General features: G+C 38.7%; 5 protein-coding genes, 1 non-coding gene and 1 pseudogene across 10 annotated transcripts; 5 read left to right on the forward strand and 2 right to left on the reverse strand.

Annotated features, from left to right (window-relative positions):
• Positions 1-17,441: 17,441 nt before the first annotated feature.
• Positions 17,442-17,942, forward strand: LOC107646701 (putative disease resistance protein At1g52660). Its single transcript, XM_016350868.1, has one exon. It carries the CDS (start codon positions 17,442-17,444, stop codon positions 17,940-17,942), a length of 501 nt encoding a protein of 166 aa, XP_016206354.1.
• A 4,105-nt stretch (positions 17,943-22,047) lies between these two features.
• Positions 22,048-25,504, reverse strand: TWD1 (FKBP-type peptidyl-prolyl cis-trans isomerase family protein). 3 transcript variants are annotated; one of them, XM_016351906.3, is made up of 8 exons: positions 25,320-25,504; positions 25,138-25,185; positions 24,889-25,020; positions 24,404-24,493; positions 23,795-23,979; positions 23,603-23,725; positions 23,316-23,468; positions 22,048-22,660 (listed from the first exon to the last, which is right to left on the reverse strand). In XM_016351906.3, exons 2-8 carry the CDS (start codon positions 25,172-25,174, stop codon positions 22,316-22,318), a joined length of 1,065 nt encoding a protein of 354 aa, XP_016207392.1. In that variant the 5' UTR covers positions 25,175-25,185; positions 25,320-25,504; the 3' UTR covers positions 22,048-22,315. The 3 variants fall into 3 exon arrangements, with proteins under 3 accessions (XP_016207392.1, XP_016207391.1, XP_020959951.1); XM_016351905.3 differs by lacking the exon at positions 25,138-25,185 and having other exon boundaries at positions 24,889-25,105; positions 25,266-25,458; XM_021104292.2 differs by lacking the exons at positions 25,138-25,185; positions 25,320-25,504 and having other exon boundaries at positions 24,889-25,122.
• Positions 25,505-34,021: 8,517 nt separating this feature from the next.
• Positions 34,022-34,114, forward strand: LOC148554941 (small nucleolar RNA Z223). The gene has a single exon (XR_015886322.1). It is a non-coding gene; the product is annotated as a small nucleolar RNA Z223 (small nucleolar RNA).
• Positions 34,115-34,167: 53 nt separating this feature from the next.
• On the forward strand, positions 34,168-34,266 carry LOC148554942 (small nucleolar RNA Z278; annotated as a pseudogene).
• Positions 34,267-43,007: 8,741 nt separating this feature from the next.
• On the forward strand, positions 43,008-46,573 carry LOC148554943 (uncharacterized). The gene is made up of 5 exons (XM_088490558.1): positions 43,008-43,619; positions 43,785-45,407; positions 45,521-45,668; positions 45,774-46,292; positions 46,542-46,573. The coding sequence occupies exons 1-5, from the start codon at positions 43,008-43,010 to the stop codon at positions 46,571-46,573; spliced, it is 2,934 nt and encodes a 977-aa protein (XP_088346684.1).
• Positions 46,574-54,211: 7,638 nt separating this feature from the next.
• LOC107647860 (growth-regulating factor 1) lies at positions 54,212-56,102 on the forward strand. 3 transcript variants are annotated; one of them, XM_016351908.3, is made up of 5 exons: positions 54,212-54,349; positions 54,442-54,608; positions 54,674-55,091; positions 55,156-55,604; positions 55,758-56,102. In XM_016351908.3, exons 2-5 carry the CDS (start codon positions 54,515-54,517, stop codon positions 55,763-55,765), a joined length of 969 nt encoding a protein of 322 aa, XP_016207394.1. In that variant the 5' UTR covers positions 54,212-54,349; positions 54,442-54,514; the 3' UTR covers positions 55,766-56,102. The 3 variants fall into 3 exon arrangements, with proteins under 3 accessions (XP_016207394.1, XP_020959953.1, XP_020959954.1); XM_021104294.2 differs by having other exon boundaries at positions 54,212-54,608; XM_021104295.2 differs by having other exon boundaries at positions 54,212-54,608; positions 55,337-55,604.
• Positions 56,103-58,485: 2,383 nt separating this feature from the next.
• LOC148554944 (uncharacterized) lies at positions 58,486-62,636 on the reverse strand. Its single transcript, XM_088489981.1, has 2 exons — positions 61,866-62,636; positions 58,486-58,746 (listed from the first exon to the last, which is right to left on the reverse strand). The coding sequence occupies exons 1-2, from the start codon at positions 62,634-62,636 to the stop codon at positions 58,486-58,488; spliced, it is 1,032 nt and encodes a 343-aa protein (XP_088346107.1).
• Between the last annotated feature and the right edge of the window lie 8,831 nt (positions 62,637-71,467).

Consider the following 71,467-nt stretch of genomic DNA (forward strand, 5'->3'; position numbering starts at 1 on the left):
GATAACAGGAAGAAGAATAGAAGAATAAAAGGTTCTGAGAATTTGTCATTAGGTATATGGGAAGAGAATTTACCACAACATGCCTAAAGAGCATATCCTTGCAACCTCCTGCTAATAACCTTCTCTCTGGCACTATGCCTCGGTCCCCTCTCATCCTGATCAATTGTTACGTGTCCCGTATTTATAACTAACTCACTGTTGTAATTTGTGACGCTCCCTTTATGCACCTCCCCCTTTTTATTAATAACTATAACATTACCCTCCTCTTCAACAACAACCTTGTCCTCAAGGTTGAAAGTGGGATAAACACATCAGAATTTGTTATCTTCTTCCCAAGTAACCTTAGCACCCGCACTTTGCCCCCACTGAACCTAAACTTCTTGTACTTCTTTCCCATCCTTTAAAATTGTTCTAGTAGCCAGCAATTTGTGAGGTTCAATGATAGGTCCAAATTCAGTAGAGCGAAGTGGCATTGGCAAGTAATGATCATGCTGCTCACCACGAAACCACTTTAAGGAGGAGATGTGAAAAACATTATGAATTCTAGCTTCTACAGGTAGTACCAAACGATATACCACGAGACTGAGCTTGTGACTAATCCGAAAGGGCCAAAGTAACGCATACTAAGTTTCTGGTTCTTCTGTAAAGCTGCTGAATGTTGTCTATAAGGTTGGAGTTTGACCAGGACAAAGTTCTTCACTTCCAACTCCAAGTGCCTTCGACGCTTATAGTGCTTCATAAACTGCTGTGAGTGAGTGAGATTAAGCTTGAGCTGATCAAGGAATTGATCTCTAGCTTGTAGCATATCTTGCAAAGATTGCTCATCATTAGGGCAGAATTCATACCGCACCAAGTTGGGAGGTCTCGGCCATATAATGCCTTAAAAGGCGACATTTTAGTACAGCTATGCACGCTGGTGTTGTACCAGAAAGGGGCGCATAGAAGCATCTCAAACCATCTTCGTGGGCTGTCAAAATAGAAACAACGCAAGTACATCTCTAAGGTCTTATTCACAACTTCACTTTGCCCATCCGTTAGAGGATGATAGGAAGAACTCATCGCCAGACTTGTGCCTTGCATCTTGAAAAGTGTAAGAACCGGGGTTTTTCATGTAAAACCGTTTTGATAAAATAATAATTTTAAGTGCCTGAGATGGATTCAAAATTTAGAAGTTTTAATTTGAAAATATAAAGGTGAAATTTGGTTTCAGTGAATTTTTCTGAGTCAGAAAATGTATTTTCTGCGAAAGACCGAGAATCGGCAGCCGAATCAGTCGAACCGGTTTAAGCCTATCGGTACTGTGTTTTGAGGAAAATAATATTCTGAAAAAATTGATTTATTGTTTTGAAAGGATGAAAATAATTTAGAATTGAAAACCGGGCACTAATCTTAAAGGTTTTGGCTCAAAGCGGACCAAACGGGCTAAAACGCTAACAGGTTGGACCGGACCCAAACCTGACCCAAGATCCAACATATATAAGCTCATTAAATGAGCTTTGAGCTCATTTTTCAGAAAAGAAAGAGAGAAGGGCGGTGAAAAGAGAGAAGGGAGAAGGAAGGGGGTGACACTATTCACCTCCACCTTCCGGGAGCCATAACTTTTGATCCGGAGCTCCGATTGATAAGCCGTTTACGGCCACGTGAAGCTCTTATCGAGCTCTACGTTTCTATCTAAGCAAACCTGGTAAGGACTTGAAGCTCAAGCCCCAGTTTCGTGCCCTAGATTTATGCATTTTTGAGGTTATGGTTTTGAGTAGATTTTGTGGTTTTGCTTGTTTAGGTGATCTCTAGTAGCGAGTAATTGATGGATTTTACCCCTAATCTCGTTGGATAAGGTAAGCAACCTCTTTATCCTTGTGATTTGGTATAGTATGAGCTTTAGTTGTTGATGTATGGTTATGTTGTATGTATGAAGCTTGTTTTTGGAGTTGGTGGTGGCTTTTGATTTGGCTTTGATGGTTTGGAGCTTGGTGGAAGCTTGATTGGAATCAAGTTTGGTGTTTGAGCATATTGGGAATCGGCCAAGGTATGGTTTCAGTTTTCTTTATATAATATGTAATGTTTCTGGAAACTTAGGCTAGTTGACCTAAGATAGGATTGGATATGGCTGATGTATGAATAATTATATGTGATTTGATGTTAATTGTAGATGGTTGTTGATGTGGTTGATGAGTAATGATGAATATTATGTTGTTGGTAATTGGAGATGAGTGTTTAAGGAGTTGATAAATTGAGATATTAAAGGTTGATATTTGTTATGGTAGTTGAGAGTTGTTGGTATTGTTGATGATTATTGATGATATTGATGTATGATGTGGGAATTGGATAATGATGATTTTTGAGGATTGTTAATGATTGATGGGGTTTATTGATGTTGATAGAGTATGGTGGGATGATAGTTTGTGATGTAAATTGTTGAGATTTGAGTTTACAAGTAGAATTTGGTATATGGAATTGATGATGTTATGTACTGCTAAATTATGGATTGGTAGTAATATATGGTGTAATGGTTGAGTAATTTTAGGTGTGGAATATATAGATTAAGATGAGATGATATTGGTTATGATGATTGATATTGATAGATTTATGATTGATGAAAGTGTTGGTGAAAGGTTGATTTTAGTGTTATATATAATTCATATTGAGATTGAGAATGAGGAAGTGTGATGGAATAGATGGTACGAATGGTGTAATATGATGTAAAGGTTAGATGTTGATGAAAAATGGAGTTTGGAATAGTTTTATTTGGTTTTGGTTGATTTGAGTTGTGAAAATGGGAAAAGTTGGCATTTGTGAACTTTTGGTTAAAAATGGATTTTTGGGAAAGTTTGTCTAATCATAACTTTTGCCTCGATTTTCAAAATTTGTTGAATTTGGTTTAAAAATAAAGATTATTGAAAACCCTTCGATTTGATATAAGGTTTGTTAAATTTGGATTTTTATAGAGGAAGTTATGATCATTCAAAGATTGATGTCGAAATCTGGAATTCTGCAGAGTTGCAGAATTTTATGATTTCTAGTATATGCGTACGCACAGCCTTATGCGCACGCACACACCAAGAAAGTTTTACAACTTGTGCGTACGCACAGCCCTGTGCGCACGCACACGTTAGGAAGGTCAGTCAGCTGGGGGCGCTAGCATAGGTTGTGCGAGTGAACGGACATTGTGAATTTTGGTACATGTGCATACGCACACCCCTATGCGTATGCACACGTTTTGGAACTTCCTGGGCGTGCGCGTGTGCACACCCCTGTGCATACGCACATGCCCTGTTTCTCAAATTTAAACTTTGTTTTCAATTATTTCACCTTCCCGACAAGCTTGTAAGCTTCTGTGACACCATTTTAAGACTTTTGGGCTTATTTTTGGGTATCGGAATAAGGGAAAGGTCCTAGGAGGTTTAATTGGGTTTTACTTTGAAAAGTTAGAGGACGAAGGCCTAGGTTTCTGGTGTACTGAGAATGAGTTTGATGAGGTGCGAAGGAAGAATGGTATATGAATTGAGAAAGTGACGAACTAGTGAGTTCGGAATAGAAAGTTGTGAATTGATGATGGTTGTGACGAGTATAAGTGGAAGTGTGCTATAAGCAGTGGTCTCTGAGATTAAATATATGATTACGATGTGCATTATTCTCCGTCGTAGGGGCTGTGGCAGTCTCCCGCCTATGTTCAGATATGAGAGTTGAAGCTGGGCTTCTCACTCATATTTCTTGCAACCAGAGGAAGGTGGTAAGGCACTCTCCCTCGGAATGTTTCCTTCTGAAAGGAGAAGGTGGTAGGTCACTTATCCCTCGGAATTATTTCTCCTGAAAATGTGACTTCTCTCTGATTGCAAGGTGGTAGGGCACTCTCCCTCGGAATGTTTCCCTCTGAAAGGAGAAGGTGGTAGGGCACTCATCCCTCGGAATTTTCCTCCTTATGCGCAATAGAGAGACTAACCCGGGAGTTGTCGACCGGATTTTCTGTCAGGTTTGGCGATAACCGACATGTGATATCACAGCCAATAGGGCAGACATTCATCATGTGCATCTTCTACATGCTTGCTTGCTTTGTTTACTTGAGTTTGCCTAATTGTATAACATGCCTACTTACTTCTTGAATTACTTGCTGTAAATGAATACTATATGTGTTTTACTTACTTGCATTTATCTTGTGTTTGTCTGGTGCTGAGGAGGTTAGGTAGGTGGTGGTGATGGAATCGCACGGAGGTTAGGTTGGCGAAGGCTGTGGGATACAACGGTGTGATTAGTATTAGTTAGAATCCTTTAAGTTTAGAAAATCCTGTTTATTGTTTAAGGTTTACGTTAATTATATTTTGTTCTAAGCTGAATATCCGTATGTGATGTGAAGTTCTAGGATTGCCTTCGACGTCCCGGAGCCTTACATCTTACATCATTGGGCACTGTTACCATACTGAAAATCTCCAGTTTTAATTCCATACTTTGTTGTTGTTTTTCAGACGCAGGTCGTAATCTACTTCGGTTAGATTGCGGATATGGTGACAGAGCGTAGTATGGTTCGTTCCTTGTTTATTTCTGATTTACTTTTGTCATAGTATTCTCTCACCTTTTGTATATTTATCTTTATGGCCTTAGAGGCTTATTTGAGAGATAGGTTGAATAAGCTGTTTTAAATTCTAAAACTATGTATCTTTCTATTTGTAACTAGTTGGCTTACACTCCGCAAGTTGCGGCTAGTTCTCTATGATTATTATATTCTTATATTTATATATGTTTTATTCTCTTATACCTATGCCTTGTATCTTATGCGTTAGCTTTGTGTGAACGTTTCATGCTTTTGTAATTCTGTCTTTGAGCTTAATCCTTCATCAGGCTTCTACAATATATTATTCCCTTATATATATATAAATATGTATAAGCCTTAGGAATATCATAACCTCTGATTAATCTTTGCTTTACGGATAGAGGTAAGACTTAGGGTAATTAGGGTGATACATTTAGTGGTATCAGATCGGTTCGTCCTCGTGAGCCTGAAGGATGGACCGATTGTGCTTCGTTGCACACTCTGGGTCATTTTTCTTTCATGCTATTTAGGTTATCTGCTTGATATGCATAGCATGCTTGTTTGTGAGTGCCTTTAGGGGTAATTAAAGCACTGAGCTTGAGATATTGAGACTGATCACCTCGATATCAATTGTTTGGTGTGGAAGGAAAACCTGAATGGCAACTCATGAACGAGGCCGATTACGTTAACGAAGAGGTAGTGAGGATGGATAACCAAGCCTATGTGTTACGAGCTCAACATGCTCTGGAAAACTAGTTCGTGGAGTTTGCAGTATAGCAGTTGATGGGTGCGGTTCGGCACTGGTGGCAACAGAAGTGCCGATTATTTCTTTTGCGGTTTTTAGTTAAGATTTTTAATTTCTACACGGTATGACTTAGATTCTTGTTAAAAAGGTTTTAAAGCTTAAAACGATTTTGAAAATTAGTTTGAAACTTTTGGTTTAAATATTTTGCTTTTGAAACTAAATCGAAACTCTTGGTTTAGATAATATGATTTACAGAAAAGGTGAGTTTTAAGATTTTCTTGATTTGTGATTTTGGTTTAATATTTTATCTTATCAAAAAGGGATTCAACTTGAAATTATGATTCAAGGATTTTAAATGAATTTAATAAAAATGTGGTTCAAAGTAATTGATTTAAGAATAAATGATTTTTGAGTCCTTTGAAAAAGGTTTGATCTTGATCTTGTTTTGAAGGTTTTAGAAACATGTTACAAAAATCGATTTTTGTCTTAAGAAAAAATTTCGGGTGCTTGGTGATGATAATCAGAGTGACGCAACGGAAGGCGAGAGGGGACATTAACACGGTAGAACGCTTTGAGGAGAATATATAGCGTAATTCAAATTTTTGAGGGCAAAAATTTTATTAGGAGGGGAGAATGTAAGAACCAGGATTTTTCACATAAAACTATTTTGATAAAATAATAATTTTAAGTGCCCGAGATGGATTCAAAATTTATAAGTTTTAATTTTAAAATATAAAGGTGAAATTTGGTTTCAGTAAATTTTTCTGAGTCAGAAAATGTATTTTCTACGAAAGACCGAGAACCGGCAGCCGAACCGGTCGAACCGATTTAAGCCTGTCCGGTACTGTGTTTTGAGGAAAGTAATATTTTGAAAAATTGATTTATTATTTTGAAAGGATGAAAATAATTTAGAATTGAAAACCGGGCACTAATCTTAAAGGTTTTGGCCCAAAGTAGGCCAAACGGGCTAAAAACGCTAACGGATTGGACCAGACCCAAACTGGGCCCAAGGTCCAACATATATAAGCTCATTAAATGAGTTTTGAGCTCATCTTTCAGAAAAGAAAGAGAGAGGGGCGGTGAGAAGAGAGAAGGGAGAAGGAAGGGGGTGACCCTATTCACCTCCACCTTCCGGGAGCCATAACTTTTGATCCGGAGTTACGATTGACGAGCCATTTGCAGCCATGCGAAGCTCTCGTTGAGCTCTACATTTCTATCCAAGCAAATCTGGTAAGAACTCGAAGCTCAAGCCCCAGTTTTGTGCCCTAAATTTCTGCATTTTTGAGGTTATGGTTTTGAGTAGATTTTGTAGTTTTGCTTGTTTAGGTAATCTCTAGTAGCAAGTAATTGATGAATTTTACCCCCAATCTCATTGGATAAGGTAAGGAACCTCTTTATTCTTGTGGTTTGGTATAGTATGAACTTTATTTGTTGATGTATGGTTATGTTGTATGTATGAAGCTTGTTTTTGGAGTTGGTGGTGGCTTTTGATTTGGCTTTGATGGTTTGGAGCTTGGTGGAAGCTTGATTGGAATCAAGTTTGGTGTTTGAGCATATTGGGAATTGGCCAAGGTATGGTTTCGATTTCCTTTATGTAATATGTAATGTTTCTGGAAACTTAGGCTAGTTGACCCTAAGATAGGATTGGATATGGTTGATGTATGAATAATTATATGTGATTTGATGTTAATTGTGGATGGTTGTTGATGTGGTTGATGAGTAATGATGAATATTATGTTGTTGGTAATTGGAGATGAGTGTTTAAGGAGTTGATAAATTGAGATATTAAAGGTTGATATTTGTTATGGTAGTTGAGAGTTGTTGGTATTGTTGATGATTATTGATGATGTTGATGTATGATGTGGGAATTGGATAGTGATGATTTTTGAGGATTGTTAATGATTGATGGGGTTTATTGATGTTGATAGAGTATGGTGGGATGATAGTTTGTGATGTAAATTGTTAAGATTTGAGTTTGCAAGTAGAATTTGGTATATGGAATTGATGATGTTATGTATTGCTAAATTATAGATTGGTAGTAATATATGGTGTAACGGTTGAGTAATTTTAGGTGTGGAATATATAGATTAAGATGAGATGATATTGGTTATGATGATTGATATTAATAGATTTATGATTGATGAGAGTGTTGGTGAAATGTTGATTTTAGTGTTATATATAATTGATGTTGAGATAGAGAATGAGGAAGTGTGATGGAATAGATGGTACGAATGGTGTAATATGATGTAAAGGATATATGTTGATGAAAAATGGAGTTTGGAATGGTTTTATTTGGTTTTGGTTGGTTTGAGTTGTAAAAATGGGAAAAGTTGGCATTTGTGAACTTTTGGTTAAAAATAGATTTTTGGTGAACTTTGTCTAATCATAACTTTTGCCTCGATTTTTAAAATTTGTTGAATTTGGTTTAGAAATAAAGATTATTGAAAACCCTTTGATTTGATATAAGATTTGTAAAATTTGGATTTTTGTAGAGGAAGTTATGATCATTCAAAAAATTGTGTCAAAATCTGGAATTCTGCAGAGTTGCAGAATTTTATGATTTCTGGTATGTGCGTACACACAGACTTGTGCGCATGCACACACCAAGAAAGTTTTATAACTTGTGCGTACGCATAGCCCTGTGCGCACGCACACGTTGGGAAGGTCAGTCTGTTGGGGGCGCTAGCACAGGTTGTGCGAGTGAACGGACATTGAGAATTTTGGTACCTGTGCGTACGCACACCCCTATGCGTACGCACACGCCCCTGTTTCTCAAACTTAAACTTTGTTTTCAATTATTTCACATTCCCAACAAACTTATAAGCTTCTGTGACACCATTTTAAGACTTTTGGGCTTATTTTTGGGTATCGGAATAAGGGAATGGTCCTAGGAGGTTTAATTGGGTTTTACTTTGAAAAGTTAGAAGACGGAGGCCTAGGTTTCTGGTGTACTGAGGATGGGTTTGATGGGGTGCGAAGGAAGAATGGTATATGAATTGAGAAAGTGACGAACTAGTGAGTTCGGATTAGAAAGTTGTGAATTGATGATGGTTGTGACGAGTATGAGTGGAAGTGTGCTATGAGCAGTGGTCTCTGAGATTAAATATGTGATTACGATGTGCATTATTCTCCGTCGTAGGGGCTGTGGCATTCCCGCCTATGTTCGGATATGAGAGTTGAATCTGGGCTTCTCACTCATATTTCTCTCAATCAGAGGAAGGTGGTAGGACACTCTCCCTCGGAATGTTTCCCTCTGAAAGGAGAAGGTGGTAGGGCACTTATCCCTTGAAATTCCTCCTAAAAATGCGACTTCTCTCTTATTGCAAGGTGGTAGGGCACTAACCCGCGGAATTATGCGACATCCAGAGGAAGGTGGTAGGGCACTCTCCCTCGGAATGTTTCTCTCTGAAACGAGAAGGTGGTAGGGCACTCATCCCTCGGAATTTTCCTCCTTATGCGCAATAGAGAGGCTAATCCAGGAGTTGTCGACCGGATTTTCTGTTGGGTTTGGCGGTAACCGACATGTGATATCACAGCCAATAGGGTAGACATTCATCATGTGCATCTTCTACATGCTTGCTTGCTTTGTTTACTTGAGTTTGCCTAATTATATAACATGCCTACTTGCATCTTGAATTACTTGCTATAAATGAATACTCTATGTGTTTTACTTGCTTGCATTTATCTTGTATTTGTCTGGTGCTGAGGAGATTAGGTAGGTGGTGGTGATGGGATCGCACGGAGGTTAGGTTGGCGAAGGCTGTGAGATACAGCGGTGTGATTAGTATTAGTTAGAATCCTTTAAGTTTAGAAAACCCTGTTTATTTTTTAAGGTTTACGTTAATTATATTTTGTTCTAAGCTTGAATATCCGTATGTGATATGAAGTTCTAGGATTGCCTTCGGCATCCCGGAACCTTACATCTTACATCATTGGGCACTGTTACCATACTAAGAACCCCCGGTTCTCATTCCATACTTTGTTATTGTTTTTCAGACGCAGGTCATAATCTACTTCGGTGAGATTACGGATATGGTGACAGAGCGGAGTATGATTCGTTCCTTGTTTATTTCTGATTTACTTTCGTCATAGTATTCTCTCACCTTTTGTATATTTATCTTTATGGCCTTTGAGGCTTATTTGAGAGATAGGTTGTATAAGCTGTTTTAAATTCTAAAACTCTGTATCTTTCTATTTGTAACTAGTCGGCTTAAACTCCGCAAGCTGCGGCTAGTTCTCTATGATTATTATATTCTTATATTTATATATGTTTTATTCTCTTATACATTTGCCTTGTATCTTATGTGTTAGCTTCATGTGAACATTTTACGCTTTTGTAATTTTGTCTTTGAGCTTAATCCTTCATCGGGCTTCTACAATATTTTATTCCCTTATATATATAAATATGTATAAGCCTTAGGACTGTCGTAACCTCTGATTAACCTTTGCTTTACGGCTAGAGGTATGCTTAGGGTGTTATATTTAGTGGCATCAGAGCGGTTCGCCATCGTGAGCCTGAGGGATAGACCGATTATGCTTTGTTGCACACTCTGGGTCATTTTTCTTTCATGCTATTTAGGTTATCTGCTTGATATGCATAGCATACTTGTTTGTGAGTGCCTTTGGGGGTAATTAAAGCATTGAGCTTGAGATATTAAGATTAATCACCTTGATATCAATTTTTTGGTGTGGAAGGAAAACCCGAATGGCAACTCCTGAACGAGGCCAATTACGTTAACGGAGAGGTAGTGAGGATGGATAACCTAGCCTATGCGTTATAAGCTCAACATGTTCTGGGAAACCAGTTCGTGGAGTTTGCAGTATAGCAGTTGATGGGTGCGGTTCGGCACTGGTGGCAACAGAAGTGCCGATTGTTTTTTTTGCAGTTTTTAGTTAAGATTTTCAATTTCTTCACGGTATGGCTTAGATTCTTGTTAAAAAGGTTTTAAAGCTTAAAACGATTTTGAAAATTAGTTTGAAACTTTTGGTTTAAATGTTTTGCTTTTGAAACTTAATCAAAACTCTTGGTTTAGATAATATGGTTTACAGAAAAGGTGAGTTTTAAGATTTTCTTGATTTGTGATTTTGGTTTAATATTTTATCTTATTAAAAAGGAATTCAACTTGAAATTATGATTTAAGGATTTTAAATGAATTTAAGAAAATTGTGGTTCAAAGTAATTGATTTAAGAATAAATGATTTTTGAGTCCGTTGAAAAAGGTTTGATCTTGATCTTGTTTTGAAGGTTTTAGAAACATGTTACAAAAATCGGTTTTTGTCTTAAGGAAAAAATTTCGGGTGCTTGGTGACGATAATCAGAGTGACGCAGCGAAAGGCGAGAGGGGACATTGACACGGTAGAACGCTTTGAGGAGAATATATAGTGTAATTCGAATTTTTGAGGGTGAAATTTTTATTAGGAGGGGAGAATGTAAGAACTGAAATTTTTCACGTAAAATCATTTTGATAAAATTATAATTTTAAGTGCCCGAGATGGATTCAAAATTTAGAATTTTTTAATTTGAAAATATAAAGGTGAAATTTGGTTTCAGTGAATTTTTCTGAGTTAGAAAATTTATTTTCTGCGAAAGACCGAGAACCGACAGCCGAACCGGTCGAACCGGTTTAAGCTTGTCCGGTACTATGTTTTGAGAAAAATAATATTCTGAAAAAATTGATTTATTATTTTGAAAGGATGAAAATAATTTAGAATTGAAAATCGGGCACTAATCTTAAAGGTTTTGGCCCAAAGTGGACCAAACGGGCTTAAAACGCTAACGGATTAGACTGGACCCAAACCGGGTCCAAGGTCCAACATATATAAGCTCATTAAATGAGCTTTGAGCTCATTTTTCAGAAAAGAAAGAGAGAGGGACAGTGAGAAGAGAGAAGGGAGAAGGAAGGGGGTGACACTATTCACCTCCAACTTCTGGGAGCTATAACTTTTGATCCGGAGTTTCGATTGACGAGCCGTTTGCAGCCACGTGAAGCTCTCGTCGAGCTCTACATTTCTATTGAAGCAAACTTGGTAAGAACTTGAAGCTCAAGCCCCAGTTTCGTGTCCTAGATTTCTCCATTTTTGAGGTTATGGTTTTGAGTAGATTTTGTGGTTTTGCTTGTTTAGGTGATCTCTAGTAGCGGATAATTGATGGATTTTACCCCTAATCTCATTGGATAAGGTAAGCAATCTCTTTATCCTTGTGGTTTGGTATAGTATGAGCTTTAGTTATTGATGTATGGTTATGTTGTATGTATGAAGCTTATTTTTGGAGTTGATGGTGGCTTTTGATTTGGCTTTGATGGTTTAGAGCTTGGTGGAAGCTTGATTGGAATCAAGTTTGGTGTTTGAGCATATTGAGAATCGGCCAAGGTATGGTTTCAGTTTTCTTTATGTAATATGTAATGTTTCTGGAAACTTAGGCTAGTTAACCTTAAGATAGGATTGGATATGGTTGATGTATGAATAATTATATGTTATTTAATGTTAATTGTGGATGGTTGTTGATGTGGTTGATGAGTAATGATGAATATTATGTTGTTGGTAATTGGAGATGAGTGTTTAAGGAGTTGATAAATTGAGATATTAAAGGTTGATATTTGTTATGGTAGTTGAGAGTTGTTGGTATTGTTGATGATTATTGATGATGTTGATATATGATGTGGGAATTGGATAGTGATGATTTTTGAGGATTGTTAATGATAGATGGGGTTTATTGATGTTGATAGAGTATGGTGGGATGATAGTTTATGATGTAAATTGTTGAGATTTGAGTTTACAAGTAGAATTTGGTATATGAAATTGATGATGTTATGTATTGCTAAATTATAGATTGGTAGTAATATATGGTGTAATGGTTGAGTAATTTTAGGTGTGGAATATATAGATTAAGATGAGATGATATTTGTTATGATGATTGATATTGATAGATTTATGATTGATGAAAGTGTTGGTGAAAGGTTGATTTTAGTGTTATATATAATTCATGTTGAGATTGAGAATGAGGAAGTGTGATGGAATAGATGGTACGAATGGTGTGATATGATGTAAAGGTTAGATGTTGATGAAAAATGGAGTTTGGAATGGTTTTATTTGGTTTTGGTTGGTTTGAATTGTGAAAATGGAAAAAGTTGGCATTTGTGAACTTTTGGTTAAAAATGGATTTTTGGTGAATTTTGTTTGATCATAACTTTTGCCTCAATTTCCAAAATTTGTTGAATTTAGTTTAGAAATAAAGATTATTGAAAACCATTCGATTTGATATAAGGTTTGTTAGGGCTGCACATGGATCGGATAATTATCCACATTCCATACTTTGTTGTTATTTTTCAGACGCAGTTCATAATCTACTTCGGTGAGATTGCGGATATGGTGACAGAGCGGAGTATGGTTCGTTCCTTGTTTATTTCTGATTTACTTTCATCATAGTATTCTCTCACCTTTTGTATATTTATCTTTATGGCCTTAGAGGCTTATTTGAGAGATATGTTGTATAAGCTGTTTTAAATTCTAAAACTCTGTATCTTTCTATTTGTAACTAGTCGGCTTAAACTCCGTAAGCAACGGCTAGTTCTCTATGATTATTATATTCTTATATTTATATATGTTTTATTCTCTTATACATATGCCTTGTATCTTATGCGTTAGCTTCGTGTGAACGTTTCACGCTTTTGTACTTCTGTCTTTGAGCTTAATCCTTCATCAGGCTTCTACAATATATTATTCCCTTATATATGTATAAGCCTTAGGACTGTCGTAACCTCTGATTAACCTTTGCTTTATGGCTAGAGGTAAGGCTAAGGGTAATTAGGGTGTTACAAAAAGTTGCTGCCAAAATCAACTGACAATGACCTTATCCCTATCTGAAACAATAGAATAGGAAAACCCATGCAGTTTAACCACATTTTTTATGAAAGCCTCAGCAACCCTTTTGCGACTAAAATCCTGCTTGAGTGGAATAAAATGAGCAAATTTGGTTAAACGGTCTACAACCACCATAATCATCGAAAAACCAGCAGAGGGAGGTAAAACAACAATAAAATCCATACAAATGTTCTTCCAAACTCTCATAGGTATGGGAAGAGGCTGCAACAACCCCGCGGGAAGCTTCGTCTCAGCCTTCGCCTACTGACAAGTGACAAGTAGTACACAATAACACATAGCTACGTATTTGACGTTGCATGTGAGGCCAATAAGAGGTCGCACAAATTTGGCCAGACTGCCCTCCCACAGCTCTATCATGATATTCATTTAGAATTGAATTGATTAAGCTGCTGGTTTGGGGAATTAACACCCGGTCTCGTCACAAGAGAATTCCATTTCTCAAAGCATAGTTTGCATCATTCGAGGAACCCTCTTTGCATTGCTGCACAATGGCATTGAGGCTAGCATCCTGAGCAATTTAAATTTTTAGATGGTGCAGCCAATCGGACTTTTGTGATGACCAAGCAACAAAACATGATCTAGAAAGGGCATCAGCAAGAAATTTATCCACTCCGGGCTTGTAGTGGATCCTGAAATCATATCCTAGCAGCTTGTGCAGCCACTTATGTTGCTCAGGAGTGTACAGATTCTGTTCGAATAGTGCCTTAAGACTCTACTGATCTGTGCGAATGATGAATTTCTTCCCCAATAGATAATGGAGAAATTTTGCAATGGCCTCGGTGATGCCATAGAATTTCCGCGTGTAAGATGACTGATTATGCATTGTGGATAATAATTTCTTAGAAAAGAAAGCAATGGGGTGTTTGTTCTGTGTCAACACCGCACCCATGCCGGACCCGGAAGCATCAGTTTCAACTTCAAAGAGTAGCTCAAAATTTGCCAAAGCCAATACTGGTTTGGAAGAGATAGCTCTCTTGAGATTTTCAAAAGCCAAATCAGCTTGAGCACTCCAATTAAAAGCATCCTTTTTTAGAAGATCAATCAACAGAGCTGCAAGAGTAGCATACCCTTTAATGAAGTGGCGGTAATACCCAGTAAGCCCTAAGAACCCTCGTAGTTGCTTAAGGTTTTGTGGCTGCTCCAGCTGAGGACTGCCTGGACTTTATCAGCCTCCATGTGAACCCCACCCCCGAAAATTGTATGACCCAAATAATCAACTTCATGAGTACCAAACAAATATTTAGAGAACTTTGCGCACAATTGCTCCTGCTGTAAAACTTGAAGAACAGTTTCCAAGTGTCGAAAGTGTAGCTCCCAAGATGCGTTATAGACTAAAATGTCATCAAAAAATACTAACACAAATTTTCTGAGATATGGGTGAAACACGTCATTCATGAGGCTTTAGAACGTGGCTGGTGCATTTGTTAAAATCGAATGGCATCATAAGCCACTCATAAAGACCTTGATGAGTCCAAAAAGTAGTTCTGAAATAGTCATTAGGCTTAACCAAGATTTGGTGATAGCCAGAGCGAAGATCCAACTTAGAAAAGACATGAGCATCAAACAGCTCATCTAACAATTCATCCACAGTTGGAATCGGAAAACTGTCTTTGATCGTAATATTGTTTAAAGCACAGTAATCAGTGCAAAATCTCCACGCCCCGTCTTTCTTTCGCACTAGCAAGATTCGAGATGCAAAATGGCTCTTGCTAGGTTGAATAATTCCCTCATCAATCATTTCCTGTACCATCAATTCAATTTAGATTTTCTGACTATGAGGATACCGATATGGTCTCGCCTTCACCGGTTCTGCGTCCTTAACCAAGGGAATGCAGTGGTCATGAGCCCGCTGTGGTGGTAAGCCCGAAGGTTTAGCAAAGACAGCAGCATACTTAGTCAATAATTGCATTAACTTAGGGTCCATAGAAACTGGTAGCTGTAAGGGTGATTGATTTTTCTCTACGATTTCCTTCAATTCCAAAGTAAACATTTTAGCTATAGCATCAGTGTTGAACAATCATTTAATGTGATGGAACTTAGCACAACCTGCAGTCTGGTGTTTAATTCCCTACACAGTGGTGAGTTGACCAATGTGCATAAATCGCAAAAAAGTTGCATCATAATCTATTATATGGGCTCCAAGAACTTAAGCAATGTAGTGCCAATGACCAAGTCGCCTTCCACCACATGCAAAACAAAAACATTAGGGATCGTAACGATGCAACCTACTTGATCAACCTCTAAAGCCCCAATCCGACGTTCCACTGACAGAACATCAAAATCACCAACCATCACTTTGAACTCTAGTGTAGGCTCCACCAGTAAGTTTAAAAACTTAGCAATGCGGGGCTAAATAAAACTATCAAAACTACCCCCATCAAGTAAGGCCTGAACCTCTAAGCCATTGATAAAGGCTTTAATTCGAATCATGGTTGGGCCTTCAATACCATGCATGGCGTTATAGGATAAATGATGCTCAATGATATGATGATCCAACACCTGCAAGTTCGTGGTCTCACCCATAGATGCATCCGTTGGCCCCCCCGGACACTGTCTCATCCCCCAATTCAAGCTGTAATGACATGAAGTGCCGATTGGTACAACGATGACTTGCTGAGAATTTCTCATCATACCAGTAGCATAACCCTTTCTCCCTTTTACTTTGGACTTCAGTCGGAGTAAGTTTTCGAGTGGAATTTCTGGTAGTGTTTGGTAGGGGCTATTGTGGTGGTGTAGGAAGGAGTGGAGGAAAGGATTGGCGTGTGTTAGGTTTTAGAGTAGCGGCGACAGCTTGGTTAGCAAACTAAGGGCTATGGGTAGCCAGCCCTGTAGTGTGACATGGTTCGAGGGTAAATTTATCTTCATACAGTCTTGCCAAAGTCACAGCACGCATCAAACTTGGAGGACGCTGAGCTTTCACTTCTCTTTGAATATCCTGCCTTAATCCACTTATAAAGCAGTCCCTAAGGGCACTAGGTGGTTCAATCTGAGTACGATTAGCTAAAGCAACAAATTCGGAATAATACTCACTCACCGTTCCATGTTGTTGAAGCTTGAAGAGCAATTACCTGGGAGACTCGAACAATGAGGGTCCGAACTTGAGCTCAATCTCCCTCGAGTTGAGTCCATGAACGGAGTTGTGCCGCTCACTGTGATAATTGAAATTATGGAATGGCCGATCCCGACATTTGAATCGCTGCTAAACCCACCTGTTCTTCATTGGAACTCGGAAGAAATCGAAACATTGATCCATGAAAAAATCCAACCCAAGGCATCACTCCCATCAAATTTCGACAGATCGACATTCACCCTTCGGGGTTGCAATCCCGCGCGAAACGGCAGGTCCCTGGTTGAGCTCGCACCATGTGAGAACTCACAAGGAGAGTTGGAGCGGTGCGAATTGTGGAGCAGTTGCGTAAAAGAAGATTAAAGCGCATCAAATTTGAGATTCATAGTCTCGGAGGCTCTAGTCCTCTCTGCTCTATGTTCTTCCGCTACCAATTCAATCATTTGGTAAAGTTTTTTAATATCCGCCTCCATGCCTGTCATTCTCATGTTGTCCGCGACAGACATTGTCAATGAAAGCACCAATGGAAGGATGTTGCAATAGAAATTTACTTATAAAGGAAAATTTTATTCTATTATGTATGAAGAAATAGCAACAAGTTCAATGAAATAGTAAATTGACAAGTACTAAATGATGTGATAATAACAATTGAAGTCATAAAGGAATTAAGGAATAAGTTCAGCTTCAGCTACAACGAGCATCTATCAAGAAACCTGGAAAGGGAGGAAGAGGTTTAATAAGCAGGAAGGGGATAGCAAGAAGAAGAATAGAAGAATAAAAGAATAAAAGGTTAAGAGAATTTGTCATCAGATACGGGGAAAGAGAATTTACCACAACATACCTAAAAAGCATATCGTTGCAACTTCCTGCTAATAACCTTCTATCTGGCACTACGCCTGGTTCACTCTCATATTGATCAATTGCCACGTGTCCTGTATTTGTAACTAACTCAGTGTTGCAATTTGTGACTCCCTTCATGCACCTCCCCTTTTTTATTAATAACCATAACAGAAAACTTATTGAGAAAAAAATGGAGGAGGTGAGAGAACTTCTAGAGAAAGGTCGATTTGCAGATGATTCATTGGCTGAAACTTCACCTCGAAAAGGGCAAACTCTTCCAACAAAAAAGAAAAGCTTGAACAAGATTTTGAACTGCATATTGGATGATAGAGTGAGAATTATTGGTGTTCATGGGATGGGCGGAGTGGGGAAAAAAAATTATCATGCCTGAAATTAACAATGGACTATTGAGGGAAAATAGACTATTTGACAGTGTTATTTGGGTTAGTTCCTCAAAGGACATGAAAACTGAGGAGTTACAAAAGGTTATTGCAGGGAAGTTTGATATAGAACTTTCAGGATTTCAGGATGAGACTTCAAGCGCTGCCACACTGTTTGAAGCTTTCCAAAGAAGGAAGAAGTTTGCCTTGATTCAGGATGATCTATGGGAGCCATCCTCTCTTGAAAGAGTTGGAATACCAATTCCAACTGTGGAGAACGGTTGCAAATTGATAATAACTACTCGAAGGGTAAGCGTTTGCCGAGGCATGGAAACAACAGATAGAGATATCAAAGTAAAGGGTGAAGCATTGGCCTCTCCGGACATCAAACTGATTGCAAAAGATGTGGCAAAAGAATGCATGGGATTGCCTCTTGGTATTGTTACCGTGGGGCGTGCCTTGAGAAATGCAACTGATATATTTCAGAATGGCAGATTTCATTGATGGGGTTAAAAGCTTCAGCTCTCAACATAGAACAAATGGAAGAATCTGTTTTTTCTCGTTTGAAATTCAGCTTCACAAAATTGAAGGATGACACAAGTAGGTCTTGTTTTCTATATTGTGCTCTCTATACTGAAGGTAATCATGTTGATGCAAATGAATTGATTGAGTATTGGGTGTGGGAAGGTTCATTAGGTGCTTTGGATAGCATTTCAACAAGCAAACAGAAGGGAAAAATCATATTGAATAAACTAAAATATGCATGCTTGTTGGGATAATATCTTTCTTGGCGATCCTCCATCATGTCCAGCTGTTACTTCCCTGTTATTGCAATACAACTCTTTCTCTCAAAATATACCTTATGACTTCTTTGATTTCATGCAAAGTCTAAAAGTTCTTGATTTCTCTTATGATGACATGTCAACATGTCATGTTTTTCTATGCTTTTTCATACAAGAAATTTATGATTAGTGCTTAAATATTGCATTCTTTGGTGCTTAAATGGTATATTTCTTTGATCTTTTGATTTAATAAACTTTGTAGGAAATAAGAAGAAAAAGAAGCAAAAAGAGCACAAAATAAGCTAAAAAGAAGAAAAGAGCTTTGGGGTACACTTTGAAGTTGGATCACACTTTGGAGGCTTAGGCCACGCTTTTAAAAGCATGGCCCATGACCAAATCAAGGAAGAGAAGTGTGGCCCAAAGGAAGAAAAGCGTGGCTCAAAACAAGGAGCAAGAACACAAAGCTCTTACCAAGAGCTTAAAAGCTCTTGCCAAGAGCTTTATCAAGAACACATGAAGAAGGAACCAAGAGCCAAGCTCTTGGCAAAGAGCTTTGAAGCTCTTGCCAAAGAGCTTTTTCGGGCTTGCCTCAAGGAAAATGAGCTTGGAGGCAAAAATTTTCGCTAAGTTAAACTTGGGCGCTCACAGCATGACCATGCCTCCTTCAAAGGGCTATAACTTGAGCTACAAAAGTCCGATTGATGTGCTTCCAGTTGCGTTGGAAAGCTGACATTCAGAGCTTTCCAACGATGTATGGCAATCCATATTTGGCATAGAATTGAGGCACGAGTGAAAGGCATCTTTAAGGGCTAAAAACAAGCAAAAATGAATCAAAGTGCTTCCACCAGGATTCGAAGAGGGATACCAAGGGAAGACACTAGGCGCTACTCTTGTGCCAAGGAAAATGGCCAGCAAATGCTTCACCCAAGACTTGAACCATGGACCTCAAGGACAAGTAAAGCTCTTGAGCAAGAGCTTTTAAGCTCTTGCAAAGAGCTTTGTTCTCTTGTCACAAGGAAGGAACGTGCGCACACTTTGGCAAGGAAGGGAACCAAAGCTCTTGGCCAAAGCTCTTGCCAAGAGCCGAGCTTTCCCCTGGGAGGTGGACCATGGGCCAAAATTCAACCAAAATTCCAATTAAATTCAATTCTTCACCAAATTGAATTGAGGCCAACCAAACCCATCTCTCTTCAAATCCAAAGCAAGCAAAGCCCACATCATCACTCAAAGGCACAAGAACAAGCTAGAATTAGGATTTTCATTTAATTTGTTTTTCATTTCAATTTCATTTTATTTTGTGAAAAGCCTATATAAAGGCATCACTCTCATTTTCAAAAGGGGAGCTTGATTTGAAAGGAGGCTAGCTCCAATAGGGAGTTTGGCACTTTTTAGTTTTCATTTTGCTTTCTCTCTTATTTTTCTTTTCTGTCTTGAAATTTTGGATTGAGATTGGAAGGAATTCTGTTTTCATTCTCCATCTGCAGCTTCTTCTTCTACTCTTTCTGCAATTTACTTTTCTTTATTTCTTTTGCAATTGTTCTTGTTGGATCAAGGAAGGATTTGAGATCTAGACTTGTTATCTAGTCTCTTTCACTCCTGAGATCTTGAACCACCTTTAAATTGCTGCAAATTAAGCATTGCTTTTCTGTTTTTAAAATTTTCCAAGCATTTTTACTTTCTGTTGCATTGCTTCCAATTTACATTTCCTGCAATTGCTCTAAATTCTTATTCATTGAAATTTTGCTTCTCTGTTTACATTGCTTCCAGCACCCCAGCCCCTTTACTTTTTATGCAATTTACATTTCTTGTCATTTAAGATTCTTGCAATTTACTTTTCTTGTTCTTTAAGTTTCTGCACATTTACTTTCTGCACTTTAAATTTCCTGTTATTTACATTCTGTTGGCTACAAATTCACACAATTCACTCAATGTTAGCTTGACTAAACTAATCACCCACTAAAGTTGCTTGATCCATCAATCCCTGTGGGATCGACCTCACTCTAAGTGAGTTTTACTACTTGATGCGACCCGGTACACTTGCCGGTGAGTTTTGGGTGTTTTGGAAAATTCAGTTTTCCACAAAAACACCAGCATCTTACACTGGGATCAAATAATCTAAAAACTTTTACTCTTTATTCAAGTTATCACTAAAGAAAAACCCAACAACTTTTCATTGTTGATGAACTCCTTTTTTTATTTATCGCAAAAAAAGAAGTATAAAATTTTTGAGTAGTCTACTCCCCTCGAATGAAGAATCTCCTTCATTTTTAATTGAAATTAAATGAATATCTCTAAATTAATAAGAGATTTACTTGTCTATCTTATATATAATTTCATGTGATCTTTTAGGGTGCTGCCGGGTTCGGTTTCTAACTTAGAGAATCTATGTGCCTTTTTATTGAGCAATTGCTGGAATTTGAAATTGATCCCTTCTGTGGCAAAACTCACTTAGTTGATGGTTCTCGACATTTCGGGTTGCCGAAACGTAAAACAACTTCCACATCGGATAAAACAGCTATGCAACCTGAGAAGGCTATATATTTCCAATACCATGATTAACATCTTGCCATCTGATTTTCTCTCAGCACTAACCCTTCTAGAGGAGTTATTAGCATCTAATGCTCTCGGCTTTCAAAAATCATTGATACTGAGCGTTTCTGAAATCAGCATCGGTGAAATCATATCCTCCTCGAGATTATCATCTCTTGAAGTAGATTTCTGGCACTGTGTTCTCTATAATCTGCATGCTTGCTTTGGTCACTGCTCAGCTAGAGAAGTTCAAGTTCAATGTTAGACTAGGAGAAATCCAAGAAGTTTCGGAGAAACCAAGTGTGGCATTTCTTGGCATATCCATTGCCAAAGGAAATTTCAATCCCAGCAAATACTACCGAGTTGAGATTTATTGACTGCTATGATATCAGAGTTAACTACTTGCCTTTTGCATGTAGACAAGCTCAAGAAATGCACAGTAGTTTTCTGTTACAGTGTAGAAAGAATTGTTGACACTGAGCAAATCGATTTATCTATGCTGGAGACTTTGGTGCTGAGATATTTGATCAAGTTGCAGATCATATGTAGGGAAGTGACTTCATCTGCATTTATGAGATTAAAGATCATAAATGTAGAATTTTGTCCAAATTTAAAGAGCCTATTCTTAGAGAAACTTTTGCTTCAACTGTCAAATCTTGAAGAAATTAGAGACGGCCACTGCAATAAGATGGAGGATTTGATGAGATTGGAAGGAGAAGTAACAGTAATGACATTCATTCTCCAAAATTCACTTGCCTAGATTAAGGAAATTTAGGTTGGAGTTCATGCCAAATTTAAAAGGGATATATGATGGATTCATGAGTTATGGCTCTCCATGCTCTTTTCAAGTAGTTTCTTGTGATGCACGGAAGAAATTACCCTTTGATCTTGATGAATTAGTAGGCATTGACCAACAACTATTGTCACTGCATGCTTTGGAAAAGTGATTAGTCTAATCACCTTTAAATTAAGGTAGTAAAATTCATGCGTAATAAAAATTATAAATTTAAAAGTGATTAGTCCTTTTTTATTATTTTACAAATCTTCTCACTTACAAGATCTTTTTTGAAATATATTAATATATTATAATAGCAAGAGACTACAACTTTAAACTTAGTATATGCTGGTGAATAAAAAAAAGGTTTTCTTAAACATGACCATGAATCCATAACCATCATCATATTATAGAGTATTGAATGAATAACATGTTGGCACAATCTATGATGACAGCTATATTCCACTCTAGGATTAACGACACAAGCCTATAAATTCAAAGGGACACACGCAACACAAGTATCTGATTTCAGTCACACTAGCGAATTTCATTTTCCCTTACTATTCCCAATATTAAATAAACCAACAAAACAAAAAAGTAACATTAACACATGTTGGTAGTGTTGTAAAACATGACTCCTCTATAGAGAAGAGTGAAAGCACCACAATTTTTTTACACATGATACTATCACCAACAGAGAACAACCACCAGAGGAAAAAAAAGACTAGTCCCTCGAAGGCATAAGGCATGGCCCTTAGAAATGGTTAAGTCATCAAAACATCTCAATTCAATTAGTCAGATTTGGGGCTTTTACGCTTGAAGAGATTAACAAGGCCATAAAATAGTGAAAGCAACCACTGCCAAATGAGAATCAGCAAGTTACCACTTCGCTTATTACTAGATCTTGGATCTGGCCTTGGTCCAAAGATTCCTTTGTATAGTTCTTTCTGCTTTTGATAAACAACTTTGTCGTGTTCAGCAAGCAACCTTAATTCTCTTGCAATCGCTTTGTCTTCAGGGGCATACTTGCGTGCCTTTTGAAAATCTTCCTTGGCAGGATCTATTTGCCCAAGTGCTGCCCTAGACTTGCCTCTCCTAAATAGAGCCTTGACATTGTTTTCATCCTCAGTCAGTACCTTCAAGTTCCATCATCCAGTCAAACATCAAGGGAGCAATGAATCTCATGTACCTATTATTGTAAAATTTTAAACTAATTTCTGTTTTAATTAAAAAGAAACAAGGTTTTTCATAACTTAATTTGCTTTTTGGAGAAAATAAAACATCATTTGGCAGAACATATGAACCAGAAGTAAAACAACTCTCTACGTGGAGAGGAAGAGAGAATTATTGAAAACTATGTAGGTTTACTTAAAATAACAAAATATGACAAAACAAGCTAGTGGCGATGATATCCACAAGTTCTGTATATGAATGACTGAACTGTGTGATTATGCAATAATGGAAACTGAGTTTGAAGTTTCCCTCCGCTAAGATTAAACAAACCCTTACGATATGATACTGTAACTCTCGTGTCAGAGAGAACACAACTGGTTCCATTTTTCGCTATGATATTATAGACAGCAATATTTACAGAATCATTCTACTTCCGTAGTTATATTCCATTAACAACCAAAAACTAAGTTAAAGGAACTTGCAGAAGTCGTAACTATCAATTTTTATATCCAGAGTTATAATAGTGATTATCAGAATATCACAATACAAAATAAGATTAAACATATCTCACAAAGAAAAATCAAGCTCTGCTGAATTGATTGGATAAAATCTACTTACAATTGTACATTGTCCTATAGCTTCTTCATAACGGTTCAGCTTAATCAGACAAGCTGCCATGTTAAGATGGCATGGGTTCTTTACAGCCAAAGCCATATCCCTATATTTCCCAAACAGCTGAAACATGAAGTCATCTCCCATATATGCTATGGCCTAAGAAGAACCAAGATAGTAAAACTTTGTGAAACCCAAAACCGAAATGAAGAGAAAAATAAAGTTTTAATGAGCTAAAAGCAATAAATACTAGTTAGCAATGTAGAAGAGCATTAGCAACATGAGTGTGTAACCATTTCATACTGTTGCATAGCCTCCTCTAGTTTTTCTTGCTGAAACAAAACATTTCCATCCATCTTTCTACGATCTGCTGCACCAATCCTTTCCTCCACAGTCATATCGCTGCGAGCTTTTCCCTATGGAATCAGATTCTATAAGTATCTTACCAAATCCACGACCATATAAAGTAAGTAATAGCAACTTACTTCTTTCGTTTCATCAAAGCCAATAAGCTCAACTTCATAAACTAAATCTGCCCTGGGAGGAACATTGGGGAAAGAAAAACTTCCTTCCTCGCCATATCCTAATTCCCAACCCACACGTAGCAATGCACGCTCACCATCTTTCATGTTTGCCACACCAATGGCCAAGCCAGTCATTTCTTTCTTTTCTGTTGCAGAACAAATACATCGGAATCCGATAACAAGTCCAATAGAACGATGGCCACAACATTTTTACTTTCTTGACTTTGTTTTGCATTCATGTTTACTAAGATATTGGACAACTTGTGCTTGGATATCAAAGTTCTAGAAAGATAATGATGCATAAACAAGGAATTAATGATACGGGAGTGGGAGGCTTAAATATGAGACAAAATTTGTCATTTTTATAATTTATTCAATCATTTGATAAAATTCATGAATAGGTGTCTAAGCCTAATACAACTATAGAAAAGAACATCACCAGACAATACTTGGACACAACGTTCAATCAGAAAATTCAAAGATGTTTTAGAATAATTATGACAGGAATCCATAGATTGTACCAACCAAAAGACAAAATAAATCGAATAGTTCAAACATCCATCTATGTACCTTTTCCTAATACCATCTCAATTGGTCGCTGTTCTTGCCACGTGTCTTCAAACTTGTGCAGGGTGCTTTCAGACCAACCCCTGTAATGAACTACAACAAACAATATTTTGTTTAAAATCGTCATTTTGACCTTACAAGAATAGCAAAAGGATATGCAAGAAAAATGCTCATAAGGCTCAAAGCATTCCCGTGTTCTATTAACTTCGATCACGTGAAGAGCAGATATTGCATAATCTCAACACATGCTCTATTTCAAGATCCTATCTTAGCCCGTGGCCACGCTAATTTTTTATGATAGATTGAACTTGAATTTGAAATCAAAGGCAGTAAGTAGCACAAGTATAAGTTCAGATAATTTTACACAACCACAATTACATAACAACATTCTTCAACTGTAAGCGCACTCTTATTATAAGGTAACGTGTATAGAACACAGGAATTCAATCCTAATTGCAATGTAACCATGATTAGGACATTATACTTACTAAAGCAAGTTGAATATTTGGAAGGTTTCTGGCCATGGCCTTCCTTAATTACTTGCTTAGTGACCTTCTCGTGAAGGACTTTAACTTCAGAATCAACTTTCGGCGGGACGCTATATTCTGCTGGAACTTCCCCTTTAACAAATGCAGAGCTTTCAGCAATCACTCCATTTTCATCTTCTTGATTTGCAAATGCATCCATTAAATTATTTTTTTTTCCCTAAAACAAAAACAGAGCAAAACCAGAATTACCGAGTGATTGAGGTTGAGCTGCTTGAACTTCTTCCATGCTGCGAAATCCTTTGTTGCATAAAAAAATTGGAGAAATGAAAAGGAAACAGATCAGACTGTGTGAAAATTTAATTGATTTTCTTGAGAACCAAACAACAGAAGAGAGAAAAATTCAGGAACTAGAAAGGATTTGATCCACTTACGTTGATTGGATCGGGTTTCGTTGATGATTTAGTGGGAGTAGCACGAGTCGAAGAAGACTCCAAATAGTAGATACTTACGAAATTACCAAGAAGGGTACACTGCCAGAGATGAAGGAGATTCTAAACTTCAATTTTTTTTAGGGTTTTGCTATCCTATGACCTTTGGCATAGGTTAAGCATAGACCGATTACCCATACATCACTCTACCTCTCTAAGCATAGGTCGATTACCCTCTAGTTTAAAAAAAATTTTTGGCAATAAAATTAATCAATTAGTAAAATTCACTCATGTTCTAAAAGACTCTCAAACTCAAGCTATTAAATACCCTTTTATAAGTCCTTACTCTTTTTACTAAAGACAAAAAAAATTAACTTTCACCTCCATCCGCCATCTCATTAACATTCACCTCCATCCGCCATCTCATTAACAGAAACCCTTCTCCTCCTCCCAAAGAAGTCATCCAATCCTCTCATCTACAATAGTGTGGTTTAAAGGTCACTACTGCTAAACAATACATAACCTTAGAAATCCCACAAGAACTCATTCAAAATTACCAAAATTAAGGCTACACTCATTTGCATCTAGAAGCAGTTAGGCTTATTCTTACCTTTCATGGAAGAAGATCTCTTCCGGTGACGGCCAAAGTTGCTCTTTTAGATACCACTTTCAAAGAATACCAACATGTCTTGATAGGAGCATTAGTAACTACACTCTCCAATGGAAGTGTCATTCTCACTATAGCCCCTAATTTCACTATGAGACCTTCAGATCCAACAATATGTCAAAGGCTAAAGATCCAAATACAGCTAGTTTGAGTAATTCAAGATTCTAATGCTGAACAGGCCACCTTACATCACCAAGTTCTCTACAAAGTTCAAGACCATGCTCTTGATCTCAATCTCCCAAACACTACTGGAGAAGCATTATTCATGTTCACAGATAATGCTAGAGGGCCAGTAATTGTAAACATTCCAAGAATGATCACTACTGATGAACTTTCTTCTATCATTCAACTGGAATGGATTACTGATTATGAGAAAGCTTTCCCGAAAGAACAGGTTGATGTTCATACTACAACACCTCCAACTATTACTCATAATAATAATGGAACGGTGACTACTGTGTTCCAAAGACCTGAAATATCAAGCAAACTTCACTACGAGGATCATCTTTTAAGAGGATTAATATGATTTCTCCTGTTCAGGTGCAAACAACTCACGATCAGCATGATCCACCTGTGCACTTTTATGAGAATGAAAAATCTGTTTATGTTTCTCATATAAATGGCCACTTTATTTGGAATGTTGATCCCTCTATGTGTGATTCTGACTGTAACTGTGCTGACCAATGGAGTGACACTGATGATGAAGATTATGCTAGAAGACAGAGGAACAAGAAAAAGAAGAAGAAGATACTACAAGCCCCTTGCTCCTTTAAAAGACCTGAGCCTCCTGATGATGCTGAAGCAGCTCCAATGCTCAGAAACAAACCAATGCTCAAGAAGACGAGACTGTCCCGAAAAAACTCCATGGATTATCTTTATCAACCAGTCAGTACAATCCCATGTATTGCTACTCTCAGATATTATGAGAAAGAATTCCCACCTTTAGTGACCCAAACTGATGAAAAAAAATTATTAGGAGACCTTATGTGATACCTCAAGGAATCACTCTACATGGACATCAAGCAACAACTCCTCAAGAGGAAGTGCTTAATTGGCATACAGATAATGCAGTCAGCCAAAATAAAGTACTACTCTGGATAAATCACACTCTTGATGCTCTTGTAGAAAAAATTGAAGGTCTCTCAGCACAATTAGGTTATGTGGCAGAACAAGTGGCTGAACTCAGAGATCGGCTCTCTGCACAAGCTTTTCAACTTGATCAAGAACTCAAGGCCTATATTGATAATCTGTACTTTGGCCCAGAATTCCACAAGAAGAATAGAGAACTGGATCAAGTCAAGGCCCAACTTCGACAAATTGAGATGGACAAAAATAAAACAGTTGTATCTCAAGCATTGGCTATAGACCCATTATCCATGTATCTCAAACCATATCCCTCATATTCACCTGTTTTCTTTCTTTTGACATATTCACCACCAGAAACCCCAAATTATGACTCCATCTTCAAATCCACCTATCATTTGGCCAGACAAACAAACACCAAAAAATCCATCTCTCCCCAAGGGCGGCGTTATTCGTCTCAATCCCAGCCACAACCACCACAGTCTCAGCCTTCTTTCCAACCCAGGCCTCATCCTCCTTGGAAACCAGAAAATTTTTTCAGAGAAGAAACCTCTTTTAATGTCCCTACAAAAGATAAGGGCATCAAAGAAGGGTCTCCTGCTCCAGGACGATCAATTAATACTCTTACTCTGGATAAATCACACAGTGAGAAAATCACTGACGAATCTGATCCTGATGATGCAACTACTGAATCCAGTGAAGAAACTGCTGAATGGTCCGAAGAAGACTATGAGGCAGACCTATCAGCAATAGCCATGGTCAACCCTGTAGAAGAAGAAGAAGAGGAAGTAATCTCTGAAAGGGATGAACCAGCAACTTCAGCTAATCCTGCTCCTGCAGGGTCCTTTAAAGTAAAAACACCCAACAAATGGTTCACCTTTAATGATATCCCACCGGCAAGATACAGGAAAAGGTTAAATGAATTCAGTGCTTGGATTGAAACTACCATGGCCAATCCAAATCTTTCAAGCACACAAGTCCTTGCAGATTTTATAAATCGAATGACTGGCAATCTCCGAGAATGGACGAGCAACCTTTCTGAGTATGAAAGACTCCAGCTCATTAATGGTACCCCTTCTCAGTTTTTTGGAATAATACATCAAGAATTCTTGGGAGACATTACAATTATCCAGAAAAGAAATTCTCAAGAATACTTTGAAATGAAGTATTGTTCACTCAACAGAAAGGACTTGGAGGGACATTACAAGAAAATGGCTACTAAATATTATCCTCTTGGAGGAAACAATAACCCGCCACTCAAACAAGTCTTCATGGCATCTTTGCAGATGAACTCCAGCCAGAATTACAGCAGATGATGATGGCTCTTCACAAAGAAGTAGCTACCACTACCATTGGAGAAATATATCAATTGGCTCTAGCTGCACCTTACAAATTATGCAAACAACAACAAATGTTCAAATAGCTCAACAAAAATTCAGGCAAACTCAAAGGAGCATGCAATAAATCCTATTTGAAGATCAGATGCAAGGAGCCAAGCACGTGTGATTGTAAGCCAAAGAAAAAGACACATTGGCAACCACCAACCAAGGCATTTCGCCAGAAGGCATTTAGGAGGGGAAGAAAGAAGCAAAAATACCGTTATTTCAAAAGAAGAACACCTCATACTAAGTCAAACAAATTCTTCATTTGTGGAAAGTAAGGCCACTTTGCTAAATCATGTCCTCATAAGACAAAGAAGGAGATAAAAATACTTTAGTCTTTAATGGATGCAGCTTCCATCGAAGATGAAGAAGATTTTGAATCAGTACTTGAAGAACAAGAAAGCAAAGATGGAGAAACTGAATATGTTTTCCAAGACTTTGATTCAGAAGGAGACCTCCCACCAAAAAGGTCAATCTTTTCTATATCCTCCATTGCCTCTATCACAACAAGAATTCCTAAAGGATCAAGCTTCCCAGAAGAAGAAGAACTTGGATACCTTGGATCCTTAGGACTGAAACAGATTGATGGTACTCTTCGTCCTCATTTCGATTTAAAAGTCAAGACATCCGTCTATGACAAACCAACAAAGGCTATTGCACTAATGGATACTGGGTCTTGTGCCACTGTCCTAAGACCACGTCTTACCAAAAGAAATGTGGGTACCTTTTTCTGAAAGGTTCACAGCAGCTAACAGTGAGATCTTCACCATCAATCTTATTTCCAAAAAAACCCATTGGTTTGGAATATTTTCAGGCCAAACTACTTGGCTCAGGGTACTGGAAAGCTATCTCCCAAACAAAGATATTCTGTTCGGCTTTGATGCATTCTTCCGAACCCATGGATTGCATATCAAACCCACTGGACTAAGTTACAAAGGGCAGTTTTTACCTTTTTCAGGGATACAAAGTATCCTTGAAATCCAAGAAGCTCCAGAAGAATATAAGGAGATCCAACAGCTACTCCTTAGTGCCTGTTGTGACAGTCATGATCAATTCAACCACCCTGCACCTTTATGGAAGAATCCAGAATTTTATGTTCGACTCCCCTTCAAAAAGAATGAGGACATCAACCCGACAAAGGCTACGCATTCAGAGATGAACCCTGAAGATCTTAAACTGGCAAGAGCTGAATGTGCAGCCCTTCTTGTTCAAGGGATCATTGAACCAACCCATTCTAACTGGGCGTGCCAAGCATTCTATGTTGAAAAAAGGGCCGAGCAAAATAGAGGAAAGAAAAGGCTTGTTATTGATTATAAGCCACTTAATGTCTTCTTACAAGATGACAAGTTTTCTCTACCAAGAATCTCAGTTATTACACAGAGATTAAGTAGAGCGAAAATATTCAGCAAGTTTGATCTAAAGGCTAGTTTTTGGCAAATTGGGCTCCATCCTGAAGATAGGTACAAAACAGCATTCTGTATACCTAAAGCCCAATACCAGTGGACGGTGATGCCATTCGGACTCAAACTAGCACCATCCATCTTCCAAAAGGCAATGACCAAAATCTTTGAGCCCATATTACACTCCACACTCATCTACATTGATGATATCTTACTGTTCTCAAAAGACAATGAAGCCCACAAGGCACTCCTGGCCCAATTCACTCAAATTATCAAAGATCAAGGAATCATGCTATCATAAAAAAAGAGCTCTATTGCCAAGAAAAGAATTGAATTCCTTGGGATGGTCTTCGAAGTTGGATTCTTTCAACCAGGAGATCATATTGCTAAAGAATTAATCAATTTCTCTGATGAAAATATGACAGTCAAACAAGTCCAACAATTCTTGGGAATCGTCAACTACATCAGAGACTTTATCCCAGATGTGACCAGACACACCAGTCAGCTGTCAAAACTCCTAAAAAAGAATCCCCCCACCATGGAGACTTGAGCAAACCACAACTGTCAAAATCCTGAAGAAGATAGCACAAGACCCCCCTCCTTTAAAGATTCTCAGCACAGGAAAAAGAATACTGCAGACAGATGCTAGTGATGAATTCTGGGGAGCAGTGCTACTTGAAGAAATTGATGGGACAAGACATTACTATGTGCATGCTAGTGGACAATACAAAGAATCTGAAAAATATTACCATGCCACTTACAAAGATATTCTTGCTGTTAAAAGAGGAATAGAAAAATTCAATTTTTACCTCAGTTCTTATCATTTCACTGTGAAAATGGATAACACCTCTTTCCCATCAATCCTAAAAAAATTTATTTTAAAATATTAAAATCTTTAAGATAATTTTATTTTGTTTTAAAAATTTAATATTTTAAAATATTATTTGTATTAATTAATTATTTTTTATAAAAAATTAAAGATTAAATGATTAATTTTTAAAAATAGTATATATTATTTTATATTTTTTTATAAAAATAATATATAATTTTTACTAATAACCAAGTCTTAAATGTTGACTAAAATTAATTTTTTAAATTAAAAATATTAATTATTAAACATAAATAAAAATAAAAACAAATATAAAAAGTAATAACCCTAATTGTAATCTTTACTTTCACTCTTTATTCTATCGCTTGCTGGGTCACCCTCCTTCTTCTTTTTTTTTTTATACCAAAGATAGGAAGACTCGAACGTGCAACCTCTTTGATGAGTATGGAAAGACTATACCATTTGAGCTATAACTCATTGGCGGTCGCCTTCCTTCTCTTATTTAAAATAAATTTATAACCAATATTATTTTTTGTTTCATTACCACTCTAAAATTTAACATATTTTTATATTTAAAATATTTTTTAAAAAACTTCCTTAAGAACAAAATATAGAGTTCTAATTTTTTTCTTCTTTCTACTAAATCCTAAATCCACCATAATCCAACACTCATTATTAAGCCTGTAAAATCTATGATTGTTAAAAAATAAAAAATAAATTATTTATCAAAAAATAATTAAATCAAAACAAAAAATTTTTAAGTTTAAAATTAATTAAAACTTATATAATTTTCATAAATATTTAATACTCTATATTTAATTAAAATTACCAAATCTCAATTATCCAAAAATTTCTAATTTTACATTTTCTCCAAAAACAATCCCTAATTCTCAAATGAGGTAATGGCCAAATCAGTACCCGAAAGATTCAAACGCTGACATTTTGGTACCTGACTATTGTTATTGACAAAATGATACCTGAATGTTTTAAAAATTTGTCAAGCGTGTCCTCGAACTTGTCGGACCATGGCTCCGGCGAGTAAGATGCTTACATGTTCACCGGTTTTTGCTGACAAGAGAAGTTTATTTTGAGTTGGAATTTGTAATTAAAAATATTATTCCAAACCCTAATCCCTCCCCCTCCCTCATCGTAGCCCCCTTTCCCTTTCCCTTTCCCTTTCCCTCCCCATCGCAGCCCCTTCCCTCTCCCTCCCTCTCATATCATCTCATCTCATCTCATCTCATTTCTGCAATAAAAAAGAACAACAATCTAATATCTCAAAATTTCATCCTTTCAAAACAACTACAAACCAAAACTTTCGATTCTCTCTTTCAGATCAGAGAAGAGCAGAACGAGAATTTGAAGAAGGAATAATGGATCTAGCACTAGAGGAGCTACAATTCCTGAACATCCCATAAATCTGTTACCTTTTCTTCCTCTTCGCCTTCTCTCTCCTCTCCACCGCCGCTGCCGTCTTTACCGTCACTTCCCTCTACACCAACAAAGTTGTCTCCTTTTCCTCCACCATCTCTGCAATCCCCAAAATCTTCAAGCGTTTGTTCATCACTTACCTCTGGATCACGCTTTTGATGTTCATCTGTAACTTTGTCTTCGTGATTTTCTTGGTTTTGCTTATTATAGCAATTGATACACAGAACTTGTTTCTGCAGTTTTTCACGGTTATTGTAGGTGTGTTGGTCATTGTGAATTTGGTGGCATAACCAAAATTGAGGAGTTGAGGAGCAGCTAAGATTGCTTAGGAGCTCTGTTGTCATAACCAAAAAACTTTCAGCCACTAACATAACTTACTTTATAGAGGTATGCAAATCTGTCTTGTTTTGTGTTGATGGATGCAAGTACAGATTTCAAGTATCAATATGCACATACTTGGTTTTGCCAATTGGATAAGTTTATTCACTATGTTAATCAAGTTAATATCATTGACGATTTCCTTAATTCATCACTTTCTTTACTTAAGTATTGATTTCTAGCTATGTACTATCTTCCAGCTTGGCCTGCTAAATTTGACTGAATCTAAATTAAATAAAACTTATTCTGTTAAGCATTTGTGTGTTTATAATTTTTTGAGATACTAATGGTACTTCTGGATAATGCTTTTTCAGGATGGCCGGGTTCATGCCCCTTACTCAACCCCATCAAGAGTGATATATGATGCAAGAGAAGTCATTAATGGGCTGCAAGCACCAATTGTTAAGGATGCAGAGGTAAAATATATAAGACTATTCTCTATGATAACATAGCATGTTATTTGTCTCATAAGATTCACATTGTGTAGTCACACCAAAATGAGTTTTATAAGATCTTAACTTTTCCATCATATGAGCTAGTAGCTTTGTGTTTCAACTTGGTATAATTATGAATGCAGTAGCTCAACCAAGTTGCTTTCTAACTATTGGCAGTTTCTACTGAGTTGTTTTGCTGGTTTTGACACTTATTTTTCCCTGAGATAATTGGAGATACTTAGATTTCTTGTTAAGTTTCTGCATTTTGTCAATTATGAAAGCAAATGATAATCTTGGCTTTCCATTTGGATTTTTATTTTTGTTCATAATAGACCAATTTTGTTTATTTTTCTCTTCCGTGCATATCTAGAAGATTTGGATTGTGACTTGCTTATTCATCAGGATAGTGTTTTTGGCATCCAAGAAGCAGAAAACCTCTAGTGAAACGTCAGATACTAAGGAAAAGGCTGCAACCAAAAAAAAACAAATAGAGAAGCCATCAAAAGCTTCAGTGAATGATCAAGGTGAATTGATTGTATTTTTCCCAATTTACATATGATGTTATCTGTAGTGCTTGCTCTATTTCTGTTAGCATTCTATTGTTTGCTCGAAATAGTTTTAGAACTTGTTAACTTTGATTAAGTAGTCTTGTCAAACTATTTCTGGAAACTTCCCTTCTCAGGTGTTTGGTTGGGGGAAAAATGGGACATTAGTTTTCATAGATGAGAAAAATGCTGACAATTACAGAGCTCACATGAAATTTGCCTCCCCATTTTTTATCATCCTGATAAACACACCCTTGATATGAATTCGTATCAAGTTACATAGCATGGTTCTGTATTTTACAAGTATGTGTCTATTTGTAAATTTTTCATCTCAAATTATTCTATTCCAATGCCATTGTTAGGAAAAGGAAAAGGTAGTAAGAAATCCAAGAAGGAACCTAGTAGGGAGGACATGCATGCAGTTGTAATCGATATTCTGAAAGAAGTTGATAAAATACTGTAAGTAACGACTTCTATGGCAATCAATATTTTATCCAAACGTTGAGTTCTGATTTAATAAACATTTGATTTTGGGTTTTCTACTTGATGTATTTCTGGTTAGCTATGAGGATAATAATTCATCTTCAAATGCCAGTTCTGCTTCTGAAAATATTGTGATTGATGAAGTTGTTATATTTATGAGCCTTTCTGCATTTATTATTTTTTAAGTTGTTAATACATGTTAATTGAGTGCCAAACATAGCCTGTAATGATTCAACCCAACTGTTTGAGGTGTTGTGGAGCCAAGACCTTGTTTACAGGGAGAACCTACTTGGTGAAGCTGCATTCATTTGAAGGGGCACTTTATTATACAGATTGAAGTGGTATAGAGAGAGAAAATAAATCCCTTTTATAGTTATTTTTTATTATTTTATTGCTATTCAAAGTGTGGGTCCTACCTTTTTCAATCTCTCTTTTATCCCATAAAAAGAAAGATCTGTAAACTTACATTTTTACCATATAATTCACCTCATTTGAATCATGATTTAATGAATTGACAATTGATAGTGATTGTTTGACAATTGATACTTATGTAAATTTAATGAATTGAATTATGATTAATTAGCCCGAATTTATATATTGAATTGTTAATTCTTGATAATTTACATTCTTGATTGGCTAGTCTTAAACTTTAAGAATAGATTCTTAAAGAATTAGTTAATTTTAACTTGTAAGTTTTAACTTAATTTTTACTCTGATGAAGATAGTGTTATGTGTTATTTTTTAATTTTGGTTTTCATGGTTCATATTTACAGGGGTACAAAATTGATGCCAACTTGACTGAAATATGCTAAAAGAGTCAAGAATTATAAATCGGATATGATACAATTTTATGTTAGAAAAAAGTTGTGTTTAGTTGAATTTAGAACTTATTTTATTGTAAAAGAATCTTAATGACATGTAAGATATTCTAATTATCTATATGATTATATATTATATAAATGTTAAGTTAGGGTGTCTACAAAATTAATTGATATATTAATTATTTAATTAAATATTTTAAAATGAACTTTTTATTTTTGTAACTAAAAATAAAAAATGTTACAAAAGTAAGTAGTATTTTGTAACAAAATATTATGACACAAATTTAAATTGTTACGAAAAATATTTTAAAGGTCAAATATTGTTATCACTTTTGTAATGACTTTTGGTTTTTTGTATCAGAAAAATTTGTTACAAAATATTACTTTGAATTGTAACAGTTCCTTTTTTTGTTACAAAAACTTTTTGTAACGGGACATACTGCAATGGCCCCTTTTTTTGTTACAAAATTCTTTTGTTTCAAAATTCTAATTTTTTATAATAATTTTTTTGTTACAAATATTACTTTTTCTTGTAGTGTGGAGAGGAATGTTATATAATATGCTTGACCGGCACCAACTATGGGATAAATCCTCTAAGGCAAAACGAAAATTCTGTTGTTTTGTCACCTTACAGAGGAATTATTTCACTGGAGGAGACCCTCATACCATGAATAGAGTTGATATTGTTGGATACTCTACCATATAGCCCACGGATGAGAAGACAGTCCTGAATGCCTTGACCAAATACCTTTGTCAACTTTGGCAACCTGGATTATATGGAGAGAGAGATGTAGTTGAAGGACTCCCGTTTCAAACAGATGTTCCGCCAATAACTCTCCAGGAGTTCCAGTCCAGATTCATAACTTCAGGAATAATTAATCAATTTGGACAATACTCCTTTTATACTCCAAGAGACCAGCCCAGCACGTCTACCCATATTCCAAACAGAAATTCTGAAGAAGATCTGAATTCTGAAGATCTAAATGGAAGAGTATATGCTTTACCACCAAGCCCAACAAGAGTTGATGCAGGGATACCCAATGACGCTGAAGGCCCATACTCAGATCCATATGACCCGTATCTACAAGATGCCTAAGACCCGAATGAAGGAAATACTTAAGACCCGTTTGCATATTTGCAAGACCCGGATATGGACCTTAGAGCTGTCAATTTGGCCTCTGATGAGACATCATCCTTCTGAGATGGTGATGGGACCCTTCCAAAAGATTATTTCAAACCATTCCTTTATTAAAGCAGTAACCCCACTATGTATAATTATTGAGTGCATTAAAATAAAGTGATCTCTGTCACATGTGTAAGAAAGACCAGACAGAGATAAGGTTTATCCTTACCCTCCAGCTGGCATTATATGATAGGTTTGTTTAGATTCCGCAAGATATCGATGTTATATAGAGACCTCTATAAAAAGAGGAACTCACCCCAGTTTGTAATCAAATCTCAATGAACATTGTAATATATCCACTTTTTCTATCTCATAGAATGTTCTAAATTTTCCTTCTCTCTCTAAAAGTTTAGTTAGTATTATTTCTTTCTTCCTCAATTTAGTGTCATAAAATATGTTCTGAATTTGTCTCTGCAGAAGATCCTACTTATCAAAAAATGACATAGATAATATCTATGAAAATTTCTCATAATGAAAAAGAGACTTAATGCTATAATGCTTTCATTAATTTATCAGTTATCAGTTTTGATTAGTCCACAAGTTATTTTCTTGCAGGTAAACCCAGATATGATATAATTGTGTATTTACTGTGCATCTCCTCTTCCCCTCTCATTTTGTCCTTCCCCCAATCCCTCCTTCAATTCCCTCTGTTCAATACTACTCTTTATTACCCATTATATTATACACCAAAATTATGCCTAATGCATATATTACATATTAAACAATATGTTATATATCAAATAATACTAAAAAATATTGTATATTTATCCTTGTTCTTGTGAATTGATAAACAAATATGTCTATTTTTATAAGATAATTATTAAACAAGTTTCAAAATATTAAATATTATATTATAATTCACATCTTATTTATTATTAAGCTAGCATTTAAATCTTACTATGACTACTCATCGAGGTACCTTGCTCTGCCCCTTTTCAATTATGTTTGTATGATATAATAACAATATAATAATTATTAACTAAAAAATAACAAAATAAAATAATTTTTTTCTGTTATCATTCAAATAACTAAAAAATAACAATTATTAACTTATATTATTTTATTATTGTCATTCAAATCACTCTTATGTAGATATATTTTTATGATATTATTTAGTCATTCATAAAACTAGAACCATTGGAAGATTCAAGATATAAAATTACATAAAGAAGAACTAAATAGAAAACACATAAAAATTAACAACTTTTCCATTTAAAAAGTTCAAAATTAGCAACCGCACACAAAATCAGCCGTCGGCAATTCAAAATTAGCAACTGCACACAAAATCAGCCGTCAGCAGCATAACTAAATCAATAATTAGCAAGCTTTACATTTAACAAATTCAAGTCTCACAATAAATTAATAACCATGCAATTAGTCAAGCATTATAAGAGATCAGAGCTCACAAACACACACAAAATTAACTAATTGTTTTTGGCTAAAATCATTCTGAACCAAGATTTTGAAAATTGAACTGGTTATTGAACCACTCTAACTATCAGTTCACAGTTTTATTCAACCAATTCAACCGTAATTCAATCGAAATAATAATTTTATAATAAAATAATAAATAAAATATAAATAAACATAATTATAAGGGCAAATCACCCATATAAACCAAGTTGAAAAAAAATTTACGAGATTCAACCAAACCAATAATTATTACAGGGTTCAACCAAGAGGGCATTTTTATGTAATTCGAATTAGCCTAATTCGAATTACACACACGCACACACCCACTAATTCGAATCAACCTGATTCGAATTATACCCACAGTAATTCGAATCAAGGTGATTCAAATTACACACGCTGCACATAGTAATTCGAATTGGCCAAATTCAAATTACTCATGATTTAATTCTGCCCATTCTTTTATTAAAAAATTAATAATTGATTAAAAAAATTAATAATTTAAAAATTAAAAATTATATATTTTATTTCATGCATTAAAAAAAAGCTAACAAAATATTTAATTACGAGACTTCTTTAAAATATTAATGAACTATCAATTCAAATTTCATATAATACTCTTTTGCTCATTTTTAATAGCTTATGAATATTTTTTTATAAAATTTTTTAATAAATTTATTTAAATTATACCACAAAAAAATATTTTATTCTATACAAAATAATTTAAAAAAATGGCTTAAAAGTTGTTAGGAGAACTATAAAAATTTGTAATATTCTAATGACTTAGGACATTAAATAAATACTCTACATAGTCAATAATAATTTAGAAATTAAAAAAAATATAGTTATAACAAGTATTTACTTAAATTACTGGAATATTACAAACTTTTATAGTACTCCTAACATTTTTAAGCCATTTTTTTAAAATTGTTTTGCATAGAAAATGGCTTAAAATGCCCTCTATTCTATGCAAAATAATTTAAATTATTATTTGGCTTAAAAAATATTAGGAGTACTATAAAAGTTTGTAATATTCTAGTAATTTAGGTAAATACTGGTTATAACTATATTTTTTTTTAATTTCTAAATTATTATTGACTATGTAGAGTATTTTTTAATGTCCTCAGTCATTAGGACATTATAAATTTTTATAGTACTCCTGACATCTTTTAAGCTATTTGTTTAAATTATTTTGTATAGAATAAAATATTTTTTGTAGTATAATTTAAATAAATTTATTAAAAAATATTCATGAGCTATTAAAAATTAGCAAAAGAGTATTGTATGAAATTCGAATTGATAGTTTATTAATATTTTAAAGAAGTCTTGTAATTAAATATTTTGTTAGCTTTTTTTTAATGCATTAAATAAAATATATATTTTTTTAATTTTTAAATTATTAATTTTTTTAATCAATTATTAATTTTTTAGAAAAAAATAGGCAGAATTAAATCATGAGTAATTCGAATTTGACCAATTCGAATTACTATGTGCAGCATGTGTATAATTCGAATCACCCTGATTCGAATTACTGTGGGTGTAATTCGAATCAGGTTGATTCGAATTAGTGGGCGTGTGCGTGTGTGTAATTCGAATCGGTCTGATTTGAATTACATAGAGATGGAGTTCGAATTAGGCTGATTCGAACTATATAGAAATGTCTCTTAGTTGATTCATGAACCAGTTTTTGATTTGGCTGATTTTCATAAATTTTTGCTCCCCTTGGTAGGGGTGCACATGGGGTCGGGTGAAGCCGGGTTCGCCGTGACCCGAACCCGACCTTAAATAATGACCGGGTCTATTTATGAGACCCTTACCTGACCCTAGATTCGATGAAATCGTGTTACTTTCGGGCCACACTTAAGCGGGTCTAGATCGGGTGAAGCCCGGGTCTTGATCAACTTTATCATGACATCACCAAAAATTAAATTCTACATCTTTTAAACCTCTAAATTTTGAAAAATAATTATTCCATAACAATGCAACATTCGCATAATAATAATTTAGAATCTAATAATAATAATTTAAAGTTTCATAATAATAATTATATCAATTACACATTAAACATTCAAAGTTCAAAAGACAATTAAAACAAAGTTAACAACCAACACAAGATTAACATAATAATAATAATTTATAGTGTCATACCAACCAATAACAACAAAATATTAAGTAGCAAACAACTACACGAATCCAACGGGTCGGGGTCGGGTGACTCGAGGCTTGGCCCGAACCCGATTTAATAAATAACCGGGGCCATCTATTGAAACCTCGGGTCTGACCGGGCCATAACGAAGCCGGGCCAAATTAGCCCCGAAGTCATCGGGTCCGGTCCGGATCTTCGGGCCGAATCGGATCTTGTACACCCCTACCCCTTGGCTTATTGACGTGATTTGCCCTAATTATAATATATAAACTTTAAAATATCAATCAAATTAAAAATACTACATCAATTACAATATTATAATCTCATACAAATATAAACTCAAAAATCAAATAACAAAATAACAATATTTAATCACATGCCATTTAATCACATACAAAGTTTAATTTACAGGAACCAATGACAAAAACAATAAATTAAAATCAACAGCATAAACAATTTATCAAATCAAGATAACAAGATGAATAATTTAACAAACCAAGAACAGAGAAAATCAACAGTCCTCCCAATGCAGTGGTGGAGTCGGTCCTGAAGCTCTGCAATGAACTGAATCATCACCCATAAAGGAGTTCGAGCCCTAACCCTTGAAAGATCATCTTTGATTTTTTGCTTTCCTTTCAATTTTTTGAAGCTACGCTATTGTTTGCTCTGTACTCTTGCTTAGCAATCTATGGGAGATTCCCAATTTCTAATTGTAAGTCCAATTTTGGACAATTTAATTATTTTAGTAATAAAATAATATGCCACTGTCTTCGAGAAAAAAAAAAGAACAGGAAAAATCAAAATACAACAATTAAAACTTTGAAATGCAGAAAACCAACAACAAAACAAGAACGGGAATAATTTAACAAATCAAGAACTGGAAAAATCAAAATACAACAACAATTAAAACTTTGAAATACAGAAAATCAACAATAAAACAAGAACTGGAACAACATACTAATCACTGGAATAAAGGCATCATTGACATAATATCAATTAAACCCCAGAATATCAGAATCAAAATTCAAGAACAACCCTAAACTAAATCACAGTAACGAAAACAAGTCAACAACAATTGGAGAAGAAAATGCAAAAAATCACAGATTCACAATCCTAAAATGCATAACTCATCTTAATCTTGTACACACAAACATTATATTGTATTGTTTTCAGATTATTAATGTGTTACGGCCTGGCCCAAACCCTCCACGGGTCGGCCCGACTCGGGCGTCACCCGACCCGGACGGTCACGGGTGAGGTGCCCCGCAACCGACCCGGACACGCGTCCCAGACAGCTCACTCACAGCTGTAGGAGAACGTCCCGGAAAAGTGGGCCTGTCCTTGTAGGGCCCACCCCTGACACAGTATATAAGGGGAAGGATCTACCCTTCCCCCAAGGTACGTCACATATCACATCACCCCCTTTTCGCCTGCACACTTACTGACAAGAGCGTCGGAGTGTCTTTGCAGGTGACACCCCCCTTTTCACGGAGTGCTCGGGACCTCGCACACCCCTTGCCGGAAGTCCATGACCTGACGAGCCCCTACCATTTCCCAGGATTCCAACCCGAACCGTCCGGTAACCGATCAACCGAACATTGGCGCCGTCTGTGGGGACTCGTCCATGGACTTCGTGCTAGTCCAAACTGGAACGGGCTGCGAGGCCGTGCCCGGAAGCGACGCCGCCGCGACGGAAACCAGACAACATCCAAGGTCGCCTCCGAGGAACGCAACACAGTCACACGAGGGACGCTCCTTTGGGGGGACTGGCGACAACCACGCCAAAATAATGCAAGAGCTACGCCATAGAATGCAAGACTTGGAACGCCGGCTAGCAGATAGGGAACGCGACCAACACACCCCAGAGCAGAGTCACTCCCGCTCTCGCTCCAGGAGTCGCACCAGACGCACGCCTAGCCCCCAAGCCGAGTCCGAAAGCACCGGGGAGAGAGGGCGCGCGAGAAGACGTCATGACCCCGTCATTTACGCCAGACGGGAGAGGCGGCGTACCGCAAACCGCGGGGACGAGGACACTCGTCGGGAGAACGACGAGGGAAGAACGACGGGAACACGGGGACCTGTAATAATGGGAGCGACCCCATTCCACCGTTCCATACTCGAGGTCCAGCTGCCAAAACACTTTGACAAGCCAACGGACATGAGGTACGATGGAACGCAAGACCCGCTGGAACACCTCACGGACTTTGAGGCCAGGATGAACCTAGAGGGAGTGGGAGACGAGGTAAGGTGCTGCGCTTTCCCGATCACCCTGGCGGGACCTGCAATACGGTGGTTCAATAACCTCCCGCAGGGCTCGGTAACCCGCTTCTCCGACATCAGCCATGCCTTCCTGGCTCAGTTCACGACCAGGATTGCCAAAGCCAAACACCCGATCAATTTGCTGGGGGTGACCCAGAGAGCCGGGGAGCCGACCAGGAAATACCTAGATCGTTTCAACGACGAATGCTTGGAAATCGACGGGTTAACGGACTCGGTGGCGAGCTTGTGCTTGACGAACGGGCTCCTGAACGAGGACTTCAGGAAACACCTTACCACAAAGCCAGTATGGACAATGCAGGAGATCCAATGCGTCGCTAAGGAGTATATTAACGATGAAGAAGTCAGCCGGGTCGTGGCTGCCAACAAACGTTAACCCCCCTACAACCAAACCCGCCACTACGAGGGTGGAGAAAGACAAAAGGAACACGCCAGGGACGGCGGTCCGAGTAAGACGCCAAAGCCATTTCCCCGAGTCGGGAAATTCACCAACTACACCCCCCTCACAGCACCAATCACGGAAGTTTATCAACAGATAGCCGAGAAGGGGATACTGTCGAGACCCCGACCTCTGAAGGACAGAACGGGAGGAAACAAAAGCCTTTACTGCGAATATCACAAGGGATACGGGCACAAGACCCAAGACTATTTCGACCTGAAGGATGCCCTGGAGCAAGCAATCAGGGACGGAAAGCTTGCTGAATTCTCCCACCTCATAAGGGAGCCGAGGAGACGGAATCGCGATCACGAGGGCGAGGACAGGCCCCGGGCGACAAGACGACGCCAAGAACCAGAGGGGGACGACCACGGTCTCACGGTGGTGAATGTGGTAACAGCAAGGAATTCTGCCCCGAGGTCGAGATCGGCACAGAAGAAAGACGCCAAAGTCCTAGCTGTCTCCTCCTCATCCGTGAGAAGTTCCCGGGGACTCCCATCCATATCCTTCTGCCCCGAGGACCAATGGTTCGACGAGGTACCGGAAAGTCCCCCCATGGTCATCACGGCCAGAGTCGGAACCGGCCTCGTCAAACGGATCCTAGTGGAAACAGGAGCGGACTCGAACATCATGTTTCGCAACGTTTTTGATGCCTTGGGACTACGTGATGCCGACCTAGTGACCCACCAGCACGGTGTGGTAGGGTTGGGTGACCACTTCATCAAGCCGGATGGGATCATCTCCCTCCCGACCTCCATGGGACAAGGACAGAGGCGAAGGACAGTAATGGCCGATTTTGTAGTATTGCGAGACTCCACAGCCTACAACATCATCCTGGGGAGAAAAACCATCAACGACCTCGGGGCAGCGATTAGTACAAAGCTGCTCGTAATGAAGTTTGTTACTGATGACGGATCCGTAGGATCCATCAGAGGGGACTTGGAAACGGCAGTCGCTTGCAACAACGCCATTCTTTCTCTCAGGAAAAAGTCCAAAGAAGCATCAGGGGTTTTCCTTGCCGATTTGGATGCCAGAATAGACGACAAGCCCAAGCCCGAGCCAGAGGGGGACTTGGAAAAATTTAGGGTCGGTGATGGAGAGGAGAAGTTCACATTCATAAATAGAAATCTCCCCCATGAATTAAAGGAACCTTTGATGGAGATGATCAGAGCCAATGCCGACCTCTTCGCTTGGACGCCAGCCGACATGCCAGGGATAGATCCCCAGCTCATGTCACACTATCTGGCCGTCAAGCCGGAGGCTAAGCCAGTGGCCCAGAGGAGGAGGAAGATGTCACAAAAAAGGGCAGAGGAGGTGGCCAGGCAGACAGCCAGCCTCCTTGAAGCAGGGTTCATCCGAGAACTAGACTACTCGACTTGGCTGTCGAACGTGGTCTTGGTGAAAAAGCACAATGGGAGGTGGAGAATGTGTGTAGACTATTCCGACCTCAACAAGGCATGTCCCAAGGACTGCTATCCCCTTCCCAACATTGACGCGCTCGTCGACGCGGCGGCGGGGTACCGGTATCTGAGCTTCATGGACATCTACTCTGGGTACAACCAGATACCGATGCACCGACCCGACAAGGACAAAACAGCGTTCATAACGCCTGGAGGGATCTACTGCTACAAGGTAATGCCATTTGGCCTGAAAAACGCTGGCGCCACGTACCAGAGACTGATGAACAAGATATTCAGCGAACTCATAGACAAGACAGAAGTCTACGTGGACGACATCCTCGCGAAAATCGCACGGCCCGACGATCTCCTAAGCGACCTAGGGGGCGTGTTCGCGTCCCTCCGGCAACACGGCATGAGGCTCAACCCACTAAAATGCACCTTTGCCATGGAGGCTGGGAAGTTCTTAGGGTTCATGATCACCCAAAGAGGAGTAGAAGCCAACCCTGAGAAGTGCCAAGCGATTCTCCAGATGAAGATCCCGGGTTGTATCAAAGACGTCCAACGATTAGCAGGAAGGCTGACTGCATTATCCCGTTTCCTCGGCGCATCGGCAGCAAAAGCCCTGCCCTTCATCAATCTGATGAGAAAGGGGATAGCATTTGAATGGACCCCAGCGTGTGAGGAAGCATTCAACTACTTCAAGGAAATCCTAGCAGCACCTCCGGTGCTCAGGAAGCCCAAGGCCGGAGAGCCACTCTACCTCTACCTGGCAGTAACAGAGGAAGCGCTTGCAGCAGTGCTCGTACGAGAAGAGGGGAAGGCTCAGCAACCGATTTACTTCGTAAGCAGAGCTCTACAAGGAGCAGAGCTGAGGTACAGCAAACTGGAAAAACTGGCGCTGACACTCCTAACCTCCTCCCGAAGGTTGAGGCAGTACTTCCAGGGCCACCGTGTAGTCGTGAGAACGGACCAAGCAATTTGCCAAGTGCTCCAAAAACCTGATTTGGCTGGAAGGATGATGACCTGGGCCATCGAGCTCTCCCAATATGACTTGCAGTATGAGCTCCGACATGCAATCAAGGCGCAGGCGATGACAGATTTCTTGGTAGAGGTAACGGGTGATCCCCCCGAGGAAACGGGCACACGGTGGAGGCTCCACGTAGACGGGACCTCTAACCAGATGTCCGAGGGAGCCGGGGTCATCTTAGAAATCCCGGCGGGAGTCATTTACGAGAAATCGACCAAGTTCGAATTTCCTGTGTCGAATAATCAAACGGAATACGAAGCCCTCTTAGGTGGACTAACCCTAGCCCGGGAAGTCGGGGTAACAAGGCTGGAAGTGTGCAGCGATTCACAAGTCATCACCTCGCAAGTAAACGGAAGCTATCAAGCCAGGGACCCCCTCCTGCAAAAATATTTGGAGAAGGTTAGAGAATTGACCAGGCAGTTCCAAGAGGTCACGGTCCAACACGTTCCAAGAGAAAGGAACACACGGGCAGACCTCCTATCTAAATTAGCAAGCACGAAGCCAGGAGCGGGCAACCGGTCTCTCATCCAGGGCATGGAGAAGGAACCGACGGTTGCCCTCCATTTGACGGAGTCAAGCCCTTCCTGGCTGGACCCCATCGCAAACTTCCTGGAACATGGCAAGTTGCCTGATGATGAGAAAGCAACCAAAATGTTGAGAAGGGAGGCAGCCAAATATGCAATCATACAAGGACAACTGTTCAGAAAGAGGCTTAGCCAACCCCTATTGAAGTGCTTGCACCCCGACCAGACGGACTATGTACTTAGAGAAGTCCACGAGGGATACTGCGGCCACCACATCGGGGGCAAAGCCCTAGCGAGGAAGCTCATCCGAGCTGGATATTACTGGCCATCGATGATGAGAGACTCCAGAGAATTTGTCAGAAAATGCGTAAAGTGTCAAGAAAACACCAACTTCCACAAAGCTCCGGCCTCCGAGCTGAGCCTATTGACGTCTACACGACCTTTCGCTCAATGGGGAGTCGACCTCTTAGGGCCTTTCCTGACTGGCTCGGGACAAGTTAAATATCTCATAGTCGCCATCGACTACTACACCAAATGGATAGAGGCTGAACCACTAGCCAGCATATCCTCATCCAATTGCAGGAAGTTCATGTGGAGACAGGTGATAACCCGTTTCGGTATCCCGGAAGTCGTCATTTGGATAATGGAACGCAATTCACCGACAAGAAGTTCACGGAATTCCTCACCGGCCTAGGGATAAAACAAAAGTTTTCCTCAGTGGAACATCCCCAGACGAACGGACAAGTGGATTCCGCAAACAAAGTCATCCTACTAGGCCTCAAGAAGCGCTTAGACAACAAGAAAGGCGCATGGGCCGACGAGCTCGCTTCGGTCCTCTGGTCCTACCGGACAACCGAGCAAAGCTCCACGGGGGAAGCTCCCTTTCGCCTGACGTACGGGGTCGATGCAGTGATACCCGTGGAAATTGGCGAACCGAGTCCACGACTACTTCTCGCAGGAGTAGACGAAGCGATGGAAAAGGACCTGGTGGAAGAAACCAGAGAGATGGCCCACTTGTCAGAAACAGCACTGAAACAAAGAATAGCTCTACGCTACAACACTAAAGTCCTCAGGAGGGAATTTGAGGAAAGAGACCTCGTCTTGCGGCGCAACAACGTCGGTTCACCGACCCCAGGAGAAGGGAAGCTGGCGGCAAACTGGGAAGGTCCCTACAGAATCAAAGAAGTGCTCGGCAAAGGCACCTACAAGCTTGAGAGACTCGACGGCAAAGAAATCCCAAGAACGTGGAACGCAGGTAACCTAAGGAGGTTCTATTCGTGACTTGGGCACACCGACTAAGTGGCCTGGCGGGCCAAGGGGTGCTTACTCTATTCACATGTTAATTCTTAGCTATTTGTCTTTATTAAAGTACCTGCCGTGTTCACAAATTTGTTTGGCTAACGAATAATTTTTACTTGTCTAAATTCTATCTATTACCTCCCAATACGTATCCCACACGATCGCGTTCTTCAACGGCTACCCGGGGCTGATCACCTCGGGAGCTAGACGGATCATAGCCATGACTAACGGCCGCGATAACATGACCAAGACGGTCCCAACCATTACCAATATAAACGGCGAAACGGACACAAACGATAAGTCCACACCAGAAAAACGGTAACAAAACATAAGACGCTGCTAAACAAACGGAATAAAGGCGATAATAAAAGTCGACCAGGCGACCACTAAAAAGTAGCAAAGGTCTCAACAGTTATAACAAGTATCAACAAGTATCTTACAAAACCACACAAAAACACAAGTTACATAAGCTCACTTCCGAGGCATGTCAACAATCTTGCCGTCTTGGATCGTCTTGAAGACTCCAATAGCCGACGTGTCGAAGTCAGGAGCCACGATCTTCACCTGGGCTTTCAGAGCCTCCTCGGTCATGAAGATCGCGTTCTTCCCTTGCTCCTTGGTCGCCTTGTGCTTCCTCTTAAGCTCTTCGACCTCGACTTTAGCAGCCTTAGCCGACGAAACGGCCTGGTCGCGCTCCTTCTCTAAGGCCGCCACCCGACCTTGAGCGGCGTTCAGCTGGCTCTCCAGGGACATCTTCCGCTCGGCTAAACGGGCCACCGACTCATCGGAAGTCTTCAATTTCTCCTCGGTAGATGCCGCCTTCTCCTCGGCAGCCTTGAGCTTCTCTCCTACCTCGGACAGCTGCCCCTGGAGCGACTCGACTTGAACTTTGAAGTCGTTATTGGCCTGAGCAGAGGATTCAAGTCTCCTTCGAAGCGCCTGCATCCCTGACAACTCGAACTTGGCCTCCCGAGCTATCACAGCCCCGCGGAGCAGAGTACGATACATCCACCTCGCTTGACCCGCCAAATCGGTACCATGGAAGTGGTCCTCCGTGCTAGGGATCAGCTGGGAATCGATGAATTTTGTAGCATCAAAATTTCGTTCCATAATGGTGAGAGTTCCTTCCGGGCTGGCAGATGCCCTCCGCTTCTTAGGAGTATGAACAAGTTCCACATCATCATAGTCTTGGTGGGTAGAAGACGAGTGCCCAGCAACGGCCACCTCTTCGGGAATGGGGGAAGCCTGCACCTCGGCCGGATTCTTTTCGGACATTGCGGTGTCCTGGGGAGAGGGCACAGCCTGATCCCCCATCTCCCCAGAAGGGCCATCCGGTTTCCCGGCGTCCTTCTCGTCGGCCTTCTCGTCATCGCTATCCTCTAAGAAGGTCTTGACTAAACTTTTGAACCCAGTCACCGAGGCAGACATCTCCACTGTAATAGAAAAACAAATGCGTTAGTCGTGAAGTCGGGAAGAACAAAATTAACAACAAACAATGCAAAAAACACAAGACAGAACAGCTCACAAATATAATTCCTGGCGGACTCCCGTTCGCCCATGAGGAGGTGGGGGTTCACGGGGTTCTTTCCAAAAAGAGCAAACAACACGTCGGCAATCCTTTTATTCACAGGGGACATTCCCTTGTAGGTCACTTTAATGAAAGAATTAGACCCCACCCCGAAGCTCCAATAAGTCGGGATGAGGCGTTCCCCCTCTAACGATAACCAAAAAGGATGGCGACCTTTAGCAGGACGAACTTTGAAGAATTTGTCCTTCAACCCATGATAAGAGTCCTCGAACAGGCCGAATATCCTCCGGCCTTGGGCAGACCGGAAAGACAAAAACCCTTTCCTCGCTTTCCCTTGTTTGGAGGGGTTGGTAAGATTGAAAAAGAAGAGGAAGACATCCACTGAAGCCGGCAGCTCGAGATATTCACAAACCATCTCGAAACAGCGGATAGAAACCCAGCTGTTCGGATGGAGTTGCGACGGCGACACGGATATCCGATTAAGGAGAGACATCTGAAAATCGGAGAATGGTAGGCGAACGCCAACCTGGGTGAACATGGCTTTGTAAAGCCAAATCCAGTCGGCGACCCGGGGAGATCGGAAGTGAATCTCGTACAATCGCTCGTTGGGGGCAGGGACGAAGGTCTCGTAATTAGTCTCTTCGTCAGTCCCCCCGCACAGGTACCCGGCTTGTCGGAACTCCATCAACTCCTCCAGATCCATCTGGTTCGGCGAGTCCTTTCGTTCGAGGTCACCCAGGCGTAGGGGTCATAGTTCGCGGCGGAGGGGGAAGCCCGGGAGACGACGCGAGGCATACCTACAATTAGGGGTACCACTCCATTAGTCTATTAGGTCGGGAGCCCGGAAACAACCCAGAAACTATGTTCATCCTATTCAACGATTAAGATCAAGCACGACCAAAGCTACGTCTATCCCGCAAGACACCTAAAAACCTACCCTGAAATGGTACCCCTCCCCTAACACATCTATCTAGCACCAAAAAGTCATGTAGCAACAAATTCCAAACAAGACCGCAAGAACACTAAGCAAATACAAACAACGAGCATGCAATAACAAAGCAGAAAAGAGAGAAGTCAGAGGATTACCTGAATTTGTTGCGAAAGTTGAGAAGGATGAAGGGAAGATGCTCGAAGATACTGCAACAACACTCTGGGATTTCTGAAAGAAGAAGAGGGAGATAGCAAGGAGATGGAAGAAACAGAAGTGTAAAAAAGGATAGCTCTTTGAAACTATTTGAAACTGCCACTCAGGAAGCGCGAAAGACTTGGGGACAAAATAGTATTTACGCACGGGGTTTTGCAACCCATTATGAGCATTTAATGCTCAGCGCAAGGAACGAAGCAACAAACGGTTGCCTCAGCAACCTAGAGACATGCGCGCAGGGGGCACGTCCCTTCCACGAGCGGCCGACCTAACGACAAGGAATGGAACACGAAATAACACGCCACTAATAGCTCCCACGACTATCATTGGCGCGTGGGGGCACTGTTACGGCATGGCCCAAACCCTCCACGGGTCGGCCCGACCCGGGCGTCACCCGACCCGGATGGTCACGGGTGAGGCGCCCCGCAACCGACCCGGACACGCGTCCCAGACAGCTCACTCACAGCTGTAGGAGAACGTCCCGGAAAAGTGGGCCTGTCCTTGTAGGGCCCACCCCTGACACAGTATATAAGGGGAAGGATAGGAAGGATCTATCCTTCCCCCAAGGTACGTCACATATCACATCATTCCCTTTTCGCCTGCACACTTACTGACAAGAGCGTCGGAGTGTCTTTGCAGGTGACACCCCCTTTTTCACGGAGTGCTCGAGACCTCGCACACCCCTTGCCGGAAGTCCACGACCTGACGAGCCCCTACCAACCGAACATAATGCTGATCATTTTCCCCCATTTGTTTACAGCTTTTCGTGGATACGCAGCTATTTTCCGTACATACAGATCTTATACTCTCTTTCTTCCGAAAAGAATAGGGACGCAATGCAAAGCTTCATGGGAATAATTGTGAACGCAAGTTCAGTGTTGTACAATTTTCCTACATTGAGTTAAAATATAATTCAGATTCCTTACTCACAAGGCTTTATGCGGCACATGTAAATGAACAGTCAAATAATATGTTCAAGCTTAAAAGTTCTATAGGTTTTTATTCCATATGAATGTTATTTTCCTACAGTAGGATCGAAGATATGATTCGAATCTTATTTCAAATGTAAATATCTCAATCTTTGTTTACTGTTATTATGCTTGTATGATGAAGTTACCAACTGTTATCATGTTCTATTGTTGAAAAGTTACCTGGAAACTTTGACCGTATTCCTTTGAAAAGATGCTGATTAAGGAAAGTAGTATTGATGGTTCAGGAAGGCGTTTTATGCACATCACGTGAGGGTTGGATACAGAGGAAAATATTCTCAGAAATTTTTACTGGAAAAAAACTTGCTTGAAGTGGCATAACATAATACAAGTATTATGCCAAATGTCAACTATTTTTGGCTTTTGTTTTTGTTTTTGGGCAGCATTTATTTGGAACGTATAACACCGTGGCAGCACTTAAATACAAGCATATGCCCCCTGGTTCAAGGGATTCTTATTTTTATATATTTATTTATTTTGAAAATGACTTAGAGTTTGTTTGGGTGAGGTTCTAAGAAAAGATCTTTTTTAAGTTATTTTTTTTTAAAAGATCTTATGGAGAAATAAAAGTAATTTTATGTTTGGATATCTCATACAAAAAGATCTTTTTATCTATCAATTATGTTTGGGTATAACAATATAAAAGTACTTTTTTGTTTATTTATTACATGAAAAACATCTTTTTTTTAAAAAAAAAGATCTTTTAAAAAAAGATGTAAATTACAGTTTCTCAAAAAAGATCTTTTTTTTTATTTCACTAGTGCTTTTACTTTTACTACTAGAAATTTGCCAAACACGCTAAAAAATAAAAAAATATATTTTTTCATTAAAAAAAAAGATTTTTTTTAACAAAATAATGGCGCCAAAACAGAGAAATGTGAATGTATAAACACAATGTCAACTATTCACTTGAGATAATATTGAAAAGTGTGGTCCAACTTGAAGGAAATAGCAGTTCTCAGGCTGATTAAAAATCAGAATGATAAAGCAAAGATAGCGGGATTTGGCCTCCTGGCTACTACATTATTGGAAAACATTTGGTGTGTCCATTTCCTTTATTTATTTAACTTCTTAAATGTGTCCCTGTTTCTAGCTACTTGGTAGTTTTCTGTAGCTTTGATTAATTTGTACTTTGAATTTATATTGACTATGATAGACTGCCAAATATAAAGGTGCATACAATGCTTATATTAGAGGCCACAGCTTCTGTGTTTTCATAAAGTGGAACAAATAATGGTAATGTTAGGGGGCACACATGTACCATGCACTTTATTTTTTCACCCTTTTTATATGAGGTTTGAAGTTTGAACACAACATTAAAACGGAAAAATTCAAAACTCACCTAGCTTATCTTTATTACCCATATATGCTTAACAAGTAACGATATAATTGTCTTAAAATTAAAACATATGAAGTAAATAAAATCATAAAACATGGGGTGTTGTTTGGTTAAACACCAAGGGGGAAAAATTGTGTTCTATCCTAAGTGAACTCAACATACATGTTCATAAGTGGTGTTGGTTTTAGTTGATCAACTTCACTCTTAGGATTGATTATTCTTAATTAACATCTTCATGTATATTATCTTCTTTAAAAGTTAGCTAAAATATTCTTAACCATTTAGTATTAGATAGAGTCAAACATTCAACAAACTAATCAATTTTCGGCTTCTGTTGCTCAATAGTTGAAGAGCAGCTCTAATAAATGCTATTATGAATCAAATTTCTTGTTTTTATCATCAAATCCAAATTTCAATATTAATCAGTACTACAACTCTGGTGAACAATGAATGCTCTTGTGTACTATTGCCATAGCAGATTCGGTTGGGACTTGCCTTTCAGCAGAGAATGTTCGTAGTGATGAGGTCATCACATCAAGTTAATAAAAATAAAAATAAAATGTTCAGATATTTTTTAAATTTATCGTCCTGAAATTTATTAGTATAATTAATCTTCCAACCCATTAAGATAGACTTGATCTCTTTTTTAGATTCACCCTTACTGCTCAAAAACATTCCAATGAGGTTTGTCATATAAAAAAAGCATTTTTCTGAAACATAGGTGCAAAAATGAACTGATTTGTTTATATCCTTAAAAAAAAAAGGGAAAATATGCATTATATAATCTCTCTAAATTGAACTAAACTAAATACAATTTAAAAAGAGTAATAAGATAAATTTGAATAAAACCTGTAAGATAAGGTATATAATTGAGTAGTAATAGAAGCCTATGTAAGACATACAATTTTGTTTTCTTTGGTTGTTTGATGAAGCAAGGTGTTGTACAAAGGTAGAAAGGGTGTGTTTGTTCAGCTAGGTCTAGTGGTGGGGATACAAAACATTGATGAAGAATGCAACTTGTACTATACTCACCTGCCATACACTTAAAATACAGCAATACCTTTAAAGATCTCAAGAATTGAATACAATCCATCCAATTGTATTTACTTTTATGTCCTCCATTTGGTTGATTAGCTTTTTTGTATCTTAAAGACCTAAGCAGACATTCTTATTCTTATTTGGAACATGCTTTTGCTTGCAATATATATTCAGATTGTAATTTTTCTCCAATTGCTTAGTATCCATCAAGTTTGTTAGACTAAATTATGCAAATAGTTGGCATGTTGTTTTCAAAATTGATCCTATTAAAAGGATAATTTACATCACATTGGTTGTGAAGTAGTGAAAATAAATTGTCCTCCTTTTTCTGCCATAATGCATAGAAGAAAAAAAGAGTATATTAGGAGCACTGTTTCTATAAGAATGATGTTGAAACCCCATGGTAAACGGAAGGATCAAAGTTATAACACCAAGTCAATGAAGTCACTGAAAAAAGGGTTATAAATGTCTGAACACTAATCACTGTAAGAGTGTAAGTAAGTACAAGATTTGCATTAGTACTAGTATTACCTAACTAGCCTTACTTTTAACAGAACACCAAACTTGTTTTCTTCCAATAGAGCTAGCAAAAGGACAGCACAAAATGGTAAATAAACCAGTTTTACTATCTAAGATGAGATAAATCCAATTAATATTTTTACCATCAAACAAAAATATATGAACAGAAGTGGACCAAATGAAGCTAACTGTTAGCAGCATATGCATACATCAGTTAGTGCAGTAACAAGTTAAAGAGAAAGAAAGAAAGAAAGAAAAAGAAAAAATGACTGAGGTTTTGTGAATTATGATAGAGCCAAAGAAGCCCCTGGGCTGCACCACTGACACTGAGTGAGTGATGTTGGTACATTTATTTTCCAAATGAAAAAGGGTCAAATTGTAAGTGGGGGGTGGGGGGTTCTGTTCTGGTTCTGGTTTCTGGTTCTGGTCAGGGGTCTGAGGAAAAGGAACAGAAAAAGTAAATGAGAGTTAGTAGCAGTAAAAGCTCATATAAAACCGCACAACCTTCTCAGACCAGGGATTGGTTTCAGACACCAACACTCTTTAATGTATTAATACAATAATACTAATACTAATAGTGGAAAATTTTTAAGTATGCCGTGATACTAGTGTTTCAGTAATTTTTAACCGTTGATCTTAATTATAAAATATATATAATCAAGATCAACGGTTAAAAATTACTATACACCGGTATAACGGTACATTTAAAAATTTTTCATTTCGTCTTTTGTCTTTAGACCCTCTTTTTCTTTCTCTCTTCTAGTTTATGGATTTTCGTAAAGATGTCAGAGACAAGAGCTGCCAGAGAGTCGGAGCAGCAAGCACATAGTAAGAGAGAGAAAACATAACTCTCTCTCTTTCTAACAACTTCAATGTTGCTTTGTACATATTACATTATAAATATTAAGATTGAATCAAGCTCACTTAATTATAATATGTCAACATGTTACACTCAAACTCTGATTCACTTAATTGTTTATTTGATATATAATATGTTTTTAAGAAATAAGACATTTTGTGTTAAAGAAAAAAGAGAGGATTGTGAAGGCATGCAGGTGGCTAGGTCAGTAAAGAGAACCATTAGTTTTATGTATGTACAGAAGATTCTGTAGCCCAATGGTCCCTGAAATAAATATACCTACTCTCTCTCCCTCCCTCCCTCCCTCCCAAGGTTCCTAATAATAATAAATATAATAAGTAATGAGAGAGCAATAGAATAAGGCAATAACCCCTCACATACTCTATTATAACTCTGATATTAAAATATCTATCTATCTATCTCTGCTGCTATTTGAATCTGTGTTCCACTACTTACTGCAGAGTGAGTGAGGCCTCAGGAGCCTTTTTCTGTTTAATTCTTCATTTGTTTTCTACCATCAAAATCACTGATCTGATGATGAATGGTGGAAGCAGCAGGAGCAGCAGGTTCCCATTCACACCATCACAGTGGCAAGAGCTTGAACACCAAGCACTCATCTACAAATACATGGCTTCCGGCATCTCCATCCCCCCTGATCTCCTCTTCTCCATCAAAAGAGGCTACCACCTTGACCACTCTAGGCTCTTCCCTCCACAACACCGTGAGTACTTGTTATTTTTCTTCCTTATCTATGTATATGTACATACATGTATGCTATGCATGCAGTTGGATGGAACTATCTGCAGATGGGTCTGGGAAGAAAGATAGACCCTGAACCAGGAAGATGCAGAAGAACCGATGGAAAAAAATGGAGATGCTCAAAGGAAGCATATCCAGATTCAAAGTACTGTGAGAGGCACATGCACAGAGGCAAGAACCGTTCAAGAAAGCCTGTGGAACAATCACCAGCAGCACCACCAACGAACACGGATGATGCTGCTGCTCCATCTTCTTCAACCACAACAACAATCTTATCAATCACCAACAACAATAACTCTCTCTCCCCTCTCTCATCTGCATCACTGTCCTCTCATCAACACCAACACCAACCCTCTTCAAGGTCCTCCAACTCCATTGGCTTCTCTTTTCAGGACAACAACGCTGCTCCTTTGTTTCTTGACACCCAGACCAACACCGACTGCAGGTACTGCTTGCTTCATGCTCCATTTCTGTTTTTGGTGAGTGATTCTCTTTTTAATTTGGTATAGAGAGAGGTATATTTATGGGCTGAAAGAGGAGGTGGATGAGCATGCTTTCTTCACTGAACCTTCGGGAACAATGAGAAGCTTCTCTGCTTCGTCCATGGATGATTCATGGCAGCTGACACCACTCACCATAAGCTCCTCAACTTCTTCGAATGAAAACAACAACGAGTACTCTTACTTGCAGCTTCACCACCATAGCTTCAACGCTGATCATAACAACAACAACTCAAAGCATCAGCAGGGTGGTGGTTGCTACATGGCTCTTGGGAAAGAAGAAAAGCCACATCATCAGAAGACCACCGTTCATCGTTTCTTCGATGAATGGCCTCACAAGAGTAGAGGAGGCTCATCCTGGCTTGATTTGGATGATAAATCTTCCACTACTCAGCTTTCCATTTCCATCCCCACATCCTCTCATGACTTCACAACCTTCATTTCAAGGAACACTAGAGGTAAGTTAGTTAAATGCAATCAAATTCACTTTGTTAATCCATTTTTAAAATTAAATATGTAGTGTGTTGGCTATTATGATGTTGAATTGAATCTTTTATTATTGTGGCTGGGGATTGATTGCTGAAAAGCTTGGAATTTTTTATTTTATGCAGATGGTTAAGCTTAGCTTTCAAAAGTGGGACCTACCCCTTGGCATGTGGGTGAGAGTAAGACTGAATCAAAGGGCCAACAATGTGCTTTGGCAAGGGATGAGTGGGGTTTGCACATGGACATGGACATGGACATGGTTGTGAAAAAAGTATCTATTCCTATTCCAATTTCAAGTGCTCCCCCGTTTTTCCACCTGTGTTTTGTAAATGAAGTTCAAGTGGATTTGTGTCTCCATGACAGGGATCCAATGTCTTAATGTCTTTACCTGTTTACTGCTTTCTTATTTCTTATGTGTTTTCTAATTCTATGCTATTATTATTAGTGTCTCTTCCTTTCTTTCTACCAAACATATTTTCTCATGTTTATGGTAATTACACTTTTCTTTGTGTTCTTCATGCTCCCTCAAAAGTTAAGAAACCAAAAGCAAAGTAACACCGAAACATATGAAATATTATACTGTTGATTAAGGAATAAGTTTTGGACAAAGTGACTATTTTATAATTATTCATTCATATGCCTCTGACTCTGAGCATAGAAATAATAATATAGCAGCACAAATGATTATTACACAGTTCGTTTTTTGTTTTTACCCTGTACTTTGTAGTTTGTATAACTCTACTAAAATCTTATGTGTTATGAGATTTGCACAAGTAATTTTTACATAGAGATTATCGTAATTTTCTTTACTTAAAAAAAAATAAAACCCTTCAATTTTATAGTAGAATGACACCAAAATACTGAAATACGACGTTTAGTTATTTGGATCGGTGCGCGTAACATGCAGCATTTGTCAGTTTTATTAAAAAAAGGAAAACAAAACCATATATAAAGTTATAAACACGTCACCCCTTTCTATATAGCAGAAGAGATGTCAAGAATTTATCAATATATAGGAACAGATTTCTTTACCGTTAGAAAAAAATAAATAAGCTATTGAGCTATAACTCAAATGTCATCATCTTTCTATACTCATTTAGAGATCGTTGGTTCGAATCTCACTCCTAATTTTGGGAGAAAAAAAAATAAATAGAAGTTTGATAGTAATATGAGTCGTAGCCAGAAAAACTGAACCAAGGAGTGAAGAACTATATACATGAGTGCTAAAATCTTGCATATCTTATTGGGGAAAAAGCTTTATAATTAGGATGTGTAATTTAATTGGAAGCATGTGTAATGTTATCATCTCAGTTCTCAATTTTACATTACATACAATATTTTAGAATTTTCCCCATTCCTCTATTCCTGCTTTGAGTGCTTTCTCTTTTTGTGTGTTAAAGGCTTTAAGTAATTTTTTTAGTTACTATCCCATTAAGTGAGTGACATAATATAGATTAGGATTAAGGCATGCACGAGTGTGATTCCTAGAAATTAAAATGAAAAGGGAAAGGAAGTGCCACATCTTTGGATTGTGGAAATCAGCTTTAGCTAAAAGAGAAAAGAAGGAAAAAAGGTAGCATGATTCTGATATGAGAAGGTGGGGTGGGTGAAGGTGAGGTGAGTGGGACTGTTGTTGCATTGGGTCCTCAAAAAGAGTAACTAGTGCCCTTGGCTAAGACCTATGGGGACTTCAGGCCTACAACCACTGACTCTAAGGTAGCGTTTGGTAGAGAGACAGAGACTGAAAAACTGAGACTGAGAGACAAAAACTTAGAGATAGAGATTGAAATAAATTTCAGTATTCTGTTTGGTGCAAAGTGAGAGACAAAAATTGAAACAAGAATGAAGCTCTAATTTAATTTGTATAAAGGGTAAAATTCGAATTAATTAATTGAAATGAGAGTATTTTAGGTATAAATGTTATTAAAGTTTTAGTTTCCATCTTTAAAAATTTCAGTCTTATGTGTCCTCACTTTTTGGAGGTACTGAAATACTGAAATTTTAGAGACAGAGACAGAAATTTTAGTACCGATCTTTGAGCCAACAAACATGATACTGAGTCTCAGTCTTCCAGTCTTCGTCCTAATACGTCAAAACAGACGCTACCTAAGAACACATAACCATTCTTATCCTCTTTTTCTTCCACCATTCAACCACCTCTTCTGACTTCTGACTCCAACTCCTTCAAACCATTCTCTTTCTCCCTTTCTTCCTTTCTAATCAAATTTAAATTTCAGTAATATCAACACTACTTAATTCATTAACATTACAATATGTCTTTTCTTATTCTATGTATAATTCGGGATTAGATGATTAGTACCACTGAGTTGTATATCATGTTGATATTGTTGTTGGCTCGAACTCATGCCCTCCCATTATTTATTCCAATTCCAATACATTTTAATTATTAAATAAAGAGTAAAGTATCATTTTTATTTCTAACATTTAGAATAAGTTCTATTTGTGTTTCTAACGTTTTTTTTTAAAGAAAAACTCAACACAACAAGTGGAGCACAAGACAACAAACAGAAACCATTGTCAACAGAATAAACAAACTTAAGTAACACTAATAAATATCTCCTGTCACCTTCGGCAATGCCATCAACAACAGAAGGGATCCACACCTAACCACTCCTTATAATTCATGAAGGACTGCTGGATAACCTCTTCAACTCATTTCCCTTCATTTTGAAATATCCTTCTATTCCTCTCTAGCCAAATGTTCCAGATAATCGCACAGAAACATAACATCCACCTCTTGCGCTCCTGCTTACTAGTTGAAAGCTCAGTCCAACTTTGAAAATGTTCCTTTGGTGTCTCTGGGCATGACCATTGCCTTCCAACAAAGGATAGCTAAGCACACCAAACCTGCCATGAAAACTCACAACCAAGAAACAAGTGGTGACCATATTCAACACCTTGGTTACATAACACACATGTCACATCTTCCTGATTAACCACTCCCAACCGACTCAGCCTCTCCTTCGTATTGACCCTTCTAATCAACACGAACCAAACAAACAATTCAACTCTTGGCGGGACTAGGCCTTTCCAAACTGTCTTAGTAAAACTGTAACTTGCTATATCTTCTGGAAGCATTTCCACCTGCATCGCCTGCACAAAGGAGTTAGTAGAAAATATGCCTTGTTTATCAAATTTTCACACAACTTTATCCTCTCTACCGTATGCAAGTTGAACCACTCTTAAAGTTTCGTGTATCTGGTTCTCTAGGTCCAACTCCCATTGGAAAAGCTCTCGCCTCCAATGGAAGTTCCATCTCCACTCTAACCCGTCCCAGAACCCACAATCCCCTATAACAAATCCTGTTTGGTTTGAAACTGAGAATAGCCTCGGAAATAAGTCTTTCAGGGCCCCTCTACGCAGCCATACATCCTCCCAGAACCGAGTACCTCTCCCATTGCCAATCTCCATAAACAACCCATTAATCATCTTCTGTCTTAGTTGTTGATCCTTGAACTGTATTTGGCAGATATCCTTCCATGCCCCCCCTCGAGTAGGTAATACCTAGGATGACAGCATCACATTGGGACACAGATTATTACAAGAGCACACCACCTTCTTCCATAAGGGGCAATCCTCCTTCGAAAATCGCCACCACCACTTAAAGAGAAGTGTTGTGTTACGCACCATAGCATCCCCAACCCCTAAACCGCCCAGTTTTTTGGGAGCCTGCACCACCTCCCACCTGACCATTTCCATACCATTCCTTCCATCCTCCTTACTCCAAAGAAACCTTCTCTGTAGAAAAATCAATTTCTCTGCAACAACCTTTGACATTTTATACAAGCTCAAGTAATAGACAGGGAGGCTGTTCAAAACAGATTTAATAAGCACCAGTTTACCGACTCTATTGAGAATTTTGGTTTTCCAGGTGCTCAGCTTCTCCTCCATTTTTTCTATAATGGGCTTTCAAGTCTTCACCAACCTCGGGTTCGCTCCTAGCGGGATCCCCAAGTATTTCACCGGCAGAGAGGCAATCATACAACCCAGCACTCTAGACATATGCTGCACCCACTGATCATCACAGTTAATAAGAATCAAGCTAGACTTATCAAAATTAATGCTCAGTCCCTACATGAGCTCAAAACAACGAAGGATCCTCCTGTAATTCTTAATGGTCTCTTCATCAGGGGGACAGAACAATACAGTATCGTCCGCAAATTGGAGATGTGATAGCTCGACCTGATCTCTACCCACCAGTAACGGCAAAATACGCCCATTTCTCACTACCTCCCCAAGCATCCTATGTAGCACATCAACGACAAGTACAAACAGAAATGGGGACAATGGATCACCCTGTCGCAAATCCCTTTCCATCTAAAAAGGCTTAGATGGCGAACCATTTATCAGCACTGACATTGAACTTGTACTTACACATTCCATAACCCAACTCCTCCATCTCCGACCAAAGCCCATCTTTTGCAACACAAGATCTACAAAGCTCCACTTGACTCTATCGTAAGCTTTCTGGAAACCCAGCTTCATTATCACCGCTTCCTTCTTCCTCATTTTAATCCATTGAACAGTTTCGCATGCGATAAGGGCCCCATCATGAATCTTTCGTCCCTTGACAAAAGCACTTTGAGTCTCACCTACTAGTCGTGGCATGATTGCTCGCATCCTCCGAACCAATATTTTCGAAATGACTTTATACACATAGCCTACCATACTGATCGGTCTCAGATCTTTGATTTCCTTTGCACCAGTAAACTTAGGGGCCAACGCCACCCAAGTGAGATTCGTATCCGCCGGTAACTTAGAAGACAGGAAGAAATCCATCACCGCCGCCGTAAATTCAGTGCCAATTTCAGACCAACACCTCTTTATAAAGTTCATGTTGTAGCTATCACTTCCAGGAGCTTTGGATGATTCGCAATCCCATACTGCTTCTTTGACCTCCTCTGGAGTCGGTTGCACCTCCAATGCTAAAGCATCCTCCTCACCAATCATTTCCACCAAACCGTCCCTGAAACCTATCAAAGGAGACTCTTCCTGATGATACAAATTTTTCTAAAAGTCTCTAATCTCAATCTTGATCCTTGCTTGACTCCTTATCAGCCTTCCATTTATGAGTAGCGCATCAATCCTGTTGTTTCTCCTTCTCGCAGAGGCCAAGTTGTGGAAGTACCTCGTGTTCTTATCAATGTCCTTCACATGTCTAGAACGCGACATCTGCTTCCAATGTAACTCCTTCCTTACATACCATTTCTCACAACAAGTCACAAGTGCCTTTCTTCTTGCCTCTACTGTTCCATCATGAACACCGTCACCCACCGCGTCATCAATCTTCTTGATCTCTTCCTCAAATTTCATGATTTTTCTGTCCAAATCCCCAAATTTATCTTTATACCATCTTCCCAGAGGACCTGTCATATCCTTCAGTTTATCTGTAAATTGTGCCTCACCTAGGCCTCTCCATTCCTCCTTAACCATTCTCAGAAAATCTTCATGTGTAAACCACGAATCAAGGCTTCTGAATGGCCTCGGCCCATCTCTCTGCCTCCTACCTTCCGCTATAATTGGACAATGGTCAGACAAGCCCCTAGGACCACCATGTAGCCGAGTGTCTGGAAACTTTTCCAGCCATTCCAAGCTAACCAGAACCCTGTCAATACGGCTGCATGATCGACCTCTAAACCATGTAAACTTGCGGTCAGTAATCGGCAAGTCCACCACACCCATGTCATGTATCCAATTCTTGAAGTCTTCAGCTGATAAGGGTAAGCTATCAGTGCCCCGTCTTTCTTCCACCTGTAAAATCTCATTAAAGTCTCCCATGAAGCAACAGGGAACCTGGCATAACCCCACAATGTAACTCAGCTCTTCCCAAACAACAAGCTTCTCATCTCTAGCATGCGCACCATATACCAAAATAAAAGCACAATAAAAATTATATTTCACTAACTCCCCTTCAACACACAACCACCTCTCCCCTTTCTGGCTATTTCTTATTTTAAAGAAGTCATCATCCCATATTAACAGCAATCCACCAAAAGTACCATTAGATTCAACAAAGTCCCATCCTGCACAACTATTTCCCCAAATTTTTGGTATATCATATTTAGTCACTACCTGTCTTTTAGTCTCCACCAGGCCTAACATGTTTAACTTAAATTTTCTTTTTAGGTCCTTTATCATCCTCAACTTCCCATCACCCCTTAACCCCCTAATATTCCAAGAACTAATAATCATTACAGTAAATTATTGCACACCTTTTTATGAGTTTTGGGTCTGTTTCGCCTTGCTTTTGCCCTTTGTTTCGCCAACCTTTTTTTCAGGGCAATTTCTTCATTCTGTTGTTGAAGGATCGCCATTATGTCATCTTCTTCATTATATAGCACTGCTCCTGACTCCGTTGCTACTTCCCAAGTTCTTTTGTTTTTTGAAAGCTGCTCCTCCAAAGTCATATCCTCATTGTCACTGGCTTCATCATCCTTACCATGCTCTACGTCTTCCTCATCTTCCCTGTGTCCTGCTTCCAACATTGGTAAATTTCTAGCCGTACCTGCTTTTGTACCCAGGCCAGACTTATCACACTCTTGGTCATCTTTACCATTGTCTACATCAACTTCACTGCTTCCTTTTTCAGCATTGTCTGCCGCGCCCGCAGCTCTTAGTAGATCATCGACCTCTCTACCATGAACTGCTAGTCGGCCTCCTCCCACCCCCACCGTGCATTTCCTTCTTCGAGCCACGTTATCCGCGCCATCTCCTGCGAAAGCCGTCTCCGCACTAGGTGAAATAGGCACGTTTTCTGCTTGGTCCACAATCACCGTCGCCTTCGCCACACGACCTTGGCCAGTGTGTCTTCCTTCCCTCCGGGTTACTCCATATTCGATCACCCAACAGCCGTCCCCTGATCTACGTTCAACCCGATGTACAGCTCGGGAAACAGCTGCCGTTGCTCGATCTTCGTACGGGCCCGTTCGTTCTACACCATCCTCAGAAGCCGCAGCCCCCAACTCCCCGAAGGCGCCAGGCATCGAGGCTTCCTCGACTGAAAGAGGGAAACCCTGCTGGCGATCACTTCCCCAGCCCGCGTTCTTTATAGCCGACCCGTTACAGGTTCGACCCGGTACAGGTCTGCGTTCCTCAGCAGGCCCGTGAAGCACGTCCTTTCCTCCAGTGTGCAAAAGTGAACCGGGCCTTAACCCTTCATGGCCCAAATCCATATAACAACATCTAGTTTTGTTGAGGGGCCCCTTTTTAGGTTCAATAACATCAGACATCATAACTCCCTTTCCAGGCCCATTAGGTTTACAGCCGTACTCCCAAGAGATAGTCATCTCAGAATCCACTTCATTACTCACCTCATAACCCACAAAATCTGCCATGCCTTCAATATCCCCTTTATTAGATTGATAAGTTACCAAATTCAATTGATTGTGTTTTGAATTCCCATAACTCCACTCATTCAAAATTATTTCTGAATTTACCAATCTATCCTAATCTTCAACCTCTTCTCGCTGCGACTTGATAATCACTTCCGCTGCCGGATCTGAACTAACTGACAAGTTTGTAGGACTTGGCGACGTTATTGCTATATCATCACAGAGCTTCGTAGTTATGTTTCTCTGGTGGTCACAGCTACCCTTGCCATTCCTCATTGTATCCATCTTATCATTCCTTCCATATGTTTCATATCCCACCTCTTTTACCAATATATCAAATCCACTAGTGCCTATTGTGATATGGATCCATTCTTTTATCACGTCCATCACGCAGGTATCAACTTGTACATGGCCAATACTAAAGGAGGTGCACGATTTAGTCGCATTATCATAGCCAACCACCTCACCCCATTGACTTTCTATTACCCTAAAAGTATCCACAGACCATGCATGTAGTGGAACACCAAAGCACTCTAGCCACACCCTCCGAGTTTCGCTCCTCTCTGACTCATCCCACCTCCATACACTATGGAACAACTGCAGAAGGCTATTCATATGGAAGGTGTACGCTTCTTCTGCATTCAAGAGACTGTCAAAGGTCAACAGTGCTTTATAAGCACCCATTTCGCGCACCTGAATAACGTGAGGAAAATTCTTCGCAACCGATTCCTGCAGTGCTCCGAAGTCAATAGCCTTCGTTGTTCCCCTAACCAGGCTTTTCTGCAGCCAGTCCAGATTTTCTTTCACCAAGGATACTTCCACTTTCTTTGTCCACCCATTGCCATGTGGATCTTGAACTTTCTTATCCTTCGCCAAAACCTTGTTGGAAGTAGTTACGATATTCTTGTTCTCTCATCTATCTTCTAGAAATTGACGACCCAAAGCACGTTGGGGGCCATCTCGTGGAAACAATTGAAACAACTCCCTCTTCGAAACATCAATCGGGAGATTATCCACGAAAATTGAGAAGGACTCGTTCTCCAAACGTCGATACTCATCTCGGTTCCAAACCCTAGGATCCTTAGTCTGACCTACCGTTCTACCCCTCCCTGTGTTTCCCACCCCCCCCCCACACACACACACACACTCTCTCTCTCTCTCTCTCTCTCTCTCTCTCTCTCTCTCTCTCATCACTCCGAAAAAAAAGTAGTCCGTGTTCCTAACTTTTAAATCGTCTTATTTGTATTTCTAACGTTTATAAAAATAATTCAATGTTATCTTGCTGTCAATTATACTAATAGATCATATTATATTTTTTAATTATTCTTATTTTGATGTATTTATTCTCAATTCGGTCTCACTTGGATGCGTTTGATTTCAATATTGTACCCACTATTTGTGTTCAGGTTCAATTATATCCCTAAAAAGTGAATTATGTAAATGTTGTAGGGATTAGTTTCAACTTTTGATGAGCTATTATCCAAAATAGATCATCGTTTCTATCCAGACATTTGTATTCTAACTTCAAGAAGAGATTTTTAGAACTCCAACTAAAGGTTCATGATGTGTAATTGAAGGCAGGATAACATTGAATCATTTTTACAAATGTTAGGTATAAAAATAGAACGATGGACTTACCTCAAACGTTAGAGATAAAAACAATACTTTATTCTTAAATAAAATATCCCAAACTTTTTTTTTACCGAACTCGTCCAAATTGTACCTTGATAGGTATTCTTTCCATTGGATTGAATTTTTCTCTATACATTTTTTTTCCTGTCCCATCCATTGTCCATCTTATAAACATGTATAAAATCACAATCCACCTACAACTCTTTTTTTCTTTAAAGATTAATAATTTCTTAAAAATAATCCATAATTTTCGATCTTTGGCAAGACAATTAAACAAGTTCATGCGACACCAAAAATATACTCATCTTAAGAAAAATATGACACAAACCATTATTTTACCAAGGCCCAACCACAAAAGAACATATTTTCTTAAAAGCCCACGTAATTCTTTTGGGATTTATTTTTCTTATCTTCCTTGTGAGTTGACGTAAATGGTAAAAACCAATGTTTTGAAAACCGATTCGAACTGTGAACCCGTTAAACAAATACGGTTCGAGCAGATGACAAAATTGACAGATTTAGAAATTGGAGTTGGATCGACGAATTAACCAGAAACCGGTCGATCGAACCGAATCGTGACCCGGCCGATTTTTTAAATTGGCTAAAACACTACATTTTGCATGTTGAAGAAAGGGCCAAAGGGGAACGAACCCTAGTCTCACCCACAGACCCACTCACCCCTCTCCTCTCGAGCCTCCACAGTCTACTCTCACCTCTCACTCTCAGTTCTCACGTCTCCGGTCTCCACCTCGAGCTTCCGGCGCAACTTCCGTCCAGCCACCACCACTGTTCGTGCAGCCATGCTCCGTCACCATGTCAGCCCTCGAAAATTACAGCCACCGCCAGCGTCACTTTCCATTGCGCAATTAGGGACTGCCGGCGCCAGCTCTGCTCAACTTTGCCACCCCTTTAGCCACCTCTTGCCAGCCACTGTCCCTATCCCCGCCAGCTCTGCATTTTTCCAGACTTCCAGCTTCTAACCCTAGGTATGAATTTTGTTTTTTTTTTGTAATATTACACTCACAACACCAATACTCTGCTTCAAACTCTGCAACTTCTGATTTCTATTACAATAAGTAACTATTTGATTTGGTAGTGGTTTGAATTTTTTCATAGACTGAATTAAAGTTACAATAGTTATGTTCTCTTCTCTATCACATTATATTAAGCTTTGAATTCTCTTATTTCATTTTAATTTTACCGCACTCAACATGTTTGATGAAATGCTTTAACCATATTTCTAGTTGGTTTTATAATTTCTAGCTTTTAGAAACTTAGTAAGTTGATTTCATGTGAAATTAGAATAATTAGATCTTAGTAATTAGGAAATTTTAGCTGCACAAATAGCATCTTTGCAGAAAATATATTAGCATGATGATTCCACTTGCATTAGTGTTCTTCTAGAAAATTTTAACTGTTATTGTGAACTTGTTAATTTGCTAATTGTTCTTGTGTTGTTGTTCTGTTGTTCTTCTGTTGCTTTTAATTTTTTTTTGTTTTTGTTGTGATTTTCTGTTCTTGAACTTGTTAAGTTGATAATTTGCTAAATTGTTGGGCTGCTCTTGTTTTAATTTGCTAAACTGTTAGGTTGCTGCGATTTAATTTGTTGGATTTTCTATTTAGGTCTTGTTTTTATTTATTTGCTACATTGTTGTTGTGTATTTATTGTTGTCATTGAGATTATTGCTGGATATTGGTGATCATTGATTTATTATATGCTTCATGGTTCCATTGTTTTCTTCTTCTCAAGGAAAAAAATTATGTTTTCATTGTTTTGTTGATTGTTTGTTTTGTTTCAGAAATCAATTTCTTGTGATCAATGCTCAAACTCTGAATGTTGTTTTGTTGTTTTTATTTCGTTTCAGAAATTAATTTCTTGTGATCAATGCTCAAACTCTGAATCATAGTTATCAAACCCGGTTCGACCCAAAATCCGGTCACCCAGTCACCTAACCGGACCAAGCCAATCGTCGAACCGAACAACTGGACAAGTAATGGATCCGGCAAAAACCGGTTTGACCCGACCGGTTGCATTAAAATCGGTGACCTGGCCGATTAATTTAATCCGGTCCGGGTCATATTTTTTTAAATGCCTGAAACGGGGCGTCATTTCACTCCTCCTGTCCTCCACCCTCTGTTGATTTGCATGAAATGAAAGCATGAAGTCATGAACCCTAATGGCTAATGTCCCTAATCTGAATGGACTTGGAACCCCCCTAACCCCCAGCCAGTCTTGTGTCTCTTCTCTCTCGAGCTCGACAGTCCATCACTCACGGCGGCTCACGGTGGCTCACGGCGTCACCTTCACTTCGTCACTCACTTGTCGCTCCCCTCACCTCGTCGGTCGTCACACTCAGTCTCTCACGGCCTTACCTCGTCGCGCTCTCGGTCTCTCACCTCGTCTCCTCACCTCGGTCATCGTCGCGGTCCCGTTCACCTGCGCTCGCTTCGCCGGCGGCAGAAGCAGACTAAACCGCATCTGGTCCCTCGGGTGGTGGTGGTCGTCGTCTTCTTGCTTCTCAAGGTCTCTGTCTCGCACCTGGTCTCGATCTCTCCCTTCCCTGCGCTCTTCGTCGCCGGTAGCAGAGGCAACAGATCTGGTGGGCTGATATTCGTTGTCGTCTTCTTGCTTCGAGCCTTGCCGTCAGATTCTCCCTCGCCATCAGCTTCTCCTTCGCCGTCAACTTCCTTCGTGCAACCCGATTTGGTGAGTTTCCCCTGGTCTTTCTGCTTCAATTTTGGTGCTGCATCAATGCACTTTGATTTTGTTGCTGAAAGTAATTTGTTGCTGAAAGTTGAATGTGTTGCTGAAATTTGTTACTGATTATCATGAACCTTGAATTTGTTGTTGACATGCCAAAATAATCACTTAGCTTAAGTTTGTTCATTGCCGAAAATCATTATTGAGTTTATTGAACCTTGAATTTGTTGCTGTTTTGCAGAATAATCACTTAGTTAAGTTTTGCTTCATCTCTCTGCCCAGGTGAGTTTCAGCTTTGGCCTTGTTATTCCTCTTTCAATTTCATTGTGTTAGACAAAATATAATTTTTATAAGAAAATTATAAAAATAAATAATTAGTTGTTTGGTAATATTCCTATATATAATATTTATGTCTATTTTAAATTAAGTTAGATCATTTGATAGTTAGTTATTTATTTAAATTTTGAAATTAACAACAAGCAAGAAGTGCGGGAACAGCTACAAAGAAATTCAAATTTCCTGCAAGTGGGGTACAAAGAGTAACTGCCCATTGAGATTAGGCTAGTCTATAAATAGAGCTTTAGGAACACGTTGTAATCAGTTCAGTTCTTCTTGGAAAATACTTAGAGACCTAAAACGCTCTCAGCCCCTTGGCATCACAGAGTAAAATTGGGAATCTTAAGTAATTCCTCTGAACTCAAACACTTGTACTTTGCTTTCTTTCAGTTTTTATTAATAAAATTTCTTTACTTTTACGTCTTTTTCTCTTTTACGTTCATGTTTCTTCTTTCATCTTCTTTTTAATTTCCTGTTTGTTTTAATTTCTGCATTTTACTTTGCCTCCGACACCTTGTATGTTTTCCTTTTTATCTTTAATTTTACTTTCGAAACTACAATTGGGATTTTGAGACACCCACAAAAGGAGTCGTTTCCGCTCCTTGAATTAAGATTGTGAAACAAAACTCGAAAATTGTTGATTTATTTGTTGTTAACAATGGAACAAAAATTTGAGTAAAACAAATTGGCACGCCCGGTAGGACCTTGTCAATAGATTGTAGTTTGTCAAAAGAAAAATCAAGAGTTTTGAATTTGCATGTGATTGCGCAGTGGTAAATTCGTGCGTCCAGAGCCAAGGAAATCAGCGTCAGTTGACATGTCAAATACTTCTGCAGCATCTTCTTCTACTTCTAGTGATGAGATTAGAGGAAATGAATCCGGGAATTCTCCTGTGATTTCAAATGCAGAGCCTACCTTGATGTCAGTGAGGCATGATGGCGTTGGCCATGCCCATACAGGGTTAAATGCAACTCACATAAATACCATGGGGTGGCCGCCATATGGCTTGCCACCGGGGTATGTCCCCTCCATGGTGACACAAGGATTGCCTGTGCCTCTCTACTCAACTTTTCAAAATCCTCTTTATCAAAATCCATATGGTATGTCAAATGTACCTGTTTCTGGGGTGTCAGGTTCACACGTATCACAACAAAATTTTTCACATGCTATTAATACAGGAAATAACAGTGCATCTAATTCTACTACGTCCACTGTCACTAGGGTAGAAAATTCTAGACCTGTATTTCCTGACATGTCAAGAGCAATGCCTGTTGATCAACCTAGTCAAACTGTGGGATCTTTAGCAAATATTAGGCAACAGATGGATGAAAGCCACCATGATCTAGTAAACATGTTAACTCATCAAATGGTGACAGTTTTAAATCCTCTTCTAGAAAACACAAATACTAGAATTGAACAATTAAATAGGCAAGTCAATAGGATTGCTACTGTGGTAAATTTAGAAGAAAATGATAACTTGGGTTTAAGATTTGATAATGTCAATCAAAACGGTGGAGCAATTCCTAATTATGAATTTCATATGCCTAGACATGGTCAAAATGCTGATGATATGTTAGAAAGACTTAGACAAAATAACTTAGGGGGGCATTATAATCTAGCAAGAAATGTTGAACAAGTTTTAAACCGTTTGGGATTTAATGTTGGTTGCTTGAATAGGCCATATTTTGTGTCTGCTTTTCCTGAGTGTGTCCAACAAGCAGAGCTCCCAAGGGGTTGGAAAATTCCAAAATCCCTTAAAAATTTTCTGGAGAAGAAAATGAATCTACAGTAGAGCATATTACTCGATATACTGTTGAAATTGGGGAAGCAGCTTCTAATGAATATCTCAAGATGAGATACTTTCCTTCTTCTTTAACAAAAAATGCATTTACATGGTTCTCTAACTTGAGACCAAATTCTATTCATTCTTGGGCGCAGTTAGAGAGAAATTTTCATGATCAGTTTTTCCGAGGTGAATTGAAAGTTAGTCTTACGGATTTATTCTCTGTCAAACGTGCAGAAGGAGAATCCATTGATACCTATTTGGCGCGGTTTAGAAACATGAGGAATAAATGTTTTACTCCGACTCCAGAATCTGAAGTTGTCAAAATGGCTACTAATGGGCTAGAATTCGGAGTTAGGAAGAAACTTGTTAATCAACATACTTTAGATCTTTCCCAATTAGCTGAGAGAGTAAGACAGATAGAACAAATTAAGAAAGAAAAAGAAAATTTTAAAAGGGGTTCAAAAAAGATTGCATATGTTGATTGTTTTTTCGATAGTAGTGATTCAGATGAAAAAGAGATTTATATTGCCGAATTACGTGGGGGTCCTCCTTATGTATGCAAATCTTTGAAGCCTGTTAAAGGAAAGGAAAAAGTTTCTTCTTATTCTAAAGTTGAAAATAAGACTTATTCTTTTGATATTTTTAAGGCAGATCAAATATTTGAAGTTTTATTAAAAGATAAGCAGCTTATTTTACCTGAAGGAAAAAAGATGCCTATAACTGATGAAATAAAGAATAAGAAATTTTGTAAGTTTCATCAAGTATTTTCGCATACCACTAACAATTGCGTCCGTTTCAGGGATTTGATACAAAAAGCAATTGAGGAGGGAAGACTGAAGTTTGAGGATAAAACTACTATGAAGGTGGACACTGAACCATTTGCTGCTGACTCAAATTATGTTGAGCCATTCGATTTGTCAATCAACATGGTAGAAGTTGATGCCACGATGGTTAGTGCTAAAAATAAAAATAAAGACCTGAGAGTCTTTGAATAAGATAAGAAGCCAGTTTATCCTCGTCCTGGTGAGGATTTGTTAGATTTTTTATTGAGAATTAAAGAATCTGACAGCACCATTGCGATGTGCCCAAAGTGCAATGCTGTTTTTGACAAGGAAGCTGCAAAAGAGTTTGAAAAGTACAAAGTTGAAGAGAAAGAAAAGGCTGAGTTGAGAAAGAAGATTGCTGAAAAAGAAAATGAAACTAACGAGCTAAAGCGGAAGATAGCCGAGGGAAAACAAAAGTTGGGCAGTCAAACTCCTTTGAACAAGTGCGTCAACAACACTGGAGTACAACCTGTCAACCAGAAGATGAAGACTGTGGTCATGATTGATGGAAGACCTGATGGATTTTCTCAAAAGACAAGAGTTCCTCCCACCAAAATCTCAAAACAATAAATGGGTCCAGAATGTGAGAAATGTGCAGAATCAACCTACTGCTTTTGCAAGAGGAAAAAACAAATGGGTGAAGCCTAGACCTTTCAAGCCCAGGTACTATGAGTCTCAGTTATGGAACATGAATCATGCACAAGAAGGAGGTAGTATATATATTCCAAAAAATGCGCCTATTCCCTCAAAGCCAATTTATTCTTGTTATAGTCCTAACATGCAGCAGGTTCCTAATTATTCTCCTTGGCCAAATTGTCAAAACGTTCCCAAATATTCTCCTTTTACAACTTTTGATCAGAAAGAGAATATGCCTGAGTATGTTCCTTTGGATCCATACAAGGGACACGGAGTAGATTTTCCTCCTTTGCCAACCATGGCCAAGTCTGTAGAAACAGGCAATTCTTCTAATCACCCTAAATGCAATAAAAATGTCAAGAAGAATCTTGTTGGGAAGAGGGTGATGGTTGAAAACAAGGGAGAAAATGATGAAGATTTAATTACTGATAATTTTGACACTGGTTTTGATGACAGCTTAGAAGCAATATTTGGTGTTAAGCAACCTATAGTTGTGGTGTCAATACTGCCTGAGGAGTATAGTCAAGTCCAGGAAGTAGAGTCATTAAAAGATGATTGTTATGATGTC

This window comes from Arachis ipaensis, chromosome B6 (genome assembly GCF_059453495.1).
Source record: "Arachis ipaensis isolate K30076 ecotype BB chromosome B6, ASM5945349v1, whole genome shotgun sequence".
Lineage (NCBI taxonomy): Eukaryota > Viridiplantae > Streptophyta > Magnoliopsida > Fabales > Fabaceae > Arachis > Arachis ipaensis.

Coding starts and splice junctions, on each gene's coding strand:
- LOC148554944 (XM_088489981.1), bottom strand. CDS start 62,636: ATGCCTGGCGCCTTCGGGGAGTTGGGGGCTGCGGCTTCTGAGGATGGT. Junction 58,747..61,865: donor GACCCAAAACTCATAAAAAG/GTGTGCAATAAT, acceptor TCCTTTGTGCAG/GCGATGCAGGTGGAAATGCT.
- LOC107646701 (XM_016350868.1), top strand. CDS start 17,442: ATGCCTGAAATTAACAATGGACTATTGAGGGAAAATAGACTATTTGAC.
- TWD1 (XM_016351905.3), bottom strand. CDS start 25,087: ATGGATGCATTTGCAAATCAAGAAGATGAAAATGGAGTGATTGCTGAA. Junction 23,980..24,403: donor TGAGATGGTATTAGGAAAAG/GTACATAGATGG, acceptor GTTCTGCAACAG/AAAAGAAAGAAATGACTGGC. Junction 23,726..23,794: donor GCTTTGATGAAACGAAAGAA/GTAAGTTGCTAT, acceptor CTGATTCCATAG/GGAAAAGCTCGCAGCGATAT.
- LOC148554943 (XM_088490558.1), top strand. CDS start 43,008: ATGGCCGATTTTGTAGTATTGCGAGACTCCACAGCCTACAACATCATC. Junction 45,669..45,773: donor TCCTGACTGGCTCGGGACAA/GTTAAATATCTC, acceptor ATGTGGAGACAG/GTGATAACCCGTTTCGGTAT. Junction 46,293..46,541: donor CTTGCGGCGCAACAACGTCG/GTTCACCGACCC, acceptor TCTTTATTAAAG/TACCTGCCGTGTTCACAAAT.
- LOC107647860 (XM_021104294.2), top strand. CDS start 54,422: ATGATGAATGGTGGAAGCAGCAGGAGCAGCAGGTTCCCATTCACACCA. Junction 54,609..54,673: donor GCTCTTCCCTCCACAACACC/GTGAGTACTTGT, acceptor CTATGCATGCAG/TTGGATGGAACTATCTGCAG. Junction 55,092..55,155: donor CAGACCAACACCGACTGCAG/GTACTGCTTGCT, acceptor AATTTGGTATAG/AGAGAGGTATATTTATGGGC.